General features: G+C 47.8%; 1 protein-coding gene and 2 non-coding genes across 22 annotated transcripts; 2 read left to right on the top strand and 1 right to left on the bottom strand.

Moving 5' to 3' along the window:
- Positions 1–15302: 15302 nt before the first annotated feature.
- TRNAC-GCA lies at positions 15303–15374 on the bottom strand. Its single transcript has one exon. It is a non-coding gene; the product is annotated as a tRNA-Cys (tRNA).
- Positions 15375–31268: 15894 nt separating this feature from the next.
- Positions 31269–31340, top strand: TRNAC-GCA. Its single transcript has one exon. It is a non-coding gene; the product is annotated as a tRNA-Cys (tRNA).
- Positions 31341–38270: 6930 nt separating this feature from the next.
- Positions 38271–57871, top strand: KRBA1 (KRAB-A domain containing 1). 20 transcript variants are annotated; one of them, XM_031665041.1, is made up of 18 exons: positions 38355–38394; positions 40199–40242; positions 42889–43015; positions 43352–43471; positions 44175–44330; positions 44724–44879; positions 45744–45884; positions 46117–46290; positions 47068–47223; positions 48005–48202; positions 48655–48828; positions 49227–49400; positions 51811–51963; positions 52468–52650; positions 53426–53620; positions 53708–53848; positions 54947–55051; positions 56500–57871. In XM_031665041.1, exons 3-18 carry the CDS (start codon positions 42982–42984, stop codon positions 57339–57341), a joined length of 3102 nt encoding a protein of 1033 aa, XP_031520901.1. In that variant the 5' UTR covers positions 38355–38394; positions 40199–40242; positions 42889–42981; the 3' UTR covers positions 57342–57871. The 20 variants fall into 20 exon arrangements, 17 of the variants coding, with proteins under 17 accessions (XP_003896872.1, XP_009202418.1, XP_031520900.1 ...); XM_021936394.2 differs by lacking the exon at positions 40199–40242 and adding an exon at positions 55694–55789 and having other exon boundaries at positions 38361–38682; positions 56500–56612; XM_003896823.4 differs by lacking the exon at positions 40199–40242 and having other exon boundaries at positions 38271–38394; positions 44727–44879.
- Positions 57872–70833: the final 12962 nt, after the last annotated feature.

The following is a 70833-nucleotide window of genomic DNA, read 5'->3' as shown; positions in this document are numbered from 1 at the left end:
GAATAAGGCATTGATTTGCACCAAGAATTTGCAATCCTCCCTGGTGATTGTCCTGTCCTGGCTTGTCACAAACCCATTTCAGTATCCTGAGTGGCCACAGACACTGAACACTGAGATCTATTGGGTATTAGAGTCAAATGGCAGAAGTGACCCAGCTACAGAGTCTTCCCCTGTTCTTGGCCCCACTTAATTCTGGCACACAAAGTCTCCAATTTCTCCATATCCTCTCCAACACCTATAAATGGGCTGAGAAAGTACAAACAAATGTAGTGTAGGCAATTTCCCCCCATCCCACCAAAGCAAAGAGGCTTATCAAATGCTATGCCTCTCTCTTAGTGCTAATGATGGCTGTGGGAAGGGTTAGGACAATGTTTACTAATTCATCATTCACATGAGAGCAGTAACCTGACAATCTCCAAACCACTAGATATGCAGAAACCTCACTGAGGTGTCAGGTACATGTTATTTTATGCAATTTTTCTCCCATTCCCTGGCACTCTTGTGTCTTATCAGGGCATCTAGACTACTTTATATTTGGTATTCTCTGGGTCCTAGAAGAATACTATCAATATGTAGGCACACTGTGGTGTCCTATGGGATAATGGCTAAGTTCCCTATGGACAAAATTGTGGCACTAAGCTACAGTCAGTGTAACTCAGGGGCAAGACAGTGAAGATGCACCTAAAAAGCAAAAACAAATTGCTTCTAATGCCTTCTGCTTACTAGTATTGAGACAATATACATTAAATCAATATTTAATTTGGCAGACAGAATTAGGATTACCACATAACCATTCATTATAAACCATCCCCATTCTCTAAGGTCCATCTATTTTTACCACTAAGTGGTAGACACAAATTGACAGGTGTTTGAAATATCCATCCTTGCAACTTTCAACTCTTTAATGGTAGCTACCATTTCTGAGACTTCTTCAGGAATGTGGCATTGATTTTCTTTTTCAATTTTTTTTATTGTGGTAAAACACATTTACCGTTTTAACTGTAAGTTCGGTGATATTAAATACATTCATAATGCTGTGCAAACACCACAACTATCCATCTCCAACACTCTTTTCACCTTGTAAAACTGAAACTCGATACCCATTAAATAATAACTTCCCATTTCTTCCTCCTCTGAACCCCTGGCAACCACCATTCTACTTTGTTTTTATGACTTTGACTACTCTAAGTAGTTCATGTATGTGGAATAATAAAGTATTTGTATTTTTGTGACTGTTGTATTTTACTTAGCATAATGTCCTTGAGGTTCATCCAAGTTGTAGCATATGTCAGAATTTCCATCTTTTTAAAGGCTGAGTAGTATTCCATTGTATGCATTTATTACATTTTGCTTATCCATTCATCCATCAATGGACAGTTGGGTTGCTTCCACATTTTAGCTATTGGAAATAACACCACTATAAACATGAGTGTACAAATATCTCTTCAACACCCTGCTTTCAATTATTCTGGGTATTACTCAGAAATGAATTGCTTGATCATATAGTAATTCAATTTTTAATTATTATAGGAACCATCATACTGTTTTCCACAGTGGCTTTAGCATTTTACATTCCCAAAGATGGTACACAAAAGCTCCAATTTCTCCATATCCTCTCCAACACTTGTTATTTTCTGTTTCTGTAATAGTAGCCATCTTAATGGATGTGAGGTAGTATTAATGGGTGTCATGGTGGTATTGCATGCATTTCTCTAATGATTACTGATGTTCAATGTCTTCATGTGATTATTGGCCATTTGTATATCTGTTTTGTAGAAATATCTATTCAAGTCCTGTGTCTATTTTTTAATGTTGTTTCATTGTTGAGTTTTAGGAGTTATATATATACTCTAGATATTAATCCCTTACCAGACTTATAATTTGCAAATATTTTATCCCATTCTGTGAGTTGACTTTTTACTCTATGGACAGGTTTTTTGTTTTGTTTTGTTTTGTTTTCTGAGATGGAGTCTTGCTCTTGTTGCCCAGGCTGGAGTGCAACGGCATGATCTTGGCTCACTGCAACCTCTGCCTCCCGGGTTCAAGTGATTCTCCTGCCTCAGCCTCCCAAGTAGCTGGGATTACAGGTACCTGCCACCAAGCTCAGCTAATTTTTGTATTTTTAATAGAGACAGGGTTTTGCCATGTTGGCCAGGCTGGTCTTGAACTTCTGACTTCATGATCTGCCTGTCTCAGCCTCCCAAAGTGCTGGGATTACAGGCATCAGCCACCGCACCTGGCCTGGATAGTGTCTTTTGATGCATACAATTTCAAATTTTTCGTGCAGCTCAATTTGTCTATTATTTCTTTTGTTGTCTGTGCCTTTGTTATCACATCCAAGAAATCACTGCCAAATCTAATGTTGTAAAGTTTTTACCCTATATGTGCTTCTAAGAGTTGCATTCTTTTAGTTTTACCTTTAGGTATTTGATCCATTTTGAGCTAATTTTTGTATATGATATAATAATGAAGTTAACAACTTCTAGGATATTTCTAGGATATCTATTCTATTCCATTGGTCTGTATGTCTATCTTTTTGCCATTACAACAATTTTGATTATTGTAGCTTTGCAGCAAGTTTTGTCATGAAGTATGAGTCCTCTAACTTTGTTCTTTTTCAAGATCATTATAGTTATTTGGGGTCCCTTGAGATTTCATAGGAACTTTAGGATACATTTTTCCATTTGTGAAAAACAAAAGCTTTTGGGATTTTGATGGGATTTTTGGTGATTTTAATCTACAGATAATTGCATTATATCTGTAGATTTTTGGGGGTAGTATTAACATCTTAACAATATTAAGCCTTCCAATCTATAAACATGGGATGAGTGTTTCCATTTACTGACATCATCTTTAACTACTTTCAGCAAAGTTTTTGTAGTCGTTTTTTTAAAATCCTAAAACTTCCAAGGCCATGTCTTTTGCCACCTTGGTTAATTTCTATTTTATTCTTTTTGAAACTATTATAAATGGAATTGTTTTCATAATTTCCTTCCAAATTGCTCATTGTTAGTGTATAGAAATGCAAGTGATTATTGTATGTTGGCTTTGTATCCTGCTATTTTGCTGAATTCATTTATTAGTTCTAACAGTTTTTTGTGGAATCTTTAGGGTCTTCTACATATAGATCATACCATCTTTAAGCAGAGATAGTTTTATTTCTTCCTTTCCAACTTGGATGTCTTTTATTCCTTTTCCATGACTAATTGCCCTGGCTAGAACTTCCAGGACTATGTTGAATAGAAGCAGTGAAAGTGAGCATTCTTTTCTTATTGCTGATCTTAGAGGAAAATTTTCAGTCTTTCAATGTTTGATGTAATATGATGATTGCTGTGGGTTTTTCACATATGGCTTTTATTGTGCTGAAGTAGTTTCCTTCTATTCCTAGTTTGTTGAGTGTTTTTTAAATCATGAAAGGATGCTGAATTTTGTCAAATGCTTTTTCTGCATTAACCAAGATGATCACACAGTTTTTTTCCTTCATTCTGTTAATGTGATTATTATGATTGATTTTCATATGTTGAACCATCCTTGCATTCCAAAAATAAATCCCCCTTTGTCAATTCTGTCATGGTGTATAATCCTTTTAATATGCTGCTGAATTTAATTTGCTAGTATTTTGTTGAGGATATCTGCATTAATGTTCATAAGGAACATTGTATGTAGATTTCTTTTCTCATAGTGTCTTTGTCTGGCTTTCCTAACAAGGGCAACGCTGCCTCATAGAATGAGTTAGGCAATGTTCCAATTTCTTCAACTTTTTGGAAATATTTGAGGACTGGTATTAGTTTTTCCTTAAATACTTGGCAGAATTAACACATTAAACCAGAAGATTTGGGACTTTTTCTTTGTCAGGAGATTTTCAATTACAGATTCAATCTCCTTACTTGTTATAGTTCTATATAGATTTTCTATTTCTTTGTGATTTTTGTCTTGGTAGGTTTTGTGTTTCTCTGCATTGATTTTTACTCATTTGATAAGGAGACAGCCTCCAGCCTACCAAATAATTCTTACTCCATGGGCCAGAGTTCTAACATGAAGGTTGTGCCACATTCTATGTATTCCAAACAAGCATTCAAAATATGTGAAATAGCCATTAGATGAGTTTAGGGGTCCACCAGACCAATGAGGCATATAAAATACAATTCTCACTTGTTCTATAAGGCTCTGTTCTGAGAAGAACAGAGAACTGCTGTGGCTTTCCATAGGTAGCTAGAAATTATTGTGAATTCAGATGCAGTATCCAAAATAACCCTAAAATCTGTGTCTATTACCCTTTCTATAATGAATAGTTTTCCAGGTAAATGGCTGCAGGTGCTTTGGGGGATGCTAAAGGGAAGATTTATAATGTCATGAAAAGGGCCGGGCGCGGTGGCTCAAGCCTGTAATCCCAGCACTTTGGGAGGCCGAGACGGGCGGATCACGAGGTCAGGAGATCGAGACCATCCTGGCTAACACGGTGAAACCCCGTCTCTACTAAAAAAAAAAAATACAAAAAACTAGCCGGGCGAGGCGGCGGGCGCCTGTAGTCCCAGCTACTCGGGAGGCTGAGGCAGGAGAATGGCATGAACCCGGGAGGCGGAGCTTGCAGTGAGCTGAGATCCGGCCACTGCACTTCAGCCTGGGCACAGAGCGAGACTCCGTCTCAAAAAAAAAAAAAAAAAAAAAAAAATGTCATGAAAAGGTGCTATAGACTGAATGTTTGTGTTCCCACAAAATGTATATGTTGAAACCCTAACCCCAAGTGGGATGTATTAGGTGGGACCTTTGGGAGGTAATTGGGTTTAGATGGGTTATGAAGGTGGAGACCCCATGATGAGATTAATGTCCTCAAATAATAGTAGTAAAACCAAACAGGCTTCTCCTACTCTACTCTAAACACTCAATACTTCACTTCGGACACGAAATATGTGGAGGTTTTTCCTCTACACACCAAGCAATTCTCCAGCAGATACCAACTGGGTATCCTATAATTCAATAATGAAGTCTTGACACTATTCTACCTGGAGATAGTGTCAGATTTCACAGGGTAAGGGCTCAGTCTCATGAGACTGACCCCACTTCATATGCTAATGGAAAGTCCCAGGTTGTGACCTGTGCTTCTGACTGCCAGCTATAAATCAGGATTCCTATGATCCCCTCCTCAGGTTCAATAATTTGCTAGGATGGCTGACAGAAATCAAATAAATAGTTTACTTATGTTTTCCCATTTATTATAAAGGATACAACTCAGCAACAGCCAAACAGAAGAGATGCAAAGGACTGGATATAGGCATAAGCTTCCATGCCCTCTCCAGATGTGCCATCCTCCAGGCACTTACAGGTGTTCAGCAATCCAGAAGCTCTCTGAACTCTGTCCTTTGGGGTTTTGATGTAGGCTTCATTACATAGGAATGATTGAGTAAATCATTGTCCATTGGTGACCAACTCAACCTTCAACCCCTCTCCCCTTTCTGGAGGTCAGGGTGTGGGGCTGACAGTTCCCACTCTTAAATGACATAATTGGTCCCCTGGCAATCAACACCCAGTCTGAGGCTATCAAGAGCCCCAACCAACCAGTCATCTTATTAGCATACAAAAAGACACATATTACTTCAGAGATCCCAGGGGTTTTAGGAGCTTTATGCCAGGAAGGGGAAAAGTGGACCAAGTATGTATTTTTAATTTTGTCACAGTCCTTATAAGAAGAGAAAAAGACTAGAGCTCACTCTTTCTGCCAGGTGAGGATACAGCAAGAAAGTGTCCCTCCGTAAGACAAGAGAGGGCCCACATCAAGAACTGAATTGGCCAGCACCTTTGTTACTAGAAAAAGATCCCAATCCAGACCCCAAGAAATGGTTTTTGGCTCTCACACAAGAAAGAATTCAGGGTGAGTCCACAGAGTAAAGTGAAAGTGAGTTTCTCAGAGAAGAAACAAAACAAAAGAATGGCTACTTCATAGGCAGAGCAACCCAAGGGCTGCTGGTTGGTTATTTTTATGGTTTTTATTGATTATATGCTAAGCAAGGGGTGAATTATTCATGAGTTTTCCAAAAGAGGGGTGGGCAATTCCCAGAACTAAGAGTTTCTCCCCTTTTTAAACAATATAGGGTAACTTCCAGACATTGCCATAGCATTTGTAAACTGTGATGGTGCTAGTGGGAGTGTTTTTTAACATGCTAATGCATTATAATTAGCATATAATGAGCAGTGAGGACCACCAGAGGTCACTTTCATTGCTATTTTAGTTTTGGCAGGTTTTGGCTGGCTTCTTCGCTGCATTCTGTTTCGTCAGCAGAGTCTCTGCGACCTGTATCTTGTGCTGACCTCCTCTCTCATCCTGTGATAAGAATTCCCAGGAATGCAGCCCAGCAGTTCTCAGCCTCATTTTACCCAGCCCCCATTCAAGAGTCACTCGGGTTTGTACTCCTCTGACATATTTCCCCCTCTCCCTTTTATAAGGGAACCTTTAATTTTAAGGGTTGCAGAGGGCTGAAGATCCATATTCTGTAGCTTCTTCAAGCTGAATAGGGGTGGTAGTACTTCTTCCTATTAGGTCTCTTGTATTCAGAGTAGGGAGGAATTCAGTCAGAAAGCATCAGTATGGAGAAAGGTATTCATAACTCTGAATCCCAACAAAATATGATATTTGGAAGCTTAATAAGTGTTCAATTTAAGAAAACATCAACTAAGGTTATCCCGCATTCTTACACAAAGAGTAAAGCAGTAATATAAGTCAATAAGAAGGCTTTTCATGAACTGGAAAATTGTTGGAATCAAGCTGATATAAAGTTGCTAGACAATTCTAATATATGCCCAGAATAAGAATACTGATACAGATTTTTACATTACCCATCCCTCTTGTTTCCTCTGAGCAGCAGCCAGAAATCACTGATTGATTCACAGGAATAAGCAGGGTCAGTCTTAATTGCAAAAAAAACCTCAAAAACAATAGATGAGACTAGAATCTAATAAGAAGTGTATCATAGTTTTTGAAACATAGTTTTTCTCTATCTAGTCCCCATTTTTATTTTTAAAAAATCATGGCAAGACTGATTCGTTTGCAAAATAAGTTTTAGTCTTATTATACTTGGGCTGATTATTTGTATAAAGAACAGCAAGAATAATTATTTGCCATATACGCTCCTTTTAAATTGACTTTGGTGGAACTTTGTTCCATTAAAAAAGAAAAAAAAAAGGGAAATCTCCTATCAGACTTTTTAAAGCCATGAGCACAACCATGGGTTTGTGTCTGCAAGTACCCACATGAGTTGGGTAAATTCTCCTTCTCTTGAGGTACTAAAATAACTTGGGGGCTGCTGAGCCTGTCAGAAAGTGACATTCTTTACTCACTACAGGTCAGGAAACTTGTACAGGGATTTCATATGCAAAGTATGAGACCAGTTTTCCCAAAGGGCTTTTACTCGCTCTGTAAGCCAACTTTGAATCCTTAAAGCAGTATGTTTGTATCTGAAAGCATGCCACTCCAGTCAAAGCCTTGTAAAATAACCAGTGTCTCCAACTGTGTCCTGTTATAAAAGAAAACAGATTCTTACAGTCCTTATGTAAAAAACTACATTGTCATACACTGAAGGTTTTAACATGAAGTTTATCCTGTCTAACTTAAAACATTTTAACCCTCTCTAGGCAAAACTACAATGACAACAACAACCCACATACCTACAACAACCACCCACGTTCCAACAACAACAACAACCCACGTTCCTATGCCTCATTATAATCTTTCACCAAAAACACATTTTACTTTCCTTATACACCTTGCATGTAAAACTATTTCTCCAGTAGTCTTAATTATATATGTTACAATGTTTACTCTTAGCAACTTTTATTTTTGGTGAGAAACCTGTTAAGTAAGCAATTTTCATTATGTAAAAGGTGTGGAGCCCAGGACGCCAGATAGAAGTGCAGAAAAAATCTGACTCTTTCCATCCCATAGTGGGCATGGCCAACTCCACATGTCCCCAGGCCTTAGCTAGAATTTAATGGGTCCAAAGCAGGAAGTTGAACAATTATCAAAAGTCAAAGAAGTCGTTATGTAGCTTAGTAAACACAGTATATGACCTGCCTATTCTAGACCAAATATCTACATTTTGAAGACATTTTAATTTTACCAATAATTTTTAAAACTCTTTATTTCCTAAAGATTACTAAAGGCACGTGAACTAAAAGGCATCAAATTTTCTATTTTTCTAACAAGATATTTGATTTAAGTGCTTGTTATTTTTAAGCCAATTAATCAGAGCTCTTTCATATTTTTTAATAGTAAAACATCACACACAACACATAAATACATAGACAGACAGACATAAGCAGATCTGGTATTGTTTCAAAGCTTTTCTTTCCTATTTTCATGCTGAATTCTGGGTCCCCAAAAAGAGGGAAGTGCTACAGGACCAGAAAGTGCAATGCTTTTACTATGCATTTTACTTCCAAGCCATTCCCCTGAAGCTGGTGGGCCACCCAAAGCCAAGCAGCCTATTTCCTATGGAACTTTCACCTCTCTCGGGGTGGGGGTCGGGGGAAAGGTTTTCATACTTTCCAGGCAGCCAAAACCATGCTTCTCAGATCCAAACATGCAAAGAGCCAAGTATCCCCCCATAACTGCCATTATCCATCTCTAAAAGTATATTTTCTACCTAGCTATTATACACCAAAACTAAAAGCTCTCTCATAGTGCAAAGTAATTTCTGATACCCCCAAAAGTAAAAAAAATGCTAGGTAGCACAATGCAAAACAGAACAGAGCTTTAGATTTTGAGAGGCATCTATCTACTTTCAATTTCTGGGGTTCCAAGAGGAAACTAGAGGCTTTTCCAAAAACAGGGACTGTGGCACCTCCTCTGTTTTTCCCAAGGAGTCCTAGGCTGTTAGAAATTATCTTAGTTCCCTTCATATGAGCATCAAGAGTGGCAAGACGACAAAATGGAGAAAAATAATTCAGTGTACTCAGAAAAAAAAAAAAAAAAACCCTTTTTTCAGAAAAACAAGATCCAAGAAAAGAAGAAAACATAAATGCCTCTTAAATATATGTGTAGCTGGCATATCTGTTTTTAATTAAGCTGACTTTTAACCAAATCTCTTATTCCCAGACTCCATCCAGGACAAAGAGTCAATATTTCTGGCTTTTCAGTTTTACTAAAGGTAACCTCTGAGGTGAAACCAATAAACCTAACTAAGGTATATAAGTTATACCATAAGTTATGACTTAACTATGGTATACAAGATATTTTGTAAGAAGTGGTAAGCAGTTTTTACAAGATCTAGAATCTCCAAAGGTAGCTCAGAGAAAAGAAAATTCAAGATAGGAAGTTAGAAGTTGTTCACACATGGGAAAATAATCAATAAATGGCAAAAATCACACACACAGGCCAGGCACGGTGGCTCATGCCTGTAATCCCAACACTTTGGTAGGCGGAGGTGGGCGGATCACCTGAGGTCGGGAGTTCAAGATCAGCCTGACCCCATCTCTACTAAAAATACAAAATTAGCTGGGTGTGGTGGCACATGGCTGTAATCTCAGCTACTTCTTGGGAGGCTGAGGCAGGAGAATCACTTGAACCCAGGAGGCGGAGGTTGCAGTGAGTCAAGATCGCTCCATTGCACTCCAGCCTGGGCAACAAAAGCAAAACTCACTCTTAAAAAAAAAGAAAAGAAAAGAAAAAAAGAAAAAAAAATCACACATGTATCAAAGCAGAAATGACTCTTTCCCTAAGCTGGGAGTTGAACCCGGGACACCACTGTAAAAAGACAAAGCCTTAGCTACTGAGCTACAGCATTAGGTTGTTTCTAGTGTTCTTCCCAGAAGGAGCCCAGAGCAGCCAATCTTGAGCTTGCAAAGGTTTTTTACTGTTGAAGATAATTTTTAGGGCTAACTATGATATAAACCCCCAAAATCCCATCCTCCAGTTGGTAGAAGTCAAAAGAAAGTACTTCCACATAGTCACAAGGTCAAGCTCCCAAGGACATAAAACAAAACCAGAGGAAAATCTCATCCAGTTTTTGTTTCAGGGACCTGCAGCAAAGTCTGTAACTGACCAGTTTGCTAGGTTGGCTTGAACAGTGGGCTTCGGTCCTACACCCACATTTTATCCTTTGGATCCCTTTTTATGATAGAACAACAAAGACAAATTCATAGCACAAAGTACACCAGATTTGCTACAGCCTAAGAATAGCTTCACAAACCCTTTTTTCCCATTAATCAAAACCTTGCAGAGGAGACAGTGACTTTTATCATTCATTCAACTGGTTTACATAGAAAGAGAGAGTCCAGAAGTCTAATTGGTAAGAAATTCTTGCCCTATTGCCAGCATGCTAGATTTCCGGGTTCCCTTTCTCTAAGTGGCTTTGATGGACTTGCTTGTTGCACCATGGCTATGGGGTTAAGCCACATTACAAAGGAACCATAGGCAAAAAGCCTCTCAATTTTGCAAGATACCACCCAACTGGCTGGATAGGGAAACCAAATGACCATTTTCCTTTCCAGTTGCAGCAAAATATGTGTGAAAAAACACAGACACTAGCCACCCTGCTCAGTCCCCAAAATCAACCTAGCAAGGCTCAAACTTGCCCCCGTTGGTCCATGTTGTCTTTGATCCACTCAGAGTGGAGTGGAATGATCTCTAACTAGGAGTCTCAACATGCGGTCTCTGGGCAAGATGGAACAGCAGACAGTCGCCCTGAGTGAAAGAAAAGATAGAAAAGGGAAAGGCAAGACAGAGAGAGGGAGGAAAGGGAAAGGAAGAAAGTGCTGCTTGCAGTGAGGCAGGGGAGGTGAGGAGCTCAGGAAGGCTAGAGAAAGACCCATTCATTGCAGCTATACTGAATCAAAAGTTCAGGAAGCTGCTTATCAGTCAGGAAGGAATCTTTTCCAGCAGTTCCATCAGCTCTCAAGTTTCCCCCTTTCAGGGGAAAAAAGCTCCCCGTGCCTCGTGACCCTGTATATGCTCAGTCCTGTCACCCACAGCTGTTAGCAAAGAGTGCAAGGTGAATTAATCCAAAGAGAATAGCAATTAACATCCTGTAGAACCAAATCCATCCTTTATTTTTGAGACAGGGTCTCACTCTGTCACCCAGGATGGAGTGCAAGTGGTGCAACTACATCTCACTGCATCCTCAACTTCTTAGGCTCAGATAATTCTCCCACCTCAGCCTCACAAGTAGCTGGGACCACAGGCATGCACCACCACACCTGGCTAACTCTTTTTTTTTTTTTTTTTTTGGTAGAGATGGGGTTTCACCATCTTTCCCAGGCTAGTCTCAAACTCCTGGTCTCAAGAAATCTGCCTACCTCACCTTCCCAAAGTGCTGGCATTACAGATATGAGCCACCATGCCCAGCCTGAATTCATTTTTAACCAAGAGGGGCCTTACCAAGGGGGACCATATAGGGTATCTTCCAACATTGCCATGGCATTTGTAAACTGTCATGGTGCTGGTGGGAGTGTCTTTTAGCATGCTAATGCATGATTAACATATAGTGAACAGTGAGGACCACCAAAGGTCACTTTCATCGTCATTTTGGTTTTGGTGGGTTTTGGCCAGCTTCTTGACTACATCCTGTTCTATCAGCAGGGTCCTTATGACCTATATCTTGTGTCAACCTCCTATCTCATCTTGTGACTAAGAATGCCCAGCCTCCTGGGATTGTAGCTCAGCAGGTCTCAGTCTCTTTTTACCTAGCCCGTATTCAAGATGGAGTCACTCTGGTTTGAATGCCTCTGACACCTTGATCTTAAACTTCCCAGCCATCACAACTGTAAGGAATAAAGTCCTATCATTTAAGCCACTCAATCTATGGGATTTTTGTTACAGCAGTCTGAAGTAAGACACAAGGACTCCCTCAATTTTACCCAAGATCCTCTTTATTCCAGGAAAATTGAGTCTGGGAATGAACTCAGTTTAGGCAATTTGGTCAGAGGCAAAGATTTTCCACCTCGTTGGCTCTTGTCCAACCTCTATTCACCATACCTGGGATTAACTACAAGTAGGATTCTAGTGGCAGGACCAGGACAAGGGGGACCCCAGGTAACCATGCAGGTTTCCCCTTTTTTCTTTTTTCATTTCTAAGGACTTGTTGACCTAGAGAAATAAGCTGAGTCACAAAATATAATATTAAGTTAATACTTGAGCCAAAGTGAGCACAGCTGTCCAGGAAATGCTTCCAAGTTGCCTTGGGATATGCTCCATTTTTTGTAATAAGCAGGTTTTTTTTTTTTTTTTTTTGAGACGGAGTTTCGTTCTTTTGCCCAGGCTGGAGTACAATGGCATGATCTCAGCTCACCACAACCTCCGCCTCCAGGTTCAAGTGATTCTGCTGCCTCAGCCTTTTGTGTAGCTGGGATGACAGGCATACGCCATCACGCCTGGATAATTTTGTATTTTAGTTGAGACGGGGTTTCTCCCTGTTGGTCAGGCTGGTCTCGAACTCACGACCTCAGGTGATCCGCCCGCCTCGGCCTCCCGAAGTGCCGGGATCACAGGCGTGAGCTACCAAACAAGCAGGTATTTAAAGGTGAAGGGAATAAGGAGTGGACTGATAGAAAAATTGTTTGACAGGAATTCTCATTGGTTTACAGAAATAACATTGATAAGTGATTGGCTATACATTGTTGAACTATTGGGTATGAGTTAGGGTGTCCAGCCTATGGCATTGTTAGGTTAACTTATGGCTGGTTCACATCAGTCAGTTTAGAACCCATATAGTAAGTGGCTTCAAGTGCTGGCATTACAAGCATGAGCCACTACACCTAGACAATGCAAGCTTTTTAAAAATAGCAACATTCATCCATTTATGAGGGCAGAGGCCTCATGACCTGAACACCTCCCATTAGGCCCCACCTCCCGCACTGTTGCATTGGGAATTAAGTTTCTAATACATGAATTTTGGGAGACACATGCAGACCATTGCAAATACCAAGAGATTTACCTGCCCTACTCCACAGTGCTTCATGCTGTTCTATAGTAACTTAGTACACCAAAACCAAAGTGCCCACGTGGGCACTTCATTCCAAATGACTCATGTGATATTCAGATCACCTATTTTGTTACTGTGTATCAATGACTGCCAGGTTCTAATTCCTGAATAGCCAGATGCTCACTGCTTTCGGTCCCAATAAAAGCACGTATCCAGTACCATATTCCTCTTACTTCCTTCACCCCACTCCTAGTACTAGTTTTCATACTCTCAGCATTCTGTCTCAAAAATAGAAACTGGCAACGGCTACTTGAATCAAATAAGGCAGTTACTGGCAGGATGTCGGAAAAAACCTCACAGCACTAAAGGAAACCTAGAGATCTACACTCAGAAAATGGCTAGGACTAAAAGGCAGCCAAGTGGTCTGAATAATTTACCCCCACACAACATCCTGGTTAGGGAGCTGATAATACCCCCACTGAAAGCTGGCTGCAGCCACCAGCCCCGCTGCCAATGACAGCTCCGCATTCCCTGGAGTGCATTCCAAACTCTTGCTGCTTCCATGTGCCTCATTCCACATTCCAAGTCTCACATGTACATGTGACTGGGCAGGCTTAGGGCACTTCTAGGGCCTATGGGAAGAAAAAAATCTGGTACTTTTGGCTTTTGTAGTGTAGTTAGGTCCTGGTTTCTACTCAGAGTCACATATAGATTTGGATTTCCCCCAAACATAGAAAAGAATTTCATATGTTGGGGGTGTAAAAAAGACAACTACAAATACCTTCCACAAGCAATGTAAGTGGGACTGAGTCTATGCCAGAATAAAAAACCGTGAAAATTGCTTGAGGCTGCCAGAGCCTAGGGAGGTTTTCTGGTAAAGGCCTCATCTGCTTCTTGTCTCTTTCTTTGCAGGAAGATGCAGTCTAGCTGGAATGCTAACTCGAAGGCTGAGTAAGAATGACAGCAAGTCCACACAGTGGAATAATATTCAGCAATAATAAGAAATGAACTACTAAGCCACAAAAAGACATAGAAAGACCGTAAATGCTTATTGTTAAGTGAAAGAAGCCAATCCCAAAAGGCCACATAGTGTACGATTCCAACTGTAAACACTCTGGAAAAGGCAAAAGACAGAGATAGTGAAAAGGTCAGTGGTTGCCGGGGGGTTTGTGGGGAGGGAGGGATGAACAGGCAGGGCATTGGGGTGGGGGGGTTTCAGGACAGGGAAGCACTTCTGTATGATACTGTAATAGTGGATACAAGACATTATGCATGTGTCAAAACCCATAAAACTGTGCAGTGCAAAGAGTGAACCCTGATGTGAACTATAGATGTCAGGTAATGATAATGTATCAATATTCGTTCCTTAATTTTAACAAATGTACCACACTAATCCAAGATGTTAATGAAGGGGAAATGGGTGGGAGGTAACTGTCTGTACTTTATGCTTTCTGTACTTTCTGTACCTTTTTCTGTAAACCTTAAACTGCTCTGAAAAATAAAATCTTAATTTAAAAAAATGACAGCAGGTTGGGCCTACCTGGATTACGAATCAAAGACCACGTGATCTGTGTTCAAATGATTGACCTATGAGCCATTGTTTTTCTCTTAACAACCGCCTTTTCACCCAGTAGTGATATCCAGAGCTCTCACACGGTAAGTCACCGACGTTTTCGTGGTCTTCCATGAAACCTAGGAGGTCTCCATGGCAGACAGACACCTTTCCTACCAGTCTCCTTCCTATCCTCTCCCTCCTCTGCCCACCTGGCAGCTGTCTGCACCTGTGGCTCTCAATCCCCTGCAGAGGACATCAGCTTTGATAATCAGGCCAGTTTGGGTGAAATGTCCTTTAGAACCATCCAGCATAGTTTTCCCCCAAATGTTCCTGTCAGAATCATCTAGTGTGTGCTGGGTGGGAGGAGGCAGAAGGAAGAGCGGAGGTATGCGTTGCTTTTAAAACGAAATATCCAGTGCTCTCCTCAGACCTACACATCGGAGCCTCGCGCTGAGGTTCAGGTACTCTGCGCAGGAGCAGCGCCCAGGCGGGTCTGGTGCCCTCAGGCTTCATTCAATCTGCTCCCCCGACTTCCTGCCTGTTTCTCCCTTGGAAAGATAAATAGTAAACAAGAGCTCCCAAAGCACAAATGGCCACCCTGGGTCATGATGAAAGCCTCCTAGAGCCATTTCCTGAGCCAGATTACCTTTGAGCCTCCTTCGCTCCTTTTCCTTCGTCTCCCCCTCCCAGTCCACAAGCCACTTGGATGAAATTAGTCACCAAATATGGCTAATTTAAACACCTAAAAACTCACCTAATATGTGGGCTGATGGTTACTTGGGTGGACTCAGAATGGTCGAGTTCATAGGGTATCCTGAAGCAGAAAGAAAACCAGTAGGGGGCACCCGGATTTGAACCGGGGACCTCTTGATCTGCAGTCAAATGCTCTACCCCTGAGCTATACCCCCACGGCCCACACAATTCCCAGCTGGCATTATTTCACCATGTTGCAATGCCCGGGTGCCCTACACTGCACAGCAATCCTCGTTCACTCCCACTGAGCCGGGAGGATCTGCTGGCTGCATCCCTCACACCCACGCCTTCTGTCCTCATTTCCCCCCGCGGCTGTTTCCTCCTGGTGGGATGATTCCTCCGCAGGCTCTTGCAGTCGCTGCCTTTTCTTCCATCTGTATGAAATCAGTTATCGCTGGCCCATCTGCTTTTTGTCCTGTGGGTTTATACCTTTTTAAAAATCGCTTTCTTTTAATTAGGAAAATATTCTTATTTTTAAAAGTTGTATAGTTCAGTAAAATCTTCACATAAATAAAATAAAATAGATACAACATTACCGTATTTTAGTAGGAAAAAAGTTTTAGGAAAAAACTCTAACCATAACTTAAATTCCACGACCTCAAATCTAACATGCGCTGTTATACATAGCTTTAAAAAATTAATATTCTCAGATTAAATCCAGGATGGTCACAATTACTAAGAATTTGTTTTGTTTTTATTTTTCATTTTTAATTGCATTTTTATTATTTTCTTTTTACTTCCTTTACTTGTAACATTTCCCTCCTCGAGAAGGATTTGTTGAAAATGTACAGTTTTCTCGTTTTTAAATTATGTAATTTTGGCTGGGCGTGGTGGCTCACGCCTGTAATCCCAGCATTTGGGGAAGCTGAGGCGGGTGGATCACCTGAGGTCAGGAGTTCAAGACCAGCCTGGCCAACATGGTGAAACCCTGTCTCTACTAAAAATACAAAAAATTAGCCGGGAGTGGTGGCTGGTGCCTGTAATCCCAACTACTTGGGAGGCTGAGGCAAGAGAATCGTTTGCACTGGGAGGCAGAGGTTGCAGTGAGATGAGATCGCGCCACTGCACTCCAGCCTGGGAGACAGAGGAAAACTCCGTCTCAAAAATACATACATACATACATACATACATACATACATACATACATACAGTAATTTCTTCCTTTACTACTTGTGTGTTAGTAAAAAAAAAAAAAAAAGTTTACGGCATGGTAGACATATCCTTTTGGCTGTCAGGGCCCTCGAACCATGTCATTTCAAAATAAAATAATGTCATGATGCTTTGATGAGCTGAGAATTTGAATAATAAAGTTGTGTACTCACACTGTATTGTTAGGAAAAGCTTTTTGAGGACTGAAGAAAAATAACCTCCGACCTAGAATCCTGAACCTAGGTAAACCGACAGCCAAACGCGCGGGCGAAATAAAGCCGTTCCAGATGCACACCACCTAGGCGCGTGTATTAGACCGGAGACTCCCTGAAGGAGCAGCCAGGGAGAGCCAAGGGGAAGCCGGGGACGCCCCGCGCCGCCGCAGCCTCCCCTGTCCCCAGCGGAAGGTGCCCTTGGTCACTAGGCCCTTCCTCGCGAAGCCCGCAGGCATCTCCAGCCGCGCGCAACCCTGAGCGCTCCCGTCGCCACCCACCGAGGCACAGGTGCCTTCTCCGTGAGCCGGGCCCCAGGCACAGCCACTCAGCTCTGCAACAGCCCCACGCGTCCCCAGCCCGCCCTCGCCGCCGCACCCTGGGGAGCCACCCGTACGCGTCGCGTCGGAGCCGCTGTCACAGCCCCCACCAGCTCCGGCGCTGGGATTACAGGCGTGAGCCACCGCGACTATCACTTGTTATTCCCTTGCTCAGTTTTCTAACAGTCCTTATTAGGTCTGCATTAGAGTAATATTGATTTTTGTTAATGATCCTCTCCCTCCCTAGGATAGAAGCCCCACGAAGGCATAAATTTAATCTGTGTTGTTCTATGTTCCCGGTGCTTACTCATTTAAACATAAATGTTATATATAAAAATGGTAAATAACTACAGTTTCTCGGGTTTAAGAACATGTGGTGGAGAAAGGGTGTAATATACCAGGTAATAATACAAGAAATATGAGAGTTCTGAGGGAAGTTAAAATACTCCAAATTCCCTATCTTAGTTTACAAGTGAGAAAATATATTATTAGAAAAATTGGGCCAGGCACAGTGGCTCATGCCTGTAATCCCAGCACTTTGGGAGGCTGAGGCGGATGGATCACCTGAGGTCAGGAGTTCTAAACCAGCTTGACCAACATGGAGAAACCCCATCTCTACTAAAAATACAAAATTAGCGGGCTGTGGTGGTTCATGCCTGTAATGCCAGCTACTAGGGAGGCTGAAGTAGGAGAATTGCTTGAACCCAGGAGACGGAGGTTGCAGTGAGCTGAGAGGGGGTCATTGCACTCTAGCCTGGGCAACAAGAGCGAAACTCACTCTCAAAAAAAAAAAAAAGAAAAGAAAGAAAGAAAAATTAAGTATACACATTGAAAAGTACTGGGTAACCACTAAAAAATAAAGTAAAATAAAAATACGTAACTTACAAACCCATAGGGATGGGAGTAGATTTTTTTTTAAGTAATCCAAAACAAAATAGTAAGAAGGATGAAGAAGAAGGTAGAGAAGGTAGAAGAAGGAAAAAAGAAAATGAAAAGGGCAAAATGATAGGAATAAGTTTAAATCTATTAGTAATCACAAAAAAATCGACAAATTAAACTCAAATACATCCACAGCTAGCCATTCATAAGATATTTTCTCAAAATATAAAAATAAAGGTTAAAAATAAAGTAACTGAAAATGAGTGACCAAGAAAAGATATCAGAATATTTATATCAGAAATAAAAATTTATAGCAAAAAAAAAAATCATTAATGGAAACAGAGATTTTGCATTATAATAAAAGAAAAAAAATCCTTCAAGGTATAACAATCATGCCAAGTCTTGAACTATCTAAAGCAAAAATTGACAAAATTACTCAAAAACATTATAAATCCCCAATCAGAGATTTCTATATGACTCTGTCAGAAACAGATCAAATAGGTGAAAATATGAGTAAGGCTAAAGGATATTTTTAAAAATAAAAAATAAAATTACCAAGAATATATATGTGTAAATATGTTAAAATCTCTCTTGCCCTCTCTAGAGGACAAGAAAGATAAGAGAGAGAGAGAGAACCACAATCAACAAATACAGCAAATATACTGTTAAAGCACTCACAGAATATTTACAAAAACTGAGCAAATACTAAGATAGAAAATAAGTCTTTAAAAAATTCTGCCAGGCACAGTAGTGCAACCCTGTAGTCAATCCCAGCACTTTGGGAGGCCACAGCAGGAGGATCACTCAACCCCAGGAGTTTGAGACCAGCCTGGGCAACATGGCAAGACCTACAACAAAAACACAAAAACTAGCTGGGCTTGGTGGCACGTACCTGTAGTCCCAGCTACTTGGGAGGCTGAAGAGGGAGGATCACTCAAGCCTAGGAGTTCCAGGCTGCAGTAAGCCGTGAGTGCACCACTGCACTCCTGCCTGGGCAGCAGAGTAATAACCTATCTCAAAAAAAAAAAAACATCTAAGGAATCACTATTGTATGACCACAATGCAGAAATATCAGGAAACTCTAATAATATAAAAATGCCACATATGTTCAAAAACACACTACCAAAAAACGACAATGTAAACATAACAAAACACTGTATATGAAAGATTTCTTTAATGCAGCATTCAAATAGATATGTTTGAAGATGAAAGAATATTCATGAGCTGATCATTCAACATAAGATTATAGAAAAATAACAATAAAGCCTAAAATACTACAAAGGAAATTTAAAAGATACAAGGAGAAAAAAAGATACAAATCAAGAAAACAACAGAGAAGAACAAATCCAAGAGTTAGTTATTGAAACAAATCATAAATTAGACAAAGCTCTGGCTAAACTGATCAAGAAAAAGACAGAACATACAAATAAAAAACAAGAAGAGGCCAAGCGTGGTGGCTCATGCCTGTAATCCTAGCACTTTAGGAGGCTGAGGCGGGTGGATCACAAGCTCAAGAGATCCAGACCATCCTGGCTAACATGGTGAAACCTCGTCTATACTAAAAATAAAAAAAGTAGCTGGGCATGGTGGTACGTGCCTGTAATCCCAGCTACTCCAGAGGCTGAGGGAGGAGAATCGCTTGAACCCAGGAGGCGGAGGTTGCAGTGAGCCGAGATTGCGCCACTGCACTCCAGCCTGGTGACAGAGCAAGACTCCGTCTCAAAAAAAAAAAAAGAAGAAAGGAAAAGGGATACAAATACAGATAATGGAGAAATGCAAATTACGAGCTACCATAAACAAGTTTATAACAACAATTAAATATGTGTAACTATAAAATTGTTACATAATTTCATCTTATGTACTCAGATGAAATTTATATCTTTTAAATAAATTTAATAAATGGTCAAAAATTTCATTTAAAAATGGACAAAACAAAGATGGCTTTATAGATGATTTCTACAAAACTTTTGTGAACAAATGTGAACCTGGGCTGGGTGCAGTGGCTCACACCTGTAATCCCTGAACTTGGGGAGACTGATGGAGGTGGATGGCTTGAGTCCAGGAGTTCAAGACCAGTCTGGGTAACATAACGGGACCCTGTATTTACTAAAAATATAAAAACTTAGCCAGGCATGCTGGCACACACTATGGTCCCAGCTACTCTGGAGACTGAGGCAGGAGGATAGCTTGAGCCCTGAGAGGTGGAGGCTACAGGGAGCCATGATCATACCACTGCACTTCAGTATGGGTGACAGTGAGACCTGTCTCAACAAGAAACAAAACAAGAACAAAAACATCAACTGTGAACCTGAAATAGCCAAACTTCAAGATGGATCCTGAGTGGCTAACTGGAACTAAATGTAACACGGAGCCAAGCCACCATTTGCCGACTAGGGGGTCATGCAAAACCCTTAGCTTTTCTCCCAAAGCCCACATCTTTTTATCTTTGTGGCTTTTCTCCCAAAAGCCCACATCTTTTTATCTTTGGGACTTTCAGAGCTCATGTGCCTTAGCCACTCAGGGCTGACATTTGTCAACCAATCAAAGCTCAGCTCTATTGACCGACCAGAATTCCTCTGTATCAACCAATCAGTAGTCAGCTGGGTGACAACAGGATCCTGTATCTACAAAATATACAAAAAATTAGCTGGGCATCGTGGTGTATTGATCAATCAAAACTCAGCTGCCTCAATCAGAACTACACAAGTTTCAAGCTTTCATTTGCATAAACGGACCTTACAGAGAACCTGGGCAGAAACTTTTGTGTAAAACCCAGCCTTCCTTTTGGTCTCTGGAAGGCATCTTCATTTTACATCAGAGGGTATGCCTCCCTGGTTTGCAAAATGTTCCTGGAATAAAATCTGTTTCCTCCAAAGTGCTTTTTCAGAGAGCTTTTGTTCACACTTTCAAGAAACAGATCATTCCTGTCTCTCCCAGATGGTAGGAAAAGAACTACCCAATCTATTTTATAAGGCTAGTATAACATCATCTCCAAAGTCAGACAAAGATTGTGCAAGAACATACAGATATAGATACAGATAAACTCCACTTACAAAATTAAATGTAAAATTCCTTAATAAATATTAGTAAATTAAACCTAACAATGTTTTTTAGAAATAATTTATTATCAGGGAGGGTTTATTCTAGGAATACAAGGATGTTTCTTCACTAGGAAATTGGTTAATGTAATCCATCACATTAATATATTACAGGAGAATAATTATATGATCTCAATAGATGAGGATTTGATAACATTCAATATATATTCATATTTTATTTTTTTAAAAAAGCTCATAGCAAATTAAGAATAGCAATAAATTTCCTTCACCTGATAAGCAGAATTCACCATGAACCAATAGCAAACATAATACATGAGAAGCTATCCTGTTAAATTCAAAAACAAGGACGCCCACCATCACTCTTCCTATTCAACATCATATTAGACATCCTAACCTCTACAATAAGAAGATACATTAAAAGAATAAGGACTGAAGAGAACAATTGCTCTTTTTTCAGATATTATGATTGCCAACACTTAAAGCGTAAACAAATTATTAGGACAACATCGTTCAGCAAGATTACTGAGTGCAAAATTGATCTATAACAATGACTATCATTCCTCACAAACCTGCAGTAATCAACTAAATAATGAATTACAGTAAAACTCCTACTAACAACAAAAACAAAAACTATAAGGTAACTAAAAATAAAGTAATATATGTGTAAGCTCTTTACAGACAAAATGATAAAATATTACTGAAGGATATAAAGGAAACCTGAATTAATGGAGATGATACCATATTCACAGAATAGGAACTCAATATTATAAAAAAGCCAGTCCTCTCCAATTTATTATTTTGTTTGATGTAATTAAAGCAATAGTTAAAAAGGATTTTAGTAGAACTTGAAAAAACAATATAAAATAAAGAACAGCAGGGGTTTAAGACTTGCCATGACAATTTCAGACATGAAAACAAGAAGTTAGGGACTTGTTCTACCAGATGATGCGACTTATAAAGGGATTTAAACTGGTGAAGCATAGCAACAGACAGACAAACAAATGGAACAGAAAATGTGCCCCATGCATAGGTGGGAACTCGGTATTGGAAAAGGGTGAATGTATGTCCTGCTTTACTTGGGACAGTCCCAGTTTATGCTTATTGTCCCAGCACAAATGTGAATAACATTCCCTTTCACTCTTATAAGTTTCAGGTTGGGGTTGGGTGTGGTGGCTCACGCCTGTAATCCTAGCACTTTGGGAGGCTGAGGTGGGTGGGTCACTTGAGGTCAGGAGTTCAAGACCAACCTGGCCAACATGGTGAAACCCTATCTCTACTAAAAATACAAAAATTAGCCAGGCATGGTGCCGGGTGCCTGTAATCTAAGCTACTCGGGAGGCTGAGGCAGGAGACTCACTTAAACCCAGGTGGCGGAAGTTGCAGTGAGCTGAGATCATGCCACTGCACTCCAGCCTGGGCAAGAGAGCGAGACCCAGTCACAAAAAAAAAAGAAAAGAAAAGAAAAGAAAAAAAAAAAAGTTTCAGGTTGGATGATTAATATATGGTCCTCCTACATATGATGAAAGTGGAATTACAAACTAGTGGGGGAAAATACTGAATTGTTCAACAAATGACATTGAAATAACTAGTTTTCCATACTAAAACACCACCACCACCACAACAAAAAAACTTAGAATCCTCACCATATAAAAAGGTAGATTCGGCTGGGCGTGGTGGCTCACGCCTGTAATCCCTGCACTTTGGGAGGCCGAGGCGGGCGAATCATGAGGTCAGGAGATCGAGACCATCCTGGCCAACACGGTGAAACCCTGTCTCTACTAAAAATACAAAAAATTAACCGGGCGTGGTGGCGGGCGCCTGTAGTCCCAGCTACTCGGGAGGCTGAGGCAGGAGAATGGTGTGAACCCGGGAGGCGGAGCTTGCAGTGAGCCGAGATCGCGCCACTGCACTCCAGCCTGGGCGACAGAGCGAGACTCTGCCTCAAAAAAGAAAAAAAAAGGTAGATTCTGGGTGAATTACATAACTAAATGTGGGTAAAAACTTTTAAAATTAAACAACACAAAAGACACAAACTATTTTTAAAAAGATAAATCAATTTGTCTTCATCAAAATAAAAAGTAAAATATGATATCTAAAATGAGTAATGGTGGTTTATCAATGGTTAGAGGCAAGATATCATTTGTAGTGTTTCACCAAATTATCTTTACCTGGCTTAAAGACAGCTAGATTGAACCATAGGTTAAATTTCCAAAACTGTTTATTTGATTTCATATTCTTTATTTCTACTAAGCTTAAGAATTGGCCGGGCGCGGTGGCTCAAGCCTGTAATCCCAGCACTTTGGGAGGCCGAGACGGGCGGATCATGAGGTCAGGAGATCGAGACCATCCTGGCTAACACGGTGAAACCCCATCTCTACTAAAAAATACAAAAAACTAGCTGGGCAAGGTGGCAGGCTACTGCACTCCAGCCTGGGGGACAGAGCGAGACTCCGTCTCAAAAAAAAAAAAAAAAATCATAACTTTTTAAACTTTTATTTTTTATTTATTTTGGAGACACGGTCTCACTCTGTTGCCCAAGCTGGAGTGCAGTGGCACGATCTCGGCTCACTGCAACCTCCATCTCCCAGGGTTCAAGTAATTCTCATGCCTCAGCCTCCTAAATAGCTGGGACTACAGGGGTGCACCACCATGACTGATGAATTTTTGTATTTTTAGTAGAGATGGGGTTTTGCCATGTTGCCCAGGCTGGTCTCAAACTCCTGACCTCAAGTGATCCACTTGTCTCGGCCTCCCAAAGTGCTGGGATTACAGGCGTGACCCACCACGCCCAGCCAAGAATCATAACTTAAAGGTCAGAAGGAATGGCAGCAAATGTTTGGGGAGTCTGGCAGATAGTTATGAATATTGCTATTAAAGGAACCCAGAAATTAAATTTCTTACTAAAGACTGCTCTCAGCATTCACTCAGATAATACATTGACAAGTCCTTAAGTCTAGAGAGGTGAATATTCCAACATGGGAGACACTAGTGAGGGAATTTCTAGTCCACTCTTTAACTCTGGGAGGTATTTCTTTAGACTGAATTGTAGCATTCAAATGTAGTTTCAAAATATGCCAAATAATACACCATTGATTCCTTTCTATGCCACGGATGAAGAAAATCATCAAGCATAGAGAATAAGCTACATACTCAACTATCCAACTGTATGCACCACAGACAGGTCTTCTTAATCAAACAACAACAAAGTATGGTACTGAAGCCCTGGTGTGATAAATTCTGGGTATTCAAAATACATGTATGCCTGAGATATTCCTCTTGAGCCATGCCTCTCCATGTCACAGAAATGGTCCTTATCAGCATTTTGAAGAAATATTTTCATCTCCTCTCTCATTTCAAACACTCGTGAAAGCACTCTTAGTGACACAGGATTTTTTTCCGTGCCAGTTCCCCAACCAGAAACCTCCGTGGCCCATGGCTCGGGCCACTTGGCCCAGCAGGCTGCACTCAGCCCGCACTACTGCCCTGGATCCCATACCTCCAAGGGTGATCCAGGTGCGGAGTGGCCAGGGGTAGGTGAGAAAATGAGTGTGGAGTCTGGCCACTGTGCACAGCCAGGCACGCCAGCTGCTGTGGCAGTGGGCAGCTCCAGGCACCAGCATGGGCACCAGCTCTGGTTCCACGCAAGGTTGCAGCTGGACCAGACGTATGGCAAGCAGCTTCTACTTGGGGCACTGTTGTCTGGACAGGGGAAACGCCATGGCACCCAAAAGCTTGGAGATGCCATAAGCCACAGAGCCCCAAAAAGGGTGTTACAGCCCTGGTTCTGGGAGCCCCTAGGTCTGAGCTCCCTTAAGGGCCACCGCTCTTCTCTCCTGTTGCCTGCAAACTGGCGAGCCGGAAGGCATGTTTCAGCCCTGCTTGTGTCTGTTTCAGCCCTGCTTGTGTCTGTTTCAGCCCTGTTTGCGTCACAGCTCTTTCAGTCTTGCCATTTGGTGGGTCCCCAGTTCTTGTCCCACGTCCAGGAAGATTGAGGTACATGGACAACTGGAGGGTGAGCAAGGTAGAAAAGAGTTTCCTTGAGCGAGAGAACAGCTCAATGAAGACCCGAAGTGCGTAGCTCCTTCCTGTAGTGGGTAGTCTGACCATCTGTCCAAGTCTGGCTGAGTCCAGCGTTTTCATGGGTTCAGAAGGGTGGAAGTATGTGCTGACTGGTCCATGGGTGGCCATGGGTGGCCCAGGAAAGCACCATAAGTTCTCACTCTCTGCCGAGGGCTGCACTCAGAACTGACAGCCTGGCCCCCAGGCTTCAGGCCATCCCTGACTTGATGGTGGGCGAGGACCTGCCCCTTTCTACCCAAAAACCTGTCTGCCTCCTGCCATAGACATGCCATCCATGGCACCCAGGCTGTTCATGCCAAGGGCACCTGACAGGCCCACACTGAGCCACCCCCAGTCTCCGTGCTGTGCTTCTCAGTGTCCAAAGTCTGGAGGGGGCTGAGGCGGCAAGGAGCTGGCATGTCAGCACCACCCCAAGTACATGCACACACACCCAGCTGGGTCATGACAGTGCCCAGGCTCAGCCACAACTTTGCTCTGCACTGGAGCGGCAGGCACTGGGAACGGGGAGAGGCCTGGGAATGGAGGCAGGCACTTTCAAGCCTGAGGGAACATGGGTTTCCTGGGCCCCTACGACCGCAGGGATGCCTAGGTCCAGAGCCCTGGCTGGGTGGCTGCCCCTGTACCTGGGAAGGTGGGGCTCCCACCCCGTCAACTCAGTAGGAGGCAGGGCTCCCACCTGTTCCTGCCCCCCCACCTCCCCCACACACACAGGCTCTGCAGAGTGCATACCTGGGCTGCGCCTATCCCGCTGCAGTTGGTGTCTTTGCAGCAGCTGCTCCAGACGGGCCACTGCTGCCATCATTAGTGGCCAGCACACATCAAAAAGCAGAATCCTGTACTCTTTCCCTGTTGCTTTGGCCAGGAGGTGAAAACAATATATGTTTAGAGATGGCAGGGATGCCTAGGTCCAACAATGACAGCCTAGGCTGCCATTTTGTCAGTGCCAGTTTTCACTATTTCCTTCCACAGTGATCAAGAAACATATTTTCTCTGCAAATGAAACAGTGGGTGGATTAACATTTAGGAGCAGGCTCTCCTGTGTGGCACTGCCCTTGGTGGCTGCACCCAGCTGGGCCTGGTGAAACTGATACCCACACACTTTTTCTAACATCAATGTACCTCATCGGATAAGCATGAATCACATGGAAAGCATCTTCTCCAGAGCAGAGGTTGTCAGTGATGAGCAGAACAAAGAGTTCAGAAGCACTTTCCTCGCATCTGGTTCAGACTCTGCTCATCAATAATTTCATCCAGAATTAAGCAAAGTATTTGTTACTGCACCCACAGATCATAAGAGATCAGCTGCACTGTTCATCTGAAATGCAACAATCACCAGTTTGCTCTGTCTTTCTGTCTCAACTTGATCTCTATCATTAACTTCATACCTGATTTATCATCTTCTTGGGGAAAACTGATTTATAGTAACTTTTACTATTCCTGGAATACAGTAGCATCCACTCTTGGCCCCTGCCAACCATGTCTCTTCTCTACAGTCAGAGAAATGGAGGCTGCATTTCTGCCCGAACTTTCTGTGAGATATTACTGGTCATGACAATAAATTCTCCCTTTTGGGTTCCGCTACCCTCAGGTTAATTTTGTTACTTGCAGCACAGTTCATTCCTTGCGTGAGATGAATCTGCCTTAGCACATTTCTATGGAGAAAGAGGCATTGAAGATAGAGGAGAGAGAGCTAGGAGGAGGTTTGCTGAACCAGGAGCTAAAGTCAGGAGCTGGTGTGCATAGAAGCAACAGCATGAGAGAGGGGCGACCTTTAAGAAAGAAAGGACAGTAGAGGGGAGGGAAGATGGAGTGTGGATGGGGAAAGACAGGGAGTCTTTTGATGGCGTGAGGCGTTGAGGGAGCAGAGGCCAAAACCAGTTTAATCTGGTCATTGCTGTATCCCAGCATCTAGCACAATGTCTGGAGCATGACATACACTGAAATGTTAGTTAAAGAAATGAAGGAGGTCAGGCCAAGTGGCTCCTTACTTTTTCTGACATAGAAGGCAAGGTCAAGCACTGCTTCCTGTGAGAGTGAGAGATGAGGAGGAGGGGGCTGGAGGAGGGTAGAGGGCTGGGGGCTGGTGGCGTTGCTAGAGAGTCCCCTGCCCCATAATAATACTTCCCCTGACACTGACTGCACACCTGTGTCCCCGCAGTGGAGGATCCCTTTCCAGGTCAGTTCTAGAAAAACATGGATGCCTTTGACTTTGTTTTTTTGTTGTTGTTGGTTTGTTTTTGTTTTTGTTTTTTGTTTCTGAGACAGAGTCTTGATCTGTCGCCCAGGCTGGAGTGGTGCAGTGGCATGGTCTCGGCTCACTGCAACCTCTGCATCACAGGTTCAAGCGATTCTCCTGCCTCAGTCCCCCAGTAGCTGGGATTATAAGCACGCACCACCATGCCTGGTTAATTTTTGTATTTTTACTAAAGACAGCGTTTCACCATGTTGGTCAGGCTGGTCTTGAATTTCTGACCTCAGGTGATCCGCCTGCCTCGGCCTCCCACTGGGATTACAGGCATGAGCCACCACACCTAGCTCTTAACATCTCTTCTTATAAGGATATTAGTCATATTAGGGCCCACCTAATCCAGTGTGACTCAACTTGATTACATCTGCAAAGACCCTTATTCTAACTAGGTCACACTCACAGGTACTGGGGGTAGGACTTGAACATCCCTACATGGAAGGCCTGCCCTCTGCTGGGACATGCGGAAGCAGCAGCGGAGTCTTGGATGTGGCGCCAAGAGCTAAAAGGTGCCAATTAAGTATGTTAATATGCAAGGGGTTATATCTTCGGGCGGCATTCGGCTGCAGATCCAGAGGTCCCTGGTTCAAAGTCACATCCACCTTGTTTACTTGCTATTTTTATTCACAAAAGGTGGCTGAGAAAGTAAAACTGAGCTAAGAGAGAGAATAAAAACATGCTCAAATAACACTGGGTGGGACTAAAGACAGCTATAAAGTCACAGAAAAGACCGTCTTTCCTGGACACACCGCAGCTCTAAAACGTCACGACAGTCTCCTTTGAGAGATTACTATTTTCTTAATTGCTGAGAAATCTTGTTCTCTAAAACCATAGACTGTCAGAAACTTTGAAATATTATCAGGAAGAATGAAACAGCGCACTTAAAAATTGTTTAGATTAAAACAACTCAAATTTATTCTCATACAGTTCTGGAGACCTGGAATCCAAAATCAATTTCAGTGGTCTGAAATCAAGGTGTCAGTGGGGACATACTCCCTCCAAAGGCTCCAGGGGAGAATGTGTTTCCTTTCCTTTTCCAACCTCTAGAGCCGAAATAGTACTCTTTTGCCTGGAGGACACAAGTTGCTTTGAGGCAGAGAAGCAGCCTCAACTTCTGACCCATGTACAAAACTTCAGATAAGAGGCTTCTGGACACAGCATCTCATGTCTATTTCAAGGTGTAGTATCTGGGAAACAGAAGCCCAGGCCCACGGTGCAGCCCACACCCAAGGCCCATCTCCACAGCCACAGCCTTACTTTGCTTAGAGTCCGCTTCACTGAAATTTCCCCAAGCCTCCAGCCTTGCCCCAAAGCCTGTTTGTTTGTTTGATGAAGCCCCCCGGGGTTCCTTGGTGCACACTCTCCCTCAATGCGGGGGTGAATAAACTTGACTTTGTCTACCGTGATGCTAAGAGGCTGGGGCTGGCACAGTGAGGCGACATCACCACCTCATCTCCTGCTGGCCTGCATGAGTTTGGATGAAGATAGAGCCCCAAGTAATCTTCTGGTCCTGACCACTGCACCCCTAGCAAGGGCTCTGGGACCTTGCCCTGCTCAGCCCTCTACTGGGATTTAACTCTTTGTGATGTTTCCCCTCTTTTTCTCAAATAGACACATACCCTTTCTTTAACCTGTGTCCCTTTTTCTCTTTCCTTTCCCAGGCACTCTTTTTATTTATTTATTTTAACTTTTAATTTTGTTTAGAGATAGGGTCTCGCTTTGTTACCCAGGCTGGAGTGCAGTAGTGCAATCACGGCTCACTATAGCCTCGAACTCCTAGGCTCAAGCAATCCTCCTGCCTCAGCCTCCCAAGTAGCCAGGACTACAGGTGCATACCACCATGCCTGGCTAAATGTTTCATCTTTATTTTTGTAGAGATGGGGTCTTGCTACATTGCCCAGCCTGGTCTCAAACTCCTGGCCTCAAGCAATCCTGCCTTGGCCCTCCAAAGTGATGAGATGAGAGGCTTGAGCCACTGCACCCAGCCCAGACATTTCTTCATCAAGGTGTGCTCTATTTCAGAGGTCAGGAAAAGATAGCCCACAGCCAAATCCTGCCTGCTTTCTGTTTTTGTAAATAAAGTTTTACTGAAACACAGCCACACTCATTCATTTACTTATTGTCTATAGCTGTTCTCAAACAACAGCAGAGCTGAGCAGTTGCGACAGAGACCATCTGGGCCACCGAGCCGAAACACTTACTATCCAGCCCCTGGAAGAAAAGTCTGCTCACCCAGCTCTGTCTTCACAACTCTGTCAATTCCATTCATTCCTCAACTCCAGGCCAGCTGTCTTCCCTGCCTGCCTGCTATCTTCTACCAAAACTGCCTTCCAATGATACTACTCAGTTGCCAATAAATATATATAAACACTTAGACCAATGCCTGGCACAGAATATGCATTGTGTAAGAGGTGTTATTAGTAGTCTTTTTTTTTTTTTTTTTTTTTTTTGAGACAGAGTCTCAATCTGTCACCCAGGCTGGAGTGCAGTGACATGGTCTCGGCTCGCTGCAACCTCCGCCTCCTGGGTTTAAGTGATTCTCCTGCCTCAGCCTGCTGAGTAGCTGGGATTACAGGCATGCGCCACCATGCCCAGCTAATTTTTGTATTTTTAGTAGTGACAGGGTTTCACCATGTTGGCCAGGCTGGTCTTGAACTCCTGATCTCAGGTGACCTACCCACCTTGGCCTCCCAAAGTGCTGGGATTACAGGCATGAGCCACTGTGCCTGGCCTATTATGTTTTTTAAATTATTATTGTCCCCTTCCTCTCTCTTTTTAGAACTCTCTTCTCCTCCCTTTGCTTTCAGGACACTGCTCCTTCCCCCTCCTCCTCCTGCCTGGCTGCTCTGTCCTCTGCCCATGTAAAACAAAACTCTCTTCTTCTCATTCCATGGTTCTTGCAGAAAACTCACACTCAGGAAGTCCACACTCAAATTCCTCCTCCTCCTCCCTCCTCTGTCTTCTCCCTTTCCTCTTATTCCTTCCCTCCCCTCTCCTTCCCCTCCCTGCTCCTCTTTCTCCCCTCTTCTTCCTCTTCCCTATTCTCTCCCTCTCCTCTACTTCTCTCTTCCCTTCCTCCCTCTCCTCCTCTCCTTCCTCCCTTGCCCCTTCCCCCTCCTCCTATTCCTCCTAAGTGCTGCGTCAGTGATTGGCACTGCTAACTCTCCAAATCCCCAAGCCAGACACCTGGGAGTGAGCCTAGCCTGCCCTCAGCGGTACTGCCCCTGTATGCCACCTGCAGAGGTAGCATCCGCACTCCTAGTGCCTGGCCAGGCCTGCTCTCCTCCAGCCCAGTTGCTCCTGTACACACCCGTCCTCTGGAATGCCCCCCTCTCCTGCCAGTTCCATTCCCTAAGCCTCAGTTCTCTGTATCCTATGCCCCTCCAAAATAAGAAGTCACTGAACTACAGCATAGTCAGAGGACAAGCAGCTTGCCATCGTCCATGGTTTAAACCCTGGTGCCCACCACCTGCTCTGGCTGATCCCTGGGGCTGGGTCATGGAGTGTGAGGACTGGCTCCAGGGGTCCCGTTCATGCACCAGTTGAAATCCTGGAGTTCCCCATTAGCTTTTCCTTATAGAAAGTGCTTCCCATGTAGTATATTTCTGATCTTCTAAGAGCATATTCTAGCCCCTCCATGGTCTTGGGTATGTATAAATCTATTCATATGACTCTGTCTATGAAGTCTTTACCATTTTTAAGCCAATAGAAGACAGGGACAAGAGAACATAAAAGAGTCTCTTTTAGTAACAGGGTCCTGAACTCAAAGTCAGAAAGAGTCAACAAGGAGTGTGTGTGCCTGGGAAGAACATTAATGTTGAAACTCTGTTGTCAAATGTACACTGTGAAGGGCACAGACGAGTGACTCTGAAAGCCCTTCCAGTTCTAAATGCCAGTGTCAGTCCTCTTCCTGAAAGTACAAGGAAGCTGCTACAGGAAGGGGAACTGTCACTTGTTTTGCATCAGGGAGATAAAATTGTAGTTAGGGAGGTTTGGCACTTTGAGGAGGCCCAGCTGGAATGAGCATCTGTGGTAAAATTTTATAGGAATGTTGGGCATGACTGCACAGATATAAAAGGTCTTGCTTAGGCTCACACTTCTGCCAGGGGGTATAGCTCAGGGGTAGAGCATTTGACTGCAGATCAAGAGGTCCCTGGTTCAAATCCAGGTGCCCCCTGCTGTCTTCTTATTTTACTCTCCGGAGCTGGTGTTGAAGATTCAGCACCCTTCTCCAATCTTAAATCTCACGATACTGAGCCTCCCTAAATCTGGGAAAAAGCCAGGAGCAACTTAAAACCCTGTCACTGAGCATCACAGTCTCAGAGTGATCAATTCCTTCAACTCGGACTTTTTCACTTACCAAAGGCTTTGTTCTACCTTGCCTGGTTTTGTTTCACTTTTTCTACACGTTTTCATGACCCCAAATCAGTGAAGTGCAGGTAAATGTTTAACGACCAGCTCTGAGGGGGTGATTTGTAGTGTTTTCCAATTTCACAGAGTGAAAAATAATCCCACCATGGCAAATTTCAAGCTACAAATATGAGATGATGAACATGGAGTTGGGAAGGTGAGCTAACAAATGGCTGTCTGCTGCAAGCTAGCTCAAACATAACACTGCCCCAGTCCACCTTCCCGACAGAGGCCTGGGCTCTCTGGCCGTGCTCTATCTTCACAATACCTACTGACATGAGAGCAGTGGTTCTCACTCACCCATTCATCCATGGAATCATTCATTCTTTCGTCATCTGATTCCTACTCAATGTCAGACACAGGAAAGACAGAGATGAGTAAGAACTGTCTGTGGTGAGTAAAATAGTCCAATGAAGAAATGATCCAAGCAATGAAAAGGATAGATGAACAAAAAAAGAAGGGGCACTATTTTTAAATGAAATGTTCTGTTACCATTAAGATTCTCAACTACATAATCTAAAACGCCTCCTACCTCAAAACACCCAGAAATGCAAGACAAGATACAGTAAATATATATTCTTATATAGAGCTGAGCTCTCATAACAGTGAAGGCTATCTCTGGGGTGGCAGTGGGGGATGAACTAAAACCCAGATAGGTAAATATGAGCTGATCCTGGGAATGCCTGTGGTGGTTGTGGTGAGCTAACCAAGGTGCTTCAGTTTACACAGCCATCTGGGTACAGGAGATTTGGCCTAAGACCTGAGTCTACCTTCTCTTGTACCAAGTCAAACTCTTAGAGAGCCATAATATTAGTAAAAGCATTGGGAAAAAAAAAAAAAAAAAAAAAAAAGCATCCACTAGCATAAGAACACAGGACATTTTTCTCTTTCTGGGGAGGCAGAGGGCATCGCCCCTGAGAATCCATAACCATACCTCTACCTTCACACTTGTTAGGGCTTTGAATTTATACTACCTACATGGTTCAGAAATTCCTCAACCTGAAAGTTAACATAAAAAGTACTCAGGCTAACAATGATTCTAGAGTATCCCCTGGTGGCTCACACCTGTAATCCCAGCACTTTGGGAGGCCGAAGTGGGTGGATCACCTGAGGTCAGAAGTTCAAGACCAGCCTGGTCAACATGGTGAAACCCCATCTCTACTAAATATACAAAAATTAGCCAGGTGTGGTGGTGGGCGCCTGTAATCCCAGCTACTCAGGAGGCTTAGGCAGGAGAATCATTTGAACCCTGGAGGCAAAGGTTGCAGTGAGCCGAGATTGTGCCATTGTGCTCCAGCCTGGGCAACAAGAGTGAAACTTCGTCTCAAAAAAAAAAAAAAAAAAAAAAAAGTACTCAGGCTAACAATGATTCTAGAGTATCAAACAAGGACATACCCTCAAGCCAGACTGCACAGGATTCCTACTGATAAAGCCTGGCTTAAGATGGCCTTACAATTCAAAGTAATAAATATACAAGGAACCAGCCTATTATGAGTGAGAACCACCAAACAAAATAAAGTCATAAAGTCAGGCCATAGAGTTACCAGACAGATCCTATAAAGTAAGGGTAGTTAAAAATCTTAAAGACATGAGGAATTGAAAGCATGGACACCTGTGATTTTTTTAAAGATAAAGCAGATACATCTAACATGAAAAGTGCAGTCACTAAAACTGATCATTTAATTAACATTAAACACACATTAGGCGAAGCTAAAGAGAGATTTAGGAATGAAAGAATGTAAATCTTTTAAAAATTACTAGGAATGAAGCACAAAGGCCTAAAAAAATGAAAAATATGAAAGCGTAACTAAAAGAGATGGTGCAGAATAAAGGGGTCCAACAAATGTCAAATACAAATTCCACAAGAAGAAAGTGTAATGGGAAAGAGACAATATTCATTTCACTTTTATTTATTTATTTATTTTTTGAGACAGAGTCTCTCTTTGTCACCCAGGCTGGAGTACAGTGGTGCAATCTCAGCTCACTGCAATCTCTGCCTCCTGGGTTCAAGCAACTCTCCTGCCTCAGCCTCCTGAACAGCTGGGATTGGAGGCATGCGCCACTATGCCTGGTCAATTTTTTGCATTTTCAGTAGAAACAGGGTTTCACCATATTAGCCAGACTGGTCTTGAACTCCTGACCTTAGGTGATCTGCCCACCGTGGTCTCCCAAAGTGCTGGGATTACAGGCGTGAGCCACCATGCCCAGCCTGGGAAGAGGCAATATTAAAAGATATAATAGCTGAGAATTTTCCAGACTTGTACAAAGATGTGACACCTCAGATTTAGGACTCATGAGTTCCAAGAAAGATAAATAAAAGATCCATACCTAGTCACATTGCAGCGAAACTTCATGATACCACAGATAAAGAGATGTTGTTTTTTTAGATGGAGTTTCGCTCTTGTTGCCCAGGCTAGAGTGCAATGATGTGATCTCTGCTCACTGCAACTTCTGCCTCCTGGGTTCAAGCGATTCTCCTGCCTCAGCCTCCCGAGTAGTTGGGGTTACAGGCATGCACCACCATGCCTGGCTAATTTCTTTGTATTTTTACTAGAGTCAGGGTTTCTCCAGTTGGTCAGGCTGGTCTCAAACTCCTGACCTCAGCTGATCCTCCCGCTTCAGCCTCCCAAAATGCTAGGATTACACATGTGAGCCACCAAGCCCGGCCAAAGAGATTATCTTAAATGAAGCCAGAGAAGTTAAATCATATGTAAAGGAATAATTAGACTGACAGCAGACTTTTCAACAGCAACAATGAAAGTCAGGAGACAATGGAACAAAATATTTAAAGTGTGAAACAGTTCTCTCCCTAGCTAAACTATCATTCAGGAGTGAGAAAAATGTAAGACATTTTATATAACTGAAAGTATCTACTTCTAAAATATCCTTGCTGAAAGAAATTTTAAAAGTTGTGCTTCAGGAAGAACATTGAACCCAGAAGGAAGAAGAAAGAAGCAAGAAAAAAGAGTGAACAAAGATAGTGGTGAGCACACTGGTAAATCCAAACAGCATAGATTGTATAAAACAAAAACAATTACTTTAAATGTCAGGAGAGAGTCTTAAAAACAAGATGTAACTAAAAAGAACAATAATTACACACAAGACAGAAGGGGAATAGTGTGATTAAACTCATATTCAAAAAGCTTTCTATCATTTGGGAGAAGATCAGAAATAGTCATTAATATTAGATTCTATTAAACCAAATATGTGTGTAAAGTTACAGACTAACCCCTAAATGAATAGAAAAGGAAAGCATAACTTCAAATCAGTAGATTAATGATTATGATAGAGATTGTCATATCGGATTCAGCAGCAACAACAAAATCTAGCTACATGCTGTTATGTGACACACATCTGAAAGTAAATATACACAAAGTTTGAAAGTAAAAGGACAGGAAAAGATATATCAAAGAAACACTCGCCAAAATAAGGTTAGTGTAGCTGCAGCAATATCAAACAAAATGGATTATAGACAAAGACTATTATTAGGGAGAGTGTTACTTTCTAATAATAAAATGAACAATTCTCCAGGAAAATACTACAATTCTAAATTTGTAAGCACATAGCTTCCAAATACATGAAGCAAAAATTCTCACAAATTCAGGGAGAAATTGACAAATGCACAAACTTGATATGAGACTTTAACACCTCTTTAGTAACTGATAGTTCCAAAGGCAAAAAGATGATAAGCTATAGAAGGTATAAACAACATGACTGATAAGCTTGATTTTATAGCTCTAACTAGATTCTACACCAATATTAGAATATATGTACTCTTTCAGGCAAACATGGAACATTTTCAAACATCTGTTGCACACTTGGCCACAAAGCAGTCTCAGAAAATTCTAAAAAATCAACATCACATACTACATTCTCTGACCATAAGGCAAAACTCAAAAACAAAATGATAACTCATAAAAAAGATTCTCATTTGGAAATTAAAAAGTACTTTTAAATAACCTCACAGATAGAAAAAGAAATAATAATGAAAATCAGAAAATATTTTAAAGTTGTAGCCATTTTTACATGGAGGACTGGCCAGCACAATTTGCCTTTAGATTCATTTGGGAAAAGTGCTGACTAGTTCACCAAAAGTCAATTCACAGAATGACCAGACAGTCAAAAGCCAAATATGGTAAAAGCTAAACCACCGAATATCAATTTGCTAAACAACCAATCTGAATTATTGAATTTTTGTTTGTTTGTTTGTTTGTCTTTGAGACAGGGTCTTGCTCTGTCACCCAGACTGGAGTGCAGTGGTGTAATCTTGGCTCACTGCAATCCCCCTCCACCTCCTAGGCTCAAGCAATTCTCCCACCCCAGCCTTCCAAGTAGCTGGGACTACAGGGGTGCACCTCTGCACCTGGCTAATTTTTGCACTTTTTGTAGAGATGGGGTTTTGCCATGTTGCCCAGGCTGGTTTAGAACTCCCAGGCCCAAGCAATTCGCCAGCCTTGGCCTCCCAAAGTGCTAGGATTACAGGTGTGAGCCACCGTGCCTGGCCCCAGTCAAGGATTTTTTAAAGATGTGTTTCATCTCCACTCCTGCCTTTGTGTCCAGAGCCACCCAATAAACCTGGTTCAGGACAGGTCTTCACAACTATTTTTTAACGCACACACACGGGCTGAGGTAAACACAGGTCTGCAGGGTCAAAGGTGCAACTAAAATTTGGGGGATGGGGGTGCTAGGAAGTGTCTCCATAATTTAAATAATTGGCCATCCAGCAAATTTCATGTTGGTGAACTGCTTTTAGTGACTGATGGCCCACAAATGGGGCAGGAAGCCTAGCCAGGAAGTGGAAGTTTGAGTCAAAGAGGTGCCAAGAATCTGCACATGTTAAAATAAAGGTGCATCTTACTTGGATAGAGATTTCTTTCTAAAAGAGTTTACGTTTAAGGCAGGGATCCCCAACCCCTGGGCTATGGACCAGTACCAGTCCTGGCCTGTTAGGAGCTGGGCAGTGCAGCAGGAGGTGAGCTGCGAGCAAGTCAGGGGAAGCTTTATCTGTAGTTACAGCCACTCCTCCTTGCTCGCATTACCCCTGAGCTCTGCCTCCTGTCAGATCAGCAGGTGCTGGATTCTCATAGGAGCCGGAACCCTGTTGTGAATGCGGGATCCAGGATGCGGGCTCCTTAGGAGAATCTAATGCCTGGTGACCTGAGGGGGAACAGTTTCATCCCCAAGCAACCCCCCTCCCTGTCCATGCAAAAATTCCCTTCCACAAAACCGGGCCCTGGCCCAAAAGGTTGGGGACCCCTGGTTTAGGGGGTTTTAAAATTTAGGGATCCCAGGCCGGAGGGTGGGCGGTGGAGAGGAGCTGGGAACAGTACTACATTACTGTAAGGAGCCCACCTCACCTTGGCACGGAGGTGGGACCCGGCCTAAAGCCCAGGCGGGGACTTACCCTGAGACATGTGGCCTGTAGGGCTCTTGAGATGAGAAGTTGGACTTTTAAGTTTCCCCTTTCTGCGAAGTGGGGCCTTGTGATATCTTCAAATCCTTGTTCAGCAGGCTGCGCACACACCGGTCCTGTGTCTAAGGTGTCTCGGGCATGACCGAGGGGGCTCTGCCCGGGTGGGCGCGCGCCTTTCCTCAAAGGCCTGGTCGAGGGGTAGTCGGCATAGTACCCGAGTTCTGGGAGGTGATCACAGTCGGCACAGCTGCAAAGGCCAGCCCCGGGCGGCTGGGCGAGGAATTCCCTTTCCTTCCCTCCCATATTGCCAGGCAGAGCGCTCTCTGGGCCGTAGGGTCTGGACGGGACTTCCAAACTCAGAGCAGAGTCTCCTCTGCGTGGGACCACAGGCTTCCTTTCCCCTCCAGGCTTCTGTCTGGCACAGCAGGCTTAGCCCCGCAGGCCCCCTTCCAGGAGCCTTCTATAAAAATGACCGGGTCCTTCTCCAGACAGGAAAACGAGGCTTGCTGCGCCTCACCCGCACCCCCGGAGAGCCCCGCTCTCGCCTCGTCCGCCCGGACCAGGCCTTCGAACTCGGGAAGCGCAGGGGGAGGCAGAGGAGGGTGGGCCGCGCTGCCTTCCCGCATCACACGTTTATTTGAGGTCTACCACGTGCCAGGAATAACTGGGGTTACCAGACCAGCAAACAGGCACGCAAAATGCGACACGAAGGTAGGTCATGGCTGTGGCAAGCGGGAGCGCGGGCGAAAAACGTGAGGACGCGCGGGGGCCTGGCAGCTGCTCTGGCCCACCCACGCCCGGCAGGACCCTCGACCCCTTCCATTCCGGGTCGGGTTTCCCTGACCGCGGTCTCTGGGAAAGACGGCTCCCTTTTCATCCCCACCATCAGCCCATGGCACATGGGACGCGCTCAGTGGTGGCTGCGGGAAATGAATGAGTGATGTGCGGCGCGTACCCGCGGGCTTCCACGCCCACAGCCGGCCCGGCGGGTCTCTGCGCGCAACCTCTGCCCGCACTTGGGGGCGGGGACGAGGGGAGGGGACGGGGACGAGGCCGGAGCCAGGTACGCCACGCCCCGCCCTGTCTCCGCCCCCCGCTTCCGAGCCGGCGCCGCGGCGCCTTCTGGGAAGTGTAGTCCGCGCCTGCACCGGCCAGCCGGCCGGCCGGCCCCCGGGCGGAAACGGCACCACCCGCCAAGGGACGCGAGGCGCGCGGGGCGGGCTCAACGAGGCCGGGGGCGGGCCCAGTCGCGCCCACCCCGCCCCTCCCCCGCGGCCCAGGCCCCCCGGCCCCGCCTCCTCCTGCGCGGACCTGGGCGCCGCCGACGAGGATCGCGCGCGCCCGCGCCAGGGGCCGCGCCGGAAACTGAGGAGTGGCGGGGAGGCTGAGCCCGGGGATGGCGCGCCAGGTAAGGCAGGCGGACGCGCGGACCCCTCGGCGCAGTGCAGCCCCGAAGGCGGCAGGGCGAAAAAGAGCTGGGACCCCCCCGCCCCCAACTTCGGGATCGACTGGGCGAGGCGGGGCAGGCCTGATGCTCGGAGGTTCGTGCCGGGAAGTTCAGGTCCTTGGACAATCTCTCTGCCGCTCTCCGCCCCTGGGTACCCACGGCCCAGTCTCCACCTGGGGAAACCCCCTTGTCGTGGCTTCTTTCATTACAAGTTATTCTGGTAGAGTGGGCATGAAGGCCTCGGAAGGAGTGAGTAAATCTCATACTTCTATTCTTGGTGTAATCCTGGATCCCGGGGCCTGGGGACGTGGAAATGGGGAGAAACAGAAGATAGAGCAAACCCCAAGTTTTGTCCTGGGAAGCCTCCAGGTAAGGCTTTTAGATCGGAGAACTGGAGGGAGAGCCCCAGGCTGTGATAGCCTGGGCACCGTTTGGGCTAGGTTTTGTGTGGGCTGTGACGATGCCAGGAAACTCTGGTGCTGGTACCAGCGAGGCATCAGGTATCTGGTACTGATACCAGCAACTGCTGCACGTCCTTCTGAATGGGCACCTGGAGCCAGTTCTGCAACTGTGGTGGCTCCTGAGCTTTGGCCAGTCTGAGGCAGCATGGATGGGGGACAGCGAGTGACTAGGCAGAGCAGACACAGTGCCAGGCCCTTGGTATCATTAGTGCCCCTAAGCATTTGGGGAGAAGGGAGAGGCCAGGCAAATTGGATATTGTTGGGCAGGGACAGTCAAGTGTCCTTTTCAGGTCTGGATGCACAGTTAAGTAGCCCAGGGACACCCTCGCTCAGACATGCCCATGGCCCCATCCTAGGGCCTCCTCATACCACAGTTTCCCGTTCTGTAAAGTGAGGAGTTTGGGCTGACCTTTCAGATCTGATGTTCGGGGAGGGGAATATCCTTACACCGTGTAGCTTCATGGAGAAGGTGGCCAGGGGTGACCTTGGGGAGTGGTAGGTCACAGTCAGGTGGAGAGGAGCAGGGAGGGTTCCCAGAAGCCCAGGGGGATGTGAGCACAGCCTCCAGGTTGAGAGGCCCTGGGGCAGGGTCTGGTCTGGGAGCCCGAGCCTGAAGCCCACTGGGAGAGCAGGTCTAGGCTGGGAAGGACTGTGAGAGAGGGGCAGGTCCAGCAGGCACTGAAGCTGCAGTTTTTGTGCCGGGCTAGTGACACTGTGGAAGGGTGTGTTAGGAGGACCAATGTGCAGCCGTGAGCTAGGAAGCTGCCCGGTTACAACAGTCCTGGGTCAGGCCAGAAAGCTTTTCTCCAGTGGTTGGGGGAAGGAGGTGAAGTGGGGCCCAAGGAGGAAGGCTGGTGGTGTGTGGATAGAGCCAGCCAGTGGTGGCCTTCCTCCTCCCGAAGATGAGTGTTGTGGTCCAGGTGTTTGCACACTCACACTTGCTCACTCCCTCACACACAAAACCCTCACTCTTCCTTTGCTTTTTCTGGGCAGAGGGAGGCCACTGGCAGAAGTGCTTACCCTGGCCACAGTCAGTTCCCATTTGCATTTTGTAAGAATTTTGTCACAAAACAGTTTGTCTTGAGGCTGAGATGGTGAGAGGCCTGGAAAGCATCTCTTACAGATTCCTGGAAGAGCTGGGATATATTTAGCCTGCAGCGAGAGAGGCACCGGTGGTCAGGAGCAGTGTGTGGAAGAGCTCAGCTGGCGGGCTCAGACCTGCAAGCGGGTGTTAGGCAGACAGGCCTGGCTGCAGTATTACTAATCATAGCTCTTAATATTAATAGTCCCTGCATTTGTTTCAGGCACTATTCCTGTATTTGTTTTGTCTTCACAATGTCTCTATGAGGTAGGTTGTTATGATCCCAGTATTATAGATGAGTTCGCTTAGGCCCAAATGGGTTGTTTGGCTGAGGTCTCATAACTAACACGAAACAAGGCAGGGATTGGAATTCTGGCAGCCTGGCTACTGAGGCTAAGCCCCAGCCACCGTGCTCTGCCCGGTCTCTGGGTCCAGAACCTCTTAACTTCCACATCAGGTCAGCGGTGGTACCAGTGGAACCAACACAGCTGGTATCATGTTCTTACTTAGAGCTCAGACCTGTCTTGCCAGCTCTGTGTTGAGCCACCAGAGTGTCATGTGGGAGCCCTCTGCCTGGCATGAACCAAAATTCCAGACTCCCAGAAAGAAAGCAGGGGTGTGGCACACACCACATTGTTTGTTCAATCTAGGCACCTTGAGCCACTTCCATTGTTTAGGGAATGGTAGGAAGCCTCCTGACACCTAAATGCCTGGAAGCCAGCCCGGGGCCCTCCTGGCAAGCAGGCCTTCCTAAGGACAGCAGTCTCGGGCCGCTCTGCGTGCTCTTCTGCATAGACCCTGATGTTGGCTACATTTTCTCTGTTCCAAGACACTAGGAAGAAATGTAAATAACTCTTTGAGAGAAGTTTTGGAGGGTGTCTGAGACTGTGCCTGAGAGGGAGTGACCATACCTGGGCCAGAGCCGCAGAGGCTCAGGGAGAGTCTGCACATTGAGGCAGGAGGCAAAGGCTAGGGCGTCTCACTGCCCATGGGCCTCTGGGCTTCTGGGCCTCAGGCAGGCAGTCACTGGAGGGGGTGCCCCTTGCCAGGGTTGTAGATGCAGCCTGGCCAGAGAGGAACATTGGTAGGTGTGACTGCGTGGGACAAGTTAACAGCTGTTCAGGGAGAACAGGCAGAGAGCCCGGCAGTGAGTGGACATCAAGGCTGCCGGTTAGTGGCAGGGACGGTTTTTTGTTGTTGTTTTTTTTTGAAACAGGCACTGGAGTACAATGTTGTGACCTTGGCTCACTGCAAATTCTGCCTCCCAGGTTCTAGCAATTCTCCTGCCTCAGCCTCCCAAGTAGCTGTGATTACAGACACCTACCAACACGCCCAGCTAATTTTTGTATTTTATTAGAGAGAGGGTTTCACCATGTTGGCCAGGCTGGTCTTGAACTCCTGACCTCAGGCGATCCACCTGCCTGGGCCTCCCAAAGTGCTGGGATTACAGGCGTGAGCCATCACCCCCGGCCTGGGACAGTTTGTAGAATCACTGACTTGGGTGGGTGCGGTGGCTCACGCCTGTAATCCCAGCACTTTGGGAGACCAATTTGGGATGACCACTTGAGCCCAGGAGTTCAAGACTAGCCTGGGCAACATAGTAAGATCCTGTCTTTATTAATTAATTAAAATAGCTGTGCTGAGCACATGAAACAAGAGGTGAATTGTCTTTGCTTTATTAGGAGCGTTTTCGTTTTCTTTAATAATTCATTCTTACAAATAAATAGTTTAACACTCATTTCTCAACAGGAAGGACCCTTCCCATAATTTACCTTCTGTTTGCTTAATTTGCACAGTTAATTTTTGCCATAATTTTAAATTCAAGCCTATTGATGCTGGTCATTTTCTAGTGTCTGATGGCCACTTTAAAGTCCACTGAAGGACTTTTTTTTTTTTTTTTTTTTTTTTGAGATGGAGTCTTGCTGTATTGCCCAGACTGGAGTGCAATGGTGCGATCTCGGTTCACTGCAATCTCCGCTTCCCAGGGTCAAGCAATTCTTCTGCCTCAACCTCCTGAGTTGCTGAGATTACAGGTGCCCGCCACCACACCTGACTAATTTTTGCATTTTTAGTAGAGACAAGGTTTCACTATATTGGCCAGGCTGCTGTCAAACTCCTGACCTCAGGTGATCCGCCTGCCTCGGCCTCCCGAAGTGCTGGGATTACAGGAGTGAGCCACCGCGCCCAGCCGAAGGACCATTTTTAAAGAAACGTAGACAAAAATGTTCCTGTTACTTTAAAAAGCCACAGGGTAGGAGGAGATGAGTACAGAGAATAGGAGATAGGAGTACAGAGTGTAGAGGCGCCTGGTGACCCAAAGCTTCCAAGGGCGACCCCAGGTTTCTTCTGAGCACCTCTCTAAACCCAGCACACAAACTAGGTGGACAACAGAAATGTATTCTCTTACAGCCCTGTAGGCGTGAAGCCCTACATCATAGTGTGGGCAGGGCCACACTCCCTCTGAAGGCTCTGTGGCTTCTGGTGGCCCTGGGCATTCCTTGGCTTGTGGCTGCATTACTCTAGTCTCTGCCTGTCTTCACACAGCCATCTTCTCCCTGTGTGTCTGTCTCTGTGTCTCTTCTGATAAGGACATGAGTCATACTGGACTAAGGGACCCCCCTACTTAGGATCATGACCTCATCTTAAGTAATTCCATCCACAGGGACCCTGTTTCTAAATAAGGTCCTGCTTATAGGCGTGGGGGTTAGGACTTCAGCGTGTCTCTGCAGAGACACAGCTCACCCCCAGCGCTGTCTCCTGAGGGGATTCCTGCATGTCAGACCCTGCCCCCGGCTCTGGCTATTATCCTGGAGTGTGCACCTGGAGGCCTAGGTGGGGTCACCAAGTGCAGGGACAGCTAGGCTGGCCCCTCTGGGATGGAACAACTAACCCCCCTGGAGACTGTGCCTGCAGGTGTCCATCACCTTCAAGGACTTGGCAGTGCGGTTCTCGGAGGAGGAGTGGCGGCTCCTGGAGGAGGGGCAGAGGGAGTTCTACCGGGACGTGATGCGGGAGAACTACGAGACGCTGGTCTCCGTGGGTAAGGACAGGAGGCAGCAGCATGTGCGGCAGGAGCCTGGTGGGCGGTGGAAGGGAAACCGGAGTCCCTGGGACCTGGCAGCCTTAGTCTTTCCATCTGTGAAATGAACACGGGGATCGTTCCCGCTGCTGCTGTTCTATCTCCCAGGACCGGGTTCTAGGTACAATTCGGTGGGGGTATGCGGTGGCCTCTGAGGTTCCAGCCACTCTGTGGTTCTTTGAGTTTAAGTGGTCACGTGAATGTGCACAGACATGCAGGGGCCTGGGGTGCTACCCAACTGTGTGCGAAGCAGAGGCCACTCCATTCCCAGGGCCACAGTTCCCTCTTCTTTCCCAGGGACAGCTGAGCTGCTCCCCCTCTCTGCTTTCCTGTCACCCTCAGAGTCTGGAGGAGCTGTCGTGGGAGGGAGCCACGCTGATGAGGGGCAGGAGCCTGCTGGTGGCGGAGGTCCCCAGTGTAAGTTATCTGTCAGACTTTGGGCGTCTCCTCCCACTTATAGATCGTCAGGCCCGGGCAATGTGTCACCTCAGCCGGCTCAGTCCAGCCGCTCACCTCCCTGGCTCCCCTACTGCAACCTCCCGAACTTTCACCTCTCATCACTCTGGGCTGGAAGCCTGTTATGCAGAGAAGCACTCAGAGGAAGCCTGGGGTCACCCTGGAGAGTACCTCCTGCCTCAGGCCCCCCACCTGCCACCACCCTGAAGCCTTATCACAGCCACCCCTGCAGAACCTGCCCCAGCTCCCAAAAGTCCTGCCACAAGGCTTACATCCCAAGACCTCAGATGGTGGACATGCTCCACTGGCCCAGACTGGGCAAGGCCAGGCATTTAGGGGGTGCTGAAAAGGCAGAGGGCCCAGATGGTGGGAGAAGTGTGGCGGCAGCCCGCTTGGGCATTCCCCTGGGAGGCAGGGAGATTAACGAGTAATGCAGAACAGAAGAGCCCTGTTACCCAGGCCCTGCCCCCATGCCCTGGCTTTCCCTTGGCCAGAGCACCTGGCCTGAGCCCAAGTCCTCTATATCTCATGGGACATGGTGTCTCCTCTGGCTGCTTCTCCTGTGGCTGGGAGGATTATGTGAGATGCTGGGTGTGAAAACACGCACATAGGTGTGAGTGCTGAGCAGCCGCAGGGGTGCGGGGTCACTGTGGCCTCTCCGCAGGGGGACAGCCCCGGCACAGCCTGCACCTCACCGCCCTGGTGCAGCTGGTGAAGGAGATCCCAGAGTTCTTGTTTGGGGAAGTCAAGGGCGCTATGGACAGCCCCGAGAGCGAGAGCCGGGGAGCCAGCCTGGATGGAGAGAGAGTGAGCCCCGAGGGTAAGTCAGACAGCGGGGCCAGTGCACGCAGCCTCCTCTGCACTCCCCATGATGAAGTGCAAGTCCACGGCACTGCACTGCATGTGGGCTCCCAGGCACAGGCGGGGAGGCAGAGTCATCTGCTGTTCCTCACGGCTAGGCCGTGTGCCGCCCTCTGAGTGCGTGGCCATAGCTGGTGAGAGGGCAGCTCGGGCTTTCTCATGGTAGTTTCTGTGTGGCTTTGTCACCCTCCACCCACTGTGGCCCCATCAGAGCCCAGTGATGACAACGCATAGCTGGCTGACATCCTGGTCATTGTTAGCAGCACATGGGAAGGAAAAGACCCAGAATGTGACAGTGTGACAATGTTAGGGGCATCTTACCAGCTGTTGTCTTTTCCCTCTTTCCCGACAGCAGCTGTGGCAAGAGAGCCTTGCCCTCTCCGAGGCCTGCTCAGCTGCCTTCCAGATGGCCCTGCCAGCCAGCCCCGCCTGGCCGCCACGCCCACCGACAGCTTGTGCTCCAGTGGCCCAACTGGTGACGGGGTCCAGGGAAGTCCTCTCCCCATCAGTGAGTCTGACACAGCAGGGACAGGGAGAACCAGCATTTCAAGAGCCCTGACCATGGCGTCAGGGGACCTGGACCCTGTGCCCTCTTCATTTTTTTCTAGGACTCAGTTCCCTTGTTGCTCTGTTTTCTTGTTGACAAAGTGCCCCAGGGAGCAGGACCACATATTTAGCCTCTGGTGTAAACACCAAAGAGGAGGCGTGATGCTCAGCCCCTGGGGAGCCTCTCCTCCCCGCTGATCACTGAGCACTTTGAACACAGAAGCCTCCGGCAGTTTCTCACATGCAGGCCCACGGCCGGCAACATTCACATACCTGTGTGCACTGGAGACCATCTCATCACAGCAACCCCAACTGCAGAACAGGGCCAGGCGAGCTCCTAGGATTTCTCTGGGGTCTCATTTTATTTTTAAAACTTATTACAAATTTTGCATTTGTCTGTTTTTATAAAATATAATTCAAATTTATATGGAATAAAATTGGCATTCCCAAAAAACATACCCCATTTAGCTGTGGTTTCATCTGGTGTTCAGGGGGTGTCGGGCACATTTGCTCTGGGGTTCTGTGTGCCCTGGTTTGAGAAGCATGAGTGTGGGATTGTGGTCTACATGTCGAGACTGCCAGCATCACTTGCTGAGCCAAATTCAGTGGCTGGGCTCACGGGGAAGGGCCTAGGGGTGTTCACAGTGAACCAACAGTCTTGCTGTTTACAGTTAAACCAGAAAGAAATGGTGAAAGCCCTCAGCCCTCCTGGAACAGGGACTTGGGTAGCTGGAGAAGGCTGTCCTCTTCGGGGACCAGATCTGGGGTGATTTTCCAGAGTCTGGAGCTGGGGCTAGAAAGGCCCTCTTGTGTTCTCCTGCAACAGAAACTGGCGACAAACCATGGCCTACAAGGAAGGAAGGCCCAGGAGCCCCGGGAGCCCCGGGCGGGGAGCCCAGCCCTCCCACCCTTAGCCCCAGCAGGAGGAAGAGCCGCAGAGAACAGGAGAGAGGGACCTCGGAGGCCGGTGAGGGGCAGGCTTTCCTCAGTGGGGTGGTGATGGGCAAGTGTGTTTAGTTCACGCGAGGAGGTCATGCTGCTCCCCAGCCTGGGCCTGGTGGCAGCTCCACGAGGCAGGCCTTGTCTGTGTTCTCACGGGCGGGAATCTCAGCCGCCCGGAGACCTGAGTGCCTGCTGAAGCACTCTTGGGTGCCCCGTCAGGACTGCACTGACCCCGGCCCACCTTGTGTGTGCTACAGGAATTTCTCCTGGGAACAGCCCCTTGCAAGGCCTCATCAACTGTCTGAAGGAAATCCTCGTGCCTGGGCCCCAGCACCCCGAGACATCCCCAAGATTCCTGCCGCCTCTCCCCAGCTTGGGCACGTCCAGGCTAACCAGAACAGACCTGGGGTCTGGGAGCCCGCCCTGGGCAGGTGAGTCCTGGGGCCTCAGGCTGAGGTCTCTGAAGCTTGGTTTGCATTTCAACAGCGATTCCTCCTGCTCCAAACTGTCTCCCTTAGGGATCGTTACCAGCTTGGCCACTGCTGTGTTGCCATTGTCACCTTTCTGGAGCCAGGTGGCTCTCTTAAGGACAGCATTTGGTCAGCTGGGAAAAGGAAACTTGGAAGCAGGCTTTGCCCTGGTTTCTTCATGTCCCTTCCTCCTCCCAACCCGGGACCCGAGGGGAAGAGCTGCAGAGCTCATATGTCGCTTTGCATTGATGCCAGGCATGATGCATGGGGTGGGCTTGGGCTCTGGACGGCATGGTGGAGGGGCCAGGGCACAGGTTGTGGAGTCAGACCCTGACAGGCTCCTGACGCCTTGAGCCTAGGCTGTTCCCACTCACAGGGCCGCAGTGAGCTTAGCTGCAGTAATGTGCTTATTGTACAACTCCATTTTCCTCAAATGTAAGTTTTGTTCAGGACCCACAGAGCTGTCTCGAACAGTGACCCCGACAGCCCACTTCCTTCAGTTTGTCCTCAGAGCGATACCACATGTCTGCCTGCAGGGCGACTTCCATGCCTTCCCTCTCTGCCCTGTCCAGTTGTGGCAGGTGTGTGAACCCAGGCACCGGGAAGACTCAGTGAGCCCCTGGAGGATCCTCATCTTCAGAGCTGGCCTCACGCCCCTCTCACTTATTCCGCTTGTTGTTTGTCGTGAAGGCTGAGGACACTGGGCTCCAGGTGAAAACATGTTCCTTTTTCCTTTAGTGAAGACCGAGGCAGCTTCAGGGGATTGTCCCCTCCAGGGTCTGCTAAACTGTCTGAAGGAGCTCCCCGAGGCCCAGGACAGGCATCCCAGTCCCCCGGGAGCGGGGAACCCACGTCTGCAGGAGAATCCAGGGGCCTGGAAAAGGGGTTCTGGAGGTAAATTCTTCTCGCTGGGCTGGGAGGGCCCCCAGACGTCCTCTGTTACCGTGCCCCAGGCAGGGCTATAGGTGGCCCCCAGCATAAACACTCAGGCCCCACGGTGGCCCTTCAGGGAGAGGAGCCAGATGCGGGAGATCCCCGCTGTGTAAATGGAGCGAGCTGCGTGGGAGGGGCTCGGTCAGCACTTGATAATTCTCAGGCTGGCTCCCAGAGGAGGAGCTGGACATTCCGAAAGGAAAGTGGGGAGGGAGCCAGATCAAGAAATAGAGGACGGAGCTCTAGCCCAGCACACACACAGCTCCTCATTGTGATTTGGGGTCCTGTGTGTTTGGGTCAGGTTGGTATAACTGAGATTTGGGATTTCCGCCGTGTGTGAGGGCTGGGAACCCCAAATCCTAATTATACCCACCCGGCCCACACATGGGTTCACGTTTCCGTGCATGTCACCTCAGCTGTTAGCTTCTCAGAACAAAGCCCTGAGCAGCTGGGTTGAGTCAGGTGTGCTGGCCATGGAGAAAGATGTGATTGGTGCTGTCCAGGGAGGGCCGACTTCACGCCTGGTAGAAACCTTGGGGGCACCGCAGGGGGCCATGGTGGGGGAGGAGGCGTGTGACTCGTCTCTCTGCTGATGATTGACAAGTGACAGCATTCTGATCCGGTGACTGCCGTGGAGGCACACGGGCTTTGGAAGCCCCTCCTAACCCTATAAAGACCTCAAGGGATTCTCAGGGTGAGTCCAGGCCTGAATCTTGGGCTTCCCACTGGCCTCCTCCCGCAGGGCCTGGACACCTCCTGACCCCTCCTGCCCGTCCTGGTCTTGGAGCTGGCAGCCTGCTCTCTGTGAAGATGGAGAACAGCTGGGTCCAGAGCCCCCCAGGACCCGCATCCTGTCAGCCTGGCAGGCAGCCCCTCAGTCCCTCAGCCACTGGAGACACCAGAGGGGTCCCCCAACCCAGCTGGGGTGCTGAGGCTCAAGGTGAGGCCTGGGGTTGGCTGCTCTGGTGGTCTTCCCCATGGGCTTGTCAGTCCCTGGCAAGGTTCCACCAACCCCAGGGAAGCAGCTCTCAGCAGGGAGCCGCCCCCTGGCCTTTCTTCCCAAGCAGAGAATCCCTTCATCCACAGCCTCCTCAGCCCAAGCCCCTGCTGCCTCGCGGCCATTGTTTTGCAGTGATTCCTGGCCCCGGAAGTTGCCCCTGCTGACGCGTGGCCCTCCTCACTTCCCTCCTGTCTTCATGCCTTCCAGGGGCAGGGTAGGGGGCAAGGGCAGATCAGTCCCCCACAGAAGGGTTTCTTGCCTGGCAGGTCCCAGAGCCTGGTGCAGGACTCATCAACCTTGCAGAAGGCACGTCGGGTGGAGCCAGCCAGGGGTCTGATGGGCAAAGCTGGGATGTGTGGGAGATGGTGACAGGGTGTTCTCTCCTGTTCCAGCTGCCAGTGCCTCAAGCTCACCGCTGGAAGCCCTGGAAGCCTGTCTGAAGGGCATTCCCCCAAGTGGGTCGTCACCTTCCCAGCTGCTGGCCACTTCTTGTTCCCAGAACCCCCAGCCAGGAGACTCTGGGTCTCAGAGGCCTGAACTGCAGCCCCACAGATCACATGGTGAAGGTAGATTGTGGCCATGGGTGCAGGGTGGCGTGTCCCTGGGCACAGCAGTGGAGGCAGATGCTGAGGACTGTCAGGTCATTATGTTCTCCAGCCTCCTGAGGCGCAGGCCCACTCCGCCAGGCTGCCTTTCATACTCACCCCCAGACAGCTGCCTGCATGTGGCGAAAGCCAGTGCAGATCTTCCTGCCCTACTTCCTTCTCTCAGAACTCTCTCCAGTCACGAGACTCACTGTGGGGTTTCTGTGGGTCACGCGCTATGGGAGTTTAATCTGTGCCACAGGGAAACCGCAGTGGGAGATACTTTGGGGCAGGGTCTTCTGGTGCCCGTGTACCCCATGGCCCAGGGGTCTCCTCTCCAGTGAGCCTCCTGGTGACCACAACTGTGCTGTTCCCTACAGAAGCGACCAGAGAGCCTGTTCTGCCTCTGAGCCTGCAGGGCTGTGTGAGAGATGGCCCCACCCGGCCCCCAGCCCCCCGAGGAACCCCCACCAGCTTCTCCTCATCCAGCAGCACTGACTGGGACCTGGATTTTGGGAGCCCTGTGGGGAGCCAGGGGCAGCAGCCTGGAAAAGGTGAGCTAGGCCAGCCCGAGGCTGGGGTTCATCCTGAGAGAGGACTTGAGGCCCCTTGCCCAGTCCCTGTGGCTTGACTGGGTCAGACTCCCGTGCCAGTGCTGGGAGCAGAGCCAGGGATACTGAGGCAGGAGCAGATGCAGGGCTTTTCTTGGGCGGCTCCGTTTTAGTGACTTGTCTCAGAAGGGACAGGACAATATCTAAGATTTCTTTTAAAATCTTTTTGGGCTGGGCACAGTGGCTCACGCCTGTACTCCCAGCACTTTGGGAGGCTGAGGCAGAAAGATCAGTAGAGGCCAGGAGTTTGAGACCAGCCTGGGCAACATAATAAGACACCGTCTATACAGAAATTTTTTTTTTTTTTTTTTTTTTTTGAGATGGAGTCTAACTCTTGTTGCCTAGGCTGCAGTGCAATGGCGCAATCTCGGCTCACTGCAAGCTCCGCCTCCTGGGTTCAAGTGATTCTCCTGCCTCAGCCTCCCGAGTAGCTGGGATTATAGGTGCCCACCACCACTCCCAGCTAATTTTTGTATTTTTAGTGGAGAAGAAGTTTCACCATGTTGGCCAGGCTGGTGTCAAACTCCTGACCTCAGGCAATACGCCTGCCTCAGCCTCCCAAAGGACTGGGATTACGGGCATGAGCCACCGCACCCAGCCTGTACAGAAGACTTAAAAAATTATCTGGGTGGAGTGGCACCAGTAGTCTGTAGTCCAGTTACTCAGGAGGCTGAGGCAGGGGATCACTTGAGCCCCAGCGTTTGAGGCTGCAGTGAGCTATGATCACACCACTGCAATCCAGCGCGGGGGACAGAGTGAGACCTCCATCTCAAAAATAAATAAATAAATATAAATAAAAAATTCCTTTTTGCATTGAATTCCTTACCCTAACCACAAAGAATTGCCTGTGATATCAAACTGACGCCCAGCTTAGGAAAACATACAGTGAGGTTCGTGTCAGAGACACTCGGGAGTGTGCTTGGTGACCTGTGCCTGCCCCGGTCACTCCAGTCGCGTTTGCTGCAGACCTGAGGATCTTGCAGGACTCCAGCATCTCCTCTTGGCCTTTTTATTTCCCCCACCCGGTTAATCCGAGCCCTCTTGGTCTGTGTTGTCCTGCCGACACCAGTCCCTCTGTCCTCACCTCTGTCCTGACTGCCAACATATTTACTGAACAGGCCTCTCGCAGCAGCCACAGCTCTGGTCAGGCCTGTGGGGCCTGCCAGTGTCCACAGCAGCCTGAATTCCCAAGCCCCACTAGGGGTTAGCCCCTTGGGTGTGGGGCTTTTCCCCCAAAATGCAACTGACTTCATAGGTAATATGATCACATAGCTTTGTTCAAAAGCTATAAAAGGTTATGTGGGAAAAATGAAGTCTTCGGCGCTGCAGCCCCTCCTGCCACTGCTGCGAGTTCATTCCCCTCCTCTTCCTCACACAGAGGGCAGCATCTGTACATGCTCCCTCCAGGCTGCCTTTGTCATCAGCATTTGTCTTTGACTCCTTTCTATACTTTTCATATTCCTTGGCCACCAGCACCAGTTTCTTCTTTGGGACAGCAGTGTGGTATTCAGTAGCATGCTTCATGTGTCCTGCCTGGGTGGACTTTGTTTACTAAGTAACCCAAACTGCAGGATATTTCACACTGCCTTTCAGAAGCTTCCAGACAACTCCCGGCTCCCTCTGTTGCCCCAGAACTCAGCGGATGTGCTGTGGAGAAAATGCACGTGGAGGTCCTCTGGTTTCCACCTGCCCTTCCAGCCCGTGGACATTCAGAAGCGCTGCGGGTTTCCCTCCCGCTCTGTGCCTCGGCCCAGGATCATCAGCAAACGCTTTCAGGAAAGAGAGTGGCAGCACTGTCCGCTTTATTAGGAAGGGCTCTCCTCGCTCTAGAGTTTCAGTTCATCTAGTTCCTGTTACTCGCACGGCTGTCACTGGAAATAGGATGTTTACGGTGTATTTAGTTCTTTCCTAGTTGAAGCTGCATGCATGTGGGCCTGCCATGGCCCAGAGGCGAGGGGGCCTGCGTTGTTCCCCTCTGTGAGTGGTGAAGGAAGTCTTAGCACATTCCATCTGTGGGGCCATCCCCTGATCCCCTGTGCTGGGGACACAGGATGTCGTCCCTCACAGTAGTGGCAGCTGGGTGTGCTGAGGAGGACTGGAACCCACACCTGTGGACAATGCCACCTTGACAGCCACAGGCCAGGCTTCTGTGTGGGTGGCCAGGATAGGCCCGGCTGCTTCCACGGCAGCCAAAGCAGGGCCGCCGCAGAGCCAGGACTGACACGTCCAGTGCTCTGTGCCCAGCACTCCTGTGACCCTGCTTCCCTGGGCACAGCAGAAGAGGGGAGGCTTCTGCGGTTTGCAGAGTTACGAGCTACAGCCCCCGTCATCTGTGAATGTTTGATCTTCACAGGAAGCCCGCCAGGAAGCTCCCCACTGCAGGGTCTGGAGAACTGTCTCAAGGAGATACCTGTGCCTGTGCTGCGGCCTGCCTGGCCCTGCTCCTCAGCAGCAGACAGGGGACCGAGGAGAGTGGAGCCCAGGAACTGGACAGCAGACAAGGAAGGTAATAGCGGCTGACGGGGCCCAGGGTGTAGACAGGGCTGCTCCGAGGATGCCCTGGGCGCTGCACCTGTGGGCTCATATCTGCTCCTGAGCCAACAGGGTGCTCTGGAAATAGGCCTGGGCTGAGCCTTGTTGGAGGCCGGAAAGTCTGTTCAGCACACACGTGCAGACCTGCTGGCATCTGAGTGATGGGGACACCTTAGTGCCGTTGTCTGTGGCTCCACTGCCCTGGCTGGAGCTGGCTCCTTGTCCCGGCCGTGCCAGCCCCATGTGCCTTGGTGTCTGGGCACCAGTTTCTGAGCCCAGGGTTCCACGCAGCTGGGTCTGGGAATAGAGAGGTTCTGGAGGGTTCGGGCGCTCCCCGGAACATGGCAGGTGGGTGTTTCCCACACCTGACACTGGTGTGCCCGAGAGCCCAGCAATGGCAGAGACTGTTCCCTGTCCCTTCTGTGGCAGCACGAGGCCCCGTGGGGCTGACAGGCCTTCTGTTTTCTCATTAAAACAGGACTGAGGGCCGAGGCCTGGGAGTCAGCCCGTCTTGGGCACGGTAGGGGAGAAGTGCCCACCCGGAGCCTCCGTCTGGTCAGCCCACAGGTGTTCACCTCCAGCTGCGTCCCCGCCTGCCACCAGCGGGGGCTCAAAGACCCTGGGGCCACCAGGCCAGGAGTGTGGAGGTGGCTCCCAGAGGGTGAGCTGGCACCTGCCTTCGGTACTGACAACCATGCTTTAGTTAAAGTGTTTGACAAGGAAATAGACTTCCCCTCTCTGTCCCTCTGTTCCTTCCCCATCTCTCATCCTTTGCCCAGAGGACAGAAGCTGGTGCCAAACAGCAACTGAGGTTCGCTAAACAAGAAGATAAAGTGTCACAAAGTGCTGACAAGGAGCGGGGTCGGGAAGATCGTTGTTTGTGTCCATCCATTGGGTTTCTCCTGTGGAGAAGCTTCTTGAGGGGCTCCCGCTGTCTACTGCTGCTGCTTGGTTTAACTTCCAGCAGAATTCCTTCCTCGATCTGCCACAGGGCCTGGTGGGATACCTTTGCTAAATAAATGTGGTTTTGCTGACTCTCCCATCACACAAGGATGGACCCTAACTGAGTCCCACCCTTGGGCTGCTGGCCCCTATGAGATACCGGGGTGCAGGGATGGTACCTGCCTGGTGGGAGAGGCCGCCTGGCCTGTGAGACCTAAGCCTGGCTAGAACCAGACTGCTAATGACTTCCAAGGACTGGAGATTTCCAGAAAGTTCCCCAGCAGACTTTCCAAAGCTGCTGGCGTCCTGGCCAGGCTCTGGCTTCACTTTTGTCCTCTTTCTGTGGCAAGAGAGGCAGCCATTTAGGGTCCCCTAGAACTCATGTTGAGTGTGGGCTGAGCTGAAAGGGGACCAGTTCTGTGTGCCCAGACCCTAAGGCAGAGGCCTGGCTCTCTTCAGGCTGATGACAGAGCACTCTCTGGTCCCCTGCTCAGGGCCTGCCCCCAAGCCCTCCCCGCTGCACTGCCTGGAGAGCGCCCTGAGGGGGATCTTGCCTGTACGGCCCTTGCGCTTCGCCTGCGTGGCAGGCCCCAGCCCCAGCCCCAGCCCCGGCTCCAGCTCGAGCTTCAGCGGCTCTGAAGGAGAAGACCCGAGGCCAGAGCCCGAGCTCTGGAGGCCGCTCCTCCAGGGTGAGCCTCTTCGGAAAGGGAGGATAGCGGGGTGTGTGCTAGAGCGCCAGTCACCACTCTGATGCCAGCTTTGTTTGTGACATTAAGAGAGGGACCGCCTTCCCAGCTGTAAGCCTCCTGTCCCTCTGTCCCCATGTCCTGGTGGGACCCCTGCTGGAAGCAGTGGCAGCAGCCCTGGTGAAGACCCCAGGAGAACAGAGCCCAGGTACTGCAGCGGCCTTGGTGCAGGTGAGCCTGGGGTCTCCTGAGGGGGCGCCCATGCGTCCCCCAGAGGGCCAGGAGTCCAGACTGGATCCTCTGAGTCCTGCCTGTCACTTTGCCTGGCTTTTGCCAGGGAGTCCTGCACATTGGCCGTGCTTTAGTTCCCTGTAAGGTGAGCTGTGTCCGAGAGGGAGGGCGGGGCTGCCGGGGGTGCTGGTGAGCAGCTGCAGGGAGGTCTGGGCCACCCACTTGAAGCCATGTACACAGTGTTTGCACTTGCTAATATACACGCGTGCATGGAGACAGATACGGATGTATTTATACGATAATAGTGTATGCTTTTAAAACTTGGCATCAGTAACAAAAGTCTCAAAAGTGAGATTTCCCCAGCTGGGGGGACTTCTTGGAGAGTGTCCCATTAGGAAAGCTAGAAATGCCGCCTGCTGCCCCAGGTCACCTTGCTTCTCAATCTCACTGTGAGCCAGTGTTTGCTCCCAGCGGGAAAAGCAGATGGGACAGGAGACAGGTCCCAGTTGCCTGGGAGCAAAGAGAGTTTAGATAGTACTTGCTGGCCTGGCCCCCTCAGGAGTGCTGGAGGAGGAGGAGGAGGAGGAGGAGGAGGGAGAGGCAGTGGTAGAGGATAGGGAGAAGGAGGAAGAGGCCAGAAATGGTCAGTGGAGGGAGCTCTCCCCAGCTCCTGCTGCTGGCTTCATTTACAGCCTGGCGCTGGTCTGTGTAGGCCCGGGCCGTACCACATTCCTCACTCCCCAGTGGGCCTAGCGGAAAATGGCAGAGTGGGCTGGGTATGGACCACAGGATGCCCCAGCCCACCCTCGGAGGTCTCACTGGGGCATGACCCACAGATGAGAGTCCTTTTTCCCAGCTGCCTCTCCAGCCACTACCTCCTGCCGGAGCCCCCTGCAGACCGGGCAGGAACACCACACACACGCACCACAGCGGGCCCTTCCACCAGAATTAGCCTCCCTCGTGGGCCAAGTGTCCATCTTCTATCTCATTTAGTCATGGTTTGAAAGTTGAGAGTTTGAGATTGTTTTAGGGTATGTCAGAATGGCTCTGGCCAAACGATCGTCTCCCTGCCCCAGGGTCTCTGTGCTTTTTCTACAGGTACAGCTGGGGATCCCTGCCCTGTTTCTCGGCTGGAGAAAAGGCCCAGGGTTAGTGAAGCGTCCAGAGGCCTGGAGCTTGGACATGGAAGACCCAGAGTTGCAGGTGAACTGGTGGCTTCCCCCATTCCCTCTGCACAGGCCAGGACCCAGAGCCCCCGCTTGGGGAAAACAGCCGTCCAGGGTCACCGTTTGGGTGATGGGTAGGAAAAGTCTCACCTGTAAGCCACTTCAGGTTGCATATTTCATTTCAGTGTTTTATTACAGAACCAGTTGGGATTTTCATAAAAGCAGATACACCCTTTAGAGGTGGAAATTGAGAAGTGAAGAATCAGTTTGGGCTTGAGGGGACTTTAGAGAATAGGTGAGGAAACTGAGGCCAGGATGACCTGGCTGCGGTCATTGTGAGAGGATTGGCTCCATGTCACACGCCTGCCCCTGTGGACCCATGGTGGAAACATGCAGGGGGCCTGGCATCTGGTGCCCTGGGTCACTTGGGGACAACCCCACACCAGGAACTTTCAGTGCGGCCTGCGGCAGGTTCTCTTACTGGCTCAGGGTGTTGGCTTCTGTCCAGGCGCCACCGCTTTGCTGAGAGCTCTGAGCTGCCTGGGGCCACCGAGCCTTGCCTGTCCTCTGTAGAAGTCCTGGCCGGGGTCTCCAGGCCAAGATTCTTGTTGATGAACTTGACCAAACAGCGGTTGGGTCCTTTAGCTACTCCAGTCTTCACTTTTTCCTCGGTTTAAAGCCTTGGAGGTGCCGAAAAGAGAAAGGCAGAGCCACAGCTGGGGGCCCAGAGAAACAGGGAAGAAAGCATCTCTGCAGCCAGCCTGGGGCTGAACAGGTTAGGAATGGCAAGTGCCTGGCCAAGCCTTTCTTGTGGTTTGCCCAGGGTTGGGACCAGTTCCAAGGGAATTTAGGGTGAAGGATTAGGTGATCTTTTTTTTTAAAAAAAAAAAAAAAAAAAAAAAAACCTTATGACTCCTATGAATCTGTAACTTCTGAATGGGGAAAGTAAAGGCAGAAGTGGGTGGGAACCCTTGTGGTTTGCCTGTAACCAAGAGCACTGAGTTCTGGAGTGGCCCCACAGTCACCCCACAAAAAATGCGCAGAAGGCCCTTGGCTGGCCTGGCCCTCTTGGCCCATCTCCTGATGCTCCCATGGCCTTGGTCTCATGCTGTCCAGGGGCTCTGGGCCCTTCTCACTGACTCCTAGGGCAGGGCTGCCATTTGGTCTCATTAACAACACAAAGACCCACCAGATTCCTAGAAGGTGGGAAGACCGCAGTTTAGGAAAGCCTGGTTACCATGGAAACCCAAACCCAACCTGTGGTAGATCCTGCCCATCAGTTTGGGGAACAGCCAGGAGATGTAGCCAGTTTTCATGCCATAACCATTGGCATCAGTGTTTTCAGGCCTGACTCACCTTCCTTCCCTTCTAGAAGCCGGGCCTTGGAGGAGGCAGGGTACTGAGTGCCCTTGGTTCAGGGGACCTCTGGGGAGAGAGAGTTCCTTACAAACCAGGAACTCTGACCGGTCCTTGCTCTGGTTTTAGCCAAGACCCATGGGAGGCTGCTCCCCCAGGTCCCGCCTGAGCCACCCCGTGAGTCTCCACCTCCGGAGCTGCCCCCTCAGGAAGCCGCGCCTCCAGTGTTGCCAGCCTCCTCCCCGCAGCCGCCGTGCCACTGTGGGAAGCCCCTGCAACAGGAGCTGCACAGCCTCGGTGCTGCCCTCGCAGAGAAGCTGGATCGCCTCGCCACGGCGCTGGCAGGCCTGGCTCAGGAAGTGGCCAGCATGAGGACCCAGGTGAATCGGCTGGGGAGGCGTCCCCAAGGCCCTGGGCCAATGGGCCAACCTTCCTGGATGTGGACCCTCCCACGGGGACCTCGCTGGGCTCATGGCTCTGGTCACAGACACCTGCCCTACTGGAGGCAGAAGGGACCCACAAGGCCTAAACCAAAGATCCTGCGTGGCCAGGGAGAGGGCTGCAGGGCGGGTGACCCGCCAGGACTCTCCAGAGGGACCGCTCGCCGGGCACCTCCGCTGCCTCCAGACGCTCCCCCAGCAGAACCTCCTGGGCTCCACTGCAGCTCTTCCCAGCAGCTGCTGTCCTCCGCACCCAGCTGCCACGCTGCGCCGCCTGCGCACCCCCTCCTCGGACATACCGGGGGCCACCAGAGCCCCCTTCCCCCTTTAGTGCCTGCTGCCTTACCTCTGCAGGGAGCCTCTCCTCCTGCAGCCAGTGCGGATGCAGACGTGCTGACCTCGGGAGTGGCACCAGCAGGGATCCCAGACCGGCCTAAGGAGCCGAGCAGCCTGCTGGGAGGAGTGCAGAGGGCACTCCAGGAAGAACTGTGGGGTGGGGAGCACAGGGACCCGAGGTGGGGGGCGCATTGATGGCATTCCTCTTCTCCACATCTGCTCATTCTTGCCAAGGGTGCAGTGGTGGTGTGGAAGCCCTGTCACCCAACCCCAGGCCTCCCTCTCCCAGGGGATGCCATCTCTCTTAACTGTTGCTGGGAGCCTCACCCTTTGTCCCAACTGGGCAGAGCCCCCAGGTGCTGTTTGCTCAGGAGGCTGCTGTGGGGGTACCTTCCTCAGCCTCTGGCCCTCTTGGCTCAGATTCAATCAAATGTTGCTTCCCTCTCCTGTCTTTCCCACTGGAGCCGCCCAAGCTTGTAGGTGGGTGGTGTGCACAGGCCATGTGTGCCCCACATATGCAGGGAGTGCCCCACACAGCTAGAGTGGCCAGGAGAGCACCTCCTAACCACCAGCCATTCCTGATCTCAGGAGTCATGAAGGGCTGGGCTCTTGCCTTCCTGGAGTAAATACTGGCACAGATTTCATTTGAAGAGAACTCGGCCGCTTGGTCTAAGCTGGACTTACCTCTGTGGATTCTGAAATTAAAGAAGTGAGTTGCTAAGGAAGGCCCTGACCTGACCCCTGTAGAAGGGAGCTCCATGCGGGCCCACGGTGGGGCGGGGCTGGTTGTGCCACCAGCATGCTGCCTCGTCTCCCGACATTCTTGAGAGCATTCAAGAGTGTGCCAGGAAGGGTGGGGGAATTCCCACAGGACTCATAGGACTCCCAGGGCACACTCTGTGAGTCCCCCGGGGCTGCCGCACAGAGGACCCCCGACTGGGCAGCTTCAACAGCAGCATTTACTGTCTCTGTCCTGGAGGCCAGAAGTCTACAGTCCAGGTGTCGGTTCCTTCTTCGGGCTGGGAGGGAGGATCTGTCCCGGGCCTCTCCCCTTGGCCTGTAGATGGCTGTCTTCCTGTTCAGATGGTGTTTTCTACACAGCTGTCTCCAAATTTCCCCTTCACATCAGGGCAGCAGTTGTATGGAATTATGACCCACCCTAATGAGTCCATGTTAACCTGATGACCTCTCTAAATACCCCCTCTCCAAGTGAGGTCACATTTGGAGGTACTGGAGGTTAGGCTTCTACCATACACTTTTGGGGAGGGGCACGGTTCAGCCTGTAACACACCGAAGGAGCTGGGCCAGTTTTCTTGGGTTTGTATTGGGAAAAGGCATGACCAGGCATCGCTAGCCCACTTGTGTCCTGGTTATCGGAATGTGCCTGCTCCCAGCCCGCTCAGCTGGCACTTGGCAGTGCGTTGGAACTGGCCTGCCCGTCATTCCCTTGCGTCATCTTCCCAAGAGGCAAAATGCAACCTGTGTGCCCCCAAATCCCTTATTTGACCTGGGTGGCTTCAGGACCTGTGTGTACACCTGTTGCCTGGCAGGGTCAGCCTGGTGTGGGCTGGCACACTTGGCCCTGTCCTCAGGTCCCTGAGGAGCCTGGGACACCAGCACTATGGCCTGGGGCAATGCTGGCTGCCCACCATGACTACAGGAGCAGTGCCTTGTGGCTGCAGCACCCAGTCTGTCCCTAAAGTCAGGGTTACTGGGGACACACCCGGAGCCTAAGTGCCCCGCAGCTGAGCAAGGGGCTTGGGAGCTGAAGCCCTTGCTCTTTGCTGCCCTGTGAAAGCAGCAGGGCAAGGACACCTGTCAGAGGGGATGGGAAGATGCTTTCTGGACTAGAGTGAGCCCCGAGGTGACTGGAAACAGATCCTAAGATCATGCAAGTAGGATGTTTGTTGAAATACGGAGGCTCTTCACTCACAGCCATGCTTGCACAGAATTAGGAAGAGAAAGGCTCTAGGCTGCTCCCGCCTGAGGAGCTCTCCTTGTAATAAGCAGGGAGCAGTGCTGGGCACGTTTCAGAGCCACAGCAAGGGGTGGGACACAGTTTCAGAGGAGGGTTGAGAAGCGAAACTGCCCCTGCCCTGACTCTGACTGTGAGGAGAGGACTCTTGCCCACCCCTGCTGCATCTGGCCCAGTCCTGTCCTGCCTCCCTGTCCTCCCATTGTCCTTTCCCTTCTAAGCAGGGGTCACTGGGCTGTTGGCTCAGTGGGAGGGGGGCCACCTTACACTTCCATGTGGCACATTAAGGTGGTTTTGCTTTGCTGGCTTCAGAAACAGCCACCACACAAACCCTAGTTGACGGGCACAAATGAACAAATGAGCGTGGTGGCTGTAAGTGACTGTCATAGGCAGCCTTCAACCAGCAGAGCTGGGAAGAGAGCGCGAGCCCTCACCAGTGCCACCAGCACTTGGCACATCTTCACCCTGGGCACAGATGCCCCCTCCCGGCCTTTGCCTGCTGAGACAGACGAGGGTATTCAGGACTGAGCCTGGTCTAAGTGGTCTGGACCCAGCTGGACCATGTAAGTTTAAAATCGTTTTAAGAATGTGGATTCTAAGTAATCAGTGGTAAGAAGTTCCATGGTCTGCAGCTGTGTTCCTCCTGCAGCAGCAGGTGCCTAGGTCTAGGTCTCCAGGACCTGTCCACGGTCACTGAAATGCCTTCTAGCATCCGTGATCTAGTGAAAAAAATCTAGATGCCATTGAGGTCTTTGGTACTGTGCCCATCTCCTCTAGGAACAGTACAGTGTGACTTGGAAGAGGAGATGTGGTCACTTTGATGGGAGAAACGGAAGGAACTTTTTGAATTCAGAGGAGCTCCAGGGTCTGGGGTGGGGGCAGAGAAGGCTCCAGGCTGCTCATTCCATCCTGGGTGAGCCGAATGGGTCCTGGCTGACCTAGGTGCGACCCTCCCAGTCTGCCAGTCAGAGTTCCCCAGCAGGCAGGAACATGTGAAGGTTCTGCTTCAAAATACGAATGAAAGGGCTCCTCGTGCCCCTATTATTTCCTGGCCACTCCCAGGGGTCCTGAAGGAAGGGAGGCTGACCTGCAGGGTGCAAGAACCATGATTCACTGCTGCCCACAAAGGTGCTTGGTCCAGAGCACCAGGCATGCTGTTAACCTTTGTATGGGTTTGCGTTTTGGATGTGGCTCCTATACACAACGTACAGATTTTATCTCATAAACCATCTTGACAGGTTTTGCACTTCACTGGGAGCCCTTAATCCATTTAAATGTAATCGACTGACTGATTTATTTAGGCTTTAACAGACTTACTTTCTTTGTGCTTTTTGTTTGTCCCACCTCTTCTGGGGCTTTCTCTTCCCTGCCTTATTTTGTATTAACATTGTTGTGGGTTTTAAAAAAAATCGTTCCATTTTTTCCTCTGCTGGTCTCAAAATGTAAAGAACTAAGACGAGAAACACCCAAAATCACAATCATATTTGGGAGGTTTTAGCATATCTTTCTCAGAAATTGATAGAACAAATCGGGAGTGATGTAGATTTGAAAGGGCTCCTTAACAAAATTGGACTGATTGATGCCCACATAGAACAGTACACCATGGGGCCAGGCGCGGTGGCTCACACCTGTAATCCCAGCACTTTGGGAGGCTGGGGCAGGGATCACTTGAGGCCAGGAGTCCGAGACCAGCCTGGCCAACACGGTGAAACCCCGTCTCTATGAAAAATACAAAAATTAGCCGGGCATGGTAGCATGCACCTGTAATCCCAGCTACTTGGGAGGCTGAGACACGAGAATCGCTTGAACCCAGGAGGCAGAGGTTGCAGTGAGCTGAGATCATGCCACAGCACTGCAGCCTTCGTAAAAAGTGAAACTCCATCTCAAACAAACAAAAACTGTGTGCCATAGGACTACTTAGTATACATTCTTTTCAAGCATACACAGGACATTTATAAAAATTGACCATATATTAAGCCCTATGGTAAGTTTAAATAAATTTAAAGTATTGAAATTGTATAGGGTATGTACTCTGACAATACCTTAACCTTTTAAGCTCGAATTAAATAATAACCAGAAATTCTTATATTCAAAAATGAGAATTATGCTGCTAAAATAACGCACGTGTCAATGAAGAAGTCATAATGGAGATTAGAAATGTTTCCCACTATTAAGAAAGTACCACAGTCCAGGCGTGGTGGCTCACACCTATTGTCCCAAAACTTTGGGAGGCTGAGGCAGGCAGATCACTTGAGTCCAGGAGTTCGAGACTAGCCTGGACAACATGGTAAAACCCCATCTCTACTGAAAAAAAAAAATATATATATATATATATATATACACACACACACATACACATACACACACACACACACACATACACAAAACTTAGCCAGGCATGGTGGCATATGCCTGTAGTCCCAGCTAGGCAGGAGGCTGAGGTGGGAGAATCACTCGAGCCCAGGAGGTGGAGGTTGCAGTGAGCTGAGACCGTGCCACTGCACTCCAGCCTGGGTGATAGAGTGAAACCCCGTCTCAAAAAAAAAAAAAAGAAAAAAAAGAAAAAGAAAAAGAAAGAACCATATCAAAATGTGTAGCATAAAGCAATATCAGTACTTAGAAACGTATAGACGTAAGTGAGTATGTGGAAAAGGAAGGACAGAATTCACAAGGAGAAACAAACAGAACAGCAAAGGAAATCCAAAGAAAAGTTTAAAAGGGCACACAAAAATCAGAGCAGAAATTACTGAAATAGCATACATATAAATGATATAATCAACAATCAAAAATCATTTCTTTACAAAGCTAATAACATTGACTACTAGCCTGTGATGAAATTCATCAATGAAAAAAGAAAGCACAAATAACCAGTCTCAGAAATGAAAAAGGTGACAGTACCGCAGATGCTGCAGGCTACAGAAAGACAATACAATGATATTATCAGCAACTTTTCACCAAAATTTTGAAAATAACTCCCACAAGAATGCAACTTAAAACAGACTCCAAACAAAACAAAACAAAAAACCTGAATAGTCCCATACCATTGAAAAAAAAATGCATCAGTGATCAAACATCTTACAAGAGAAACTGTAGGGCCAGGCATCGTGGCTCAGGCCTGTAATCCCAGCACTTTGGGAGGCCAAGGTGGGCAGATCGCCTGAGGTCACAAATTCGAGACCATCCTGGCCAACATGGTGAAACACTGTCTCTACTAAAAAATAGAAAAAATTAGCCAGGCGTGGTGGCATATGCCTGTAATCCCAGCTACCTGGGAGGCTGAGGCAGGAGAACCACTTGAACCCAGGAGGTGGAGTTTGCAGAGAACCAAGATCATGCCACTGCACTCCAGCCTGGGCAACAAGAGCAAAACTCCATCTAAAAAAAGAAAAGAAAAAAAAGAAAAGAAACGAAACTGTAATTCCAAAAGGCCTCACTGGTAAGTTCTAGCTCACATTTAAAAAGGAAATTATGTCAGTAATATACAAACTATTCCAGAGAATGGAAAAATATGGGACACTCTCTGACTCATTTTATGAGACTGGCATAATCTTGAAATTTCCAAAACTTGAGGACAGGACAAGAGAACAAAATTACAGGCTAATCTCAAAAAATATACATAGGAAAAATACTCAAGAAAATATTAGCCAAAGAGAATCTAGCAATATACAACATGTTTTACTGAGTAAAACATCATTACCCAGTTAGCTTCATCTTTTAGATCAAGAATGGTTTCAACATTTGAAAATCACCAGTGGTGACCCACAATAATAGATTAAATGGGAAAATTCACATGATCATCTCAATAGCTGCAGAAAGATCATTTGATAAGAGCCAGCACCCATCAATATTCTAAGTGAACTGGGATGAGAAAGGAAATTTCTTAATTTGATGGAGATTATATACAAAAAAAAAAAAAAGATGATAGCTATATTAGCCTGTTCTAATGCTGCTAATAAAGACATACCCGGAACTGAGTAATTTTAAAGAAAAGAGGTTTAATGGACTCACAGTTCCACATGGCTGAGGAGGCCTCACAGTCATGGCAGAAGGTGAAGGAGGAGCAAAGGCATGTCTTACATGGTGGCAGGCAAGAGACTGTAGGGGAACTACCCTCTGTAAAACCATCAGATCTCATGAGACTTATTCACTATCATGAGAAAAGCAAGGGAAAAACCCACCCCCATGATTCAATTCCCTCCCACTGTGTCTCTCCCATGACATGGGGATTATGGGAGCTACAATTCAAGATGAGATTCGGGTGGGGACACAGCCAAACCATACCAATAGCTAATACACTTAATGGTGACATATTGAAGTGTTAAAAACCAGTATACCAAAACTAAGTTATATTTACATATACCAACAGCCAACAGTTAGAAAATACTACTTTAAAGATTTTATTTGTAGTACAAAAAGCTCAAGAGCCCAGGAATCAATCTGGGCTAATCAAAAAGATTTATGTGGAGGGAAGTATTGAGCACTTTTTGTGATTTCCTTGAAGCACAGAAGTTAAGAAACTTGCTCAAAGCTACACAGTTGCTAGGTGAGTTTGAGCTGCGATTCTCTGGCTTCAGAGCTAAGGGAGGCCCCAAAACATGCAGGGCAAGAGGCACACTGAACATTGGACCTTCACATTAGATTCGTCAGTGTCTGAGGCAAATCAGGGAGGAAGAAATAAATAGATGGTTATAAAAATTAGTAACCTGCAGCAACTATTTGTGTGTTACTTTGTTGAATGTCTGCCCCTCACACCCACCAGCCCTGGTTGTAAGCTCTGTGGATGAGGCAAATATATATGGCATCTCTGGCATCAACACTGGATCAGCTACATAGTGGGGGTTCAATAAACCTGGATTGAATCTCTGAATAACACTCTTACTTGGGTTTAAGACAGAGAGTGGGCTGGGCGCAGTGGGTCACACCTGTAATCTCAGCACTTTGGAAGGCTGAGGTGGGTGGATCACTTGAGGCAAAGATTTTGAGAGCAGCCTGGCCAACATGGTGAAACTCCATCTCTACTAAAAATACAAAAAATTAGCTGGGCGTGGTGGCGTGCATCTGTAATCCCAGCTACTTGGGAGACTGAGGCAGGAGAATCGCTTGAACCTAGGAGGCGGAGGTTGCAGCGAGCCGTGATTGTGCCACTGCACTCCAGCCAGGCGACAGAGTGTGACTGTGTCAAAGAAAAAAAAAAAAGAGAGAGAGTGAAGGTGTTGGAATAAATTCATCGAAATTTTCCAAGTGTTTACTGGACCCTTAGATTCTAATAGAAACCATGTGCTGGTTTCTATTAGAACCACCATCAACACCTCAGGCTCAGCACCGTGCCTCAGTTTCCCCTGTGTTAACAGGCCAGTCACACATTGTTATAGAAGACAGAGCATTGCCCTAGGGCATCTCTGTCGACCCTGAATGTCCTCAGACACTCCTTCATCCCCTACATTTAAAATTTTTAAAAGTGATTCTGGCTTGGTGGTGATCTGGACTTGGATCTTTAAGATGATGGAGAAGTTCATAGAGCAACAGTTCTCTTCCTTGAGTGCAAATTGGGGTCACTTGAGAAAGGTTTAAAAAATCAGGTTTGACTGGGCGTGGTGGCTCACGCCTGTAATCCCAGCACTTTGGGAGGCCGAGGTAGGCGGATCACGAGGTCAGAAGATCCAGACCATCTTGACTAATACAGTGAAACCCTGTCTCTACTAAAAATACAAAAAATTAGCCAGGCGTGGTGGCAGGCACCTGTAGTCCCAGCTACTCGGGAGGCTGAGGCAGGAGAATGGCATTAACCCAGGAGGTGGAGCTTGCAGTGAGCCGAGATTGCGCCACTGCACTCCCACCTGAGCGACAGAGCGAGACTCCCTCTCAAAAAAAAAAAATCAGGTTTAGGCCCCACCTACACAGATTCTCATTCATGGAGAATGAGATGCTTGATAGATGGAGTTGGCATCTATCATCTATCTAGCCATATGTATGCGTGTATAAACTTTTTATTAATATACAATATACAAAAAAAGTACACATTCGATTGGTATATTTTTAAATTGCTGGAGATTCTGCCATACAGCCAGTATTGAGAACCATTCTTGTTGGCAAAACTGTAGAACAATCAGAGTTTGCCACTGCTGCCTCCCAACCATTCCCCTTGCTAACCACAGAGAACTTCTGTATCTATCCGCCTTCCACGGGCAGCATGCATTTATTTCACGGCAGATTCCGGAGTGCCCGGAGCCCTGGAGAAGCCACCGTAGCCCTCAGCAGGCTGGTGGCACTGCATCAGGCGGCCGCAGTTCGCCAGAACAGTGGGCTAGGGAGGGACCACAGGTCCCCAAAGATAAGCGGGCGGAGGTCTCCGGAAGGAGCTGTGGGTGTGTGGAAGCCGCTCCAGAGTCCTGGGTCGCAGCTGAGAATAATCGAGCCAGACTTTTCTTTACCTCCCCTCCCCACCAATAATGAAACATCTGCTCTGAGTCCCAGTCCCTTGGGAAATTCTCAACTAGGAAACTAAGTAAATTAATCCATTCTCTTACCCCCTTCCAGGAAATAATTTGTATTTTGCCGGAAACTTTCGATCGACTTTGAGGCTGCTGTGAGCAGAACAGGAGGCTGTTCTGAATCTGGAATGACTATCAAACCACACTGAGTCCATCAAACCACGCTGAGACCACCTGCTCTGCCGGACCTAGGGCAGAGAGGAAGGAACCCGCATTTCTGGAATCCCTATTCAGAGGAGAGAGCTAGTCAAGGAAGGGGGCTTCCGTTCCAGCGCCTCGGCGCCATCTGCCGGGAAAGAGAGACAATGACAGTTCAGGACTACAGCTGGTCCCCGTAGGGTGTTGAAAGGAAAACAGAAGCCGTGAAGGCTACCTTTCTACTCCCGAGCATTACCTGAAGGGCTTCCTCAGAGATCCCACGCTGCCTTGTATGTGAAGCCACCTTGTGTGTGTTACTGGACAGAGGGTGAAAAGACCCCTTGCCACCAGCTTTCTTCCTAGAGGAGAGCTTGGTTCTGCAGCCACCCGGCTGGGTGGTGGGGGAAGGGCAGCCTCCTTCAGAGGTTCCCTACTGCAGAGAGAATCGATCTGTGCCTAATCCTGGCGCAGCCTTCCAGGGAGGCAGCCACGGGCAGCGGTGCTGGGTTCGGATGAGGACATCACCTGTGGGGCTGTGGAAGGGACTCCTGCTTGGAGGGAGTGAATGATGAGAGCCAGGTGAACTTTAACATCACACCCCAATTTAGGACTTCATATACCTGTCAGGTCTGATGTGAGATTTTTTTTTTTTCTTTTTTTTGAGACAAGGTCTCACTCTGTCACCCACGCTGGAGTGCAGTGACATGGTCATACATCACTGCAGCCTTGAACTCCTGGGTTCAAGCAATCCTCCCACCTCAGCCTCCCGAGTAGCTGGGATTACAGGTATGCACCACCACGCACAGCTGGGTTTTTGTTTTGTTTTGTTTGTTTGTTTGTTTGTTTGTTTTTAGAGACAGGGTCTTGCTATGTTGCTCAGGTCTGTCTCAAACTTCTGGGCTCAAGTGATCCTTCCACGTTGGCCTCCCAAAGTGCTGGGATTACGGGTGTGAGCCTTCATGCCTGGCCAAGATGAATTTGTACCTTGAAAATATTGTGGCCGGGCGCGGTGGCTCACGCCTGTAATCCCAGCACTTTGTGAGGCCAAAGCGGGTGGATCACTTGAGGTCAGGAGTTCAAGTCCAGCCTGGCCAACATGGTGGAACCCCGTCTCTACTAAAAATACAAAAATTAGCTGCGTGTGGTGGCACATGCCTGTAATCCCAGCTATTGGGGAGGCTGAGGCAGGAGAATCGCTTGAACCTGGGAGGTGGAGGCTGCAGTGAGCCGAGATCACACCACTGCACTCCAGCCTGGGCAACAAGAACGAAACTCCGTCACAAAAAAGAAGAAAGGAAGAAAGGAAGAAAGAGAGAGAGAGAGAGAGAGAAAGAAAAAGAAAGAAAGAAAGAAAGAAAGAGAAAGAAAGAAAGAAAGAAAGAAAAGAAAGAAAGAAAGAAAGAAAGAAAGAAAGAAAGAAAGAAAGAAAGAAAGAAAGAAAGAAAGAAAGAAAGAAAGAAAAAATGTCTTTCGAATGTGTGGCTCAAATAAGACCATTGAAAGCATAATTGGAAAATGTTGAAGTTTTGTGCCAATGCATGCAAATATTTGGAGAGAGAGACCATATTCTCATTTAGACTCTTAAAACAAACTTTATGTATTTTCCGGGAATGTTTCCTTGACATTGGCTTGACTTTGTGCCAGATCCCTTACATCTCCCTGGCAGTGGCAAGTCCCTAACTTGACCCAACGTTGCCTGACCTGTTCTGTTTACTAACTACAGCAACAGCAACTAACACTTACTGAGAATTTATTATATGCTAGTCACAAGAATGATATTTAATAAGGACCTATGTTGGAAAGATTTGAGAACAGTCCCGCCCTTGACTGCTTTTATATTATAAGATTTAGTGTTTTTCAACTGACTTTATCTAATATTTACATCCAGAATGTGCCAGACACTATGCCATATTATTGCATTATTATGCATTATTTCACTTTATTCTAGCACCAACCAAATGAAGTATAATTTTATCTTGATTTTGCAGAGGAAGAAATTGAAGCTTAGATCAGTCAGTCAACTACTCAACATGGTGAGGGGGAGGGTAGACAAGTCACCCCTGAGCATCCTGCTGGTCTCTCTAGCTATAATATGTACTTGTTTTCCTCAGAGTCTCATATAGTCTCACAATATCTGAGTTGGTGCATGTTGCAACTTGGTATAAGAATAAATGCAGACCTGGAGTCTAGGCAGTAAAAACATTTATCATTGACCCAATAACTTTTTCCCATAAAAACTTTTGACACCCCATTATTTCCCAGCATTGCACCCTGGATTTTATTGGCAGAGATTTACAGTAGCATCCTGGGCTGACTTGTGTGCATGTGGTCAGCTGAGGGCCAGATCTGGGCCTTCTCTATCGCTGCTCATCTCCCTGGCATGAATGAGGGACTCAATGAGAGAAACATCTAATCAGGTGCACCAGAGAACTCACACTCTTGGCCCATCTCCTACTTCCCACCCGAATTCAACTCTCAGTCCATCTCTGAGAGACATTTGACCAGAATTTCTTCAGGCAGGAAAGCTGACGTGGAAATATGAACAGGTGGGGAGACAGTAAGAGGGACACGGCCCAACCTGCAGATCTCCCTGTCTGTGCATCTGTAGTGAAGACACCAGGAACTGGGTCCCTCCCCTGGAAGAAACTGTGCCTGCAGCCCTTCTCTCCTCCAGGATCTGAAAGCAAGGTGCCAGGCTAGTCATGGTGGCTCAAGCCTGTAATCCTAGCACTTTGGGAGGCTGAGGCAGGAGCATTGCTTGAGACAGAAGTTCGAGACCAACCTGGGCAACATAGCAAGACCCCATCTCTACAAAAAAATAAAATTAAATTAAAAAATAAAAGCAAGGTGCAGAAGTAACCAAAATCCCTTGGCACCCCATCCACCTAGTGGCAGTCCTGAGACAAGGATCTAAGAAAGGAAAGTAAGTTTATGTGAAAGGATAATTTGTAGAATGTCCACTATTTACATGGGCAATTGGGCAGTCAACAGAGTAGGGAAGAGACAGCTGGTCCCTCTCCCCTCTCAGTCTTGCTCTGTGGTTTCCATCCCTTCATTCCTGGCAGGGAGCATAAAGGAATCAGAGCCTCTTGGGGTGCTCAAGGCGGGCCAAAGACCTAGGGCCGGGTCTTGCTGCTTGCCAAGGCCCAGTGGTAATTCAGGGTGACTTCCTGTCTTGGCACAGGCAGGAAAGGTGACACCACGAGGAGTCAACTGGTGCCCTGGCTGCTGTTCTCCCAGAGGATGCAGGGCTGCACTGCTCCTAGGACTGCATAGCCACCCAAGTGCTCCAAATATTGAGCATTGTGAGCAGCAAGGGAAGGGCAGGGCTGGGTGGGGACAGCTGCTTCAGCCACGGTCAGTCCCCCAGGCAGGGGAACAGCTTTCCAGCAGAGTCTTGGTGACACTCTTATTGATCAGATCCAGAGCCTGACCTTCTGTTAGGGGCTAGCTCAAGGCCAGAAACCTGTAGCTCAGGAGAGCGTGGCTTTAGATTTCTAGAAATAATGGGAACAGTTGCCAAGTCACTCACACAGCCTTGGGAAAGAGCATCTCCTTAAATTTTGTGCCCTGGCACCTTGCTTTCCTCACTCTAGTCTCAGCTTTGGCTGAAGGGGTTAGAGGCAAGGTCAAGGGCTCTCTGTTGAGGGGCTGGTGGATCTAGTCAAAGAGAGGACCACTTCAGTGGAGTGATGCTGAGATCTGTCAACCTGGGAAGTCTGGCAAGAGGCCAGAGGCACTCTGGGGGCTCATACTGGGCTGAAATCCTCATGACTGGGCTGGAGTATGAGCCCCGGGAGTCCAGGATCATGGAGAAGACGGCGTTGCTTGGGATGGAGGAATTGAGCAGCTTCTTGGACACCTCCTTAATGAATGTCTAAAAGGGTTCCTCCTGCTGGGAGAAGCTAAGCTTGGAGGTGGGTTCCAAAACCTTGTCTGGAGGTGCTGAGGCCCTGACAATTGTAGCTTGGGCTCTTTCAGGCCAGGAGAAAACAAGATCTGTTTCTACCAGCCCTGACTTTCCTCCCTCTCTCTCTCTCTGCTAACCATCAGTATTTCAAAGACTCCTGGGTTGGGGATGTGAACCCAGTATAAGAGGTCTTGGTCCTTGAAATGAGAGGCTGGGACAAGTCCTTCCAGGGTGGACTGATTCCTCTTGGAGATCTGGGATGGGAAGATGCATCTTTGCAAGGTGGTTACTCCAATTTGATGGCCTCCAGGAGAGGCACTGCCTCCGCTGGTTGGATTCCTGTAAGAGAAGTTTATGCTTTTGTCCAGTCCTGAAGCAGGAAAAGGGGTTGTTCCTTCCTCAGCTAGGATCACCTGGGGGCTTGTGAACTCTCTGGCTGTGATGACTGAATCTGAACTCATTAGTTTATGGGTGTAGCCCCCAGGGAAAGTTGGATCTTCACTGAGGGCTGCAACACCAAGGCCTGTTCACGGGGAATTAAGTGGGCCAAGGTGTGAGTGGACATCAGGGAGTCCAAGTTGGATGCAGAGATTCCTGAAAAGTTCTGAAGTGGGTCATCCCTGCTATTTAAATACCTGGGGCACCCTCCAAGTAGCCACTGGCATTGAAGCTGATGGCCCAGAAGAAGACCTTGCCATTGGTGGATATTTCACTAAAAACATGGGAGGAGACTTGGCAGATGAAATACTTCCAGCCTGATGTGGAGCGACCTTCAATTAGGGGAAATGTTTCTCCATCCTTGTATAGATGTCTTCCAGTCACATGTTCTTGTCTATGAAGGCAAATTGAATCATATCCAGTTAGGCTGCGGCACCTCATTATTAGCGGGCTCTGATCCCAGGGCGGTTCTCTGTCTCCATTGCTTGCTGCTGCTGCTGGAGCCCAACCCATCAGAACTCATCTTTCCAAGTCAAGAGTGAAGCACAGCTCCCTCGCATCTGCCTGGAACGGGCTCCAGTGGTTTGGAGGATGAGTTCTGGAGGGTGAGTTTGAAGAATAAACTTCTAGGACTGCCTGCTGCTACTGTCTTTTCCTTTAGTGGTCAAGAATTAGAGATTGTTCAGGCTATTGCTATCTTTGGGGACAGCCATCATCTGGGTGTTGGGTGGGGAT

The sequence above is a fragment of the Papio anubis genome, chromosome 4 (genome assembly GCF_008728515.1).
Source record: "Papio anubis isolate 15944 chromosome 4, Panubis1.0, whole genome shotgun sequence".
Taxonomy (NCBI): Eukaryota; Metazoa; Chordata; class Mammalia; order Primates; family Cercopithecidae; genus Papio; species Papio anubis.
The sequence above is the reverse complement of the archived record's forward strand: the minus strand, read 5'-3'. Positions and strand labels throughout refer to the sequence as shown.

Bases quoted from the DNA above. Each gene is read 5' to 3' on its own strand.
- KRBA1 (XM_009204151.2), top strand. From the start codon at position 38,383: ATGGCGCGCCAGGTAAGGCAGGCGGACGCGCGGACCCCTCGGCGCAGT. The intron at 38,683-42,888 runs GTGAGTAAATCT...CTGTGCCTGCAG, and splicing joins GCATGAAGGCCTCGGAAGGA to GTGTCCATCACCTTCAAGGA. The intron at 47,224-48,004 runs GTAAATTCTTCT...CTCCTCCCGCAG, and splicing joins CTGGAAAAGGGGTTCTGGAG to GGCCTGGACACCTCCTGACC.